This window comes from Pteropus medius, unplaced genomic scaffold (assembly GCF_902729225.1).
Source record: "Pteropus medius unplaced genomic scaffold, Ma_sr-lr_union100, whole genome shotgun sequence".
Classification (NCBI taxonomy): Eukaryota; Metazoa; Chordata; class Mammalia; order Chiroptera; family Pteropodidae; genus Pteropus; species Pteropus medius.
In genome coordinates this window covers 14,587,365-14,648,312 of record NW_024349804.1, presented here as the reverse complement: position 1 = coordinate 14,648,312, position 60,948 = coordinate 14,587,365, and the positions used below count along the sequence as shown (strand labels likewise).

Genomic DNA, 60,948 nt, shown 5'->3' with positions numbered 1-60,948 from the left:
GGCCTTCGGAAGCGTTCCCGGCCTGTGCCGGCCTCCCGCCTACCCCACTGGCTGGACACCGTGCCCGCACCCGCACCCGCGTCCTGGCCGCAGCTGGAGGTGAATACACTCGGACGCCAATGCCAGCTCTCGGCCCCAGGGTCTTCAGAGGGCGTCACCGCACGTAAAACACGTGCTTGCCGCCCCCAGTGGAATGTCTCCAATCGCTCCTTAGTGTCTAGTCTGGGACAGCCCCTGCCCTTCCTCCCTCTGCCGGTAGCTTTGAGGGGGACAGCCTGTCCTGTCCGGGGCAGGCCTGGTTTCCTGGACTCGTGGGTGGCTCCTGTGGGGCCATCACTCTCCTGCCCGGAGCTGGGGGGCAGTGCCTGAGCACAAGGCCAGAGGCCCTCATACCAGGCTTCCCACCTGCCGTACAGAATGGGTGGGGGCCAGCATTTCCGCAGCGGGACTGCCCTCCATAAAGAGCTTCACAGACGGACTGACTTCCTCCTGAGACAGGGCAGGCCCTGGCCCCTTCTTCACCTGTTTCCATAACATGAAACTGGTGTGACCTCCGTCCACGTGCCAGATAAGGCTTGTCTTCCTGAGCCTAACCCTGGGCCTGGTCTTTGTTTCCAGTCCATTCTCTTTGCTGTTCTGGTCCCTGCCTTGGCCAAGGGCATCCCTTCAGGCTGGTCTCGGCGAAGGGATGCAGGGGAGGGCGGTCCTGAGGCGCCCACATGGCCCAGGAAGCCTGGGCCAGTGCAGGGGTGAGGCCGCCTGGGATAGGCTGGACATACTGGGCTGGGGGTTTGTCCACTGAGGAGCCGGAAGGGGCTGGGAGGGTGAGGGAGACCACCCTGGCCCTGTTCTGCTGTGGGGAACCTCTGCTGGGTGGCCCTCCCTGCCAGGCCTTGGCTCTCCACCCAGGGAAGGTACTCTGCCAGCTCTGCCCGGGCGCTGTGTGGCAGGCTGAGGTGCAGTGGAGCCCGCCTCCTATGGGACTCCCTCAGGCAGTGGAGGCCAGCGCCTTTGGGCCCTCAGGGAGTTTCAGAACAGACTGTGCTCTCCTGTGTGACCCCTCGGCCGGAGCCCCAGCCTCGCCCGCCCAGGAAACTGGTGTTTCTCCCTGGCCTGAGGCACCCACTGAGGGTTGGGTGGGGGAAGCCTGGTCAGGCAATGGCCACCGCACCAACCTAGACAAATAAACCATCATACGGCGACAGGTCATCAAGATAGCGCTTTATTAACCCTTTTTCTCAGATTGAACTGGGAGTCCGGTCACGAGCACAGGGCTCAGTGTGGGTGCACAGTGTGATGGGGAGACAGGCAGGGGACACTAGCGCAGAAAGAGGGGATACCTGGAGGAGAGGAACCCGGAATCCGGCTCCTGGCAGCACGTGCAAAGCCGGGGCCCGCTCGCCAAGCCCTTCTGCTGCGAGCCGGTACCAGACCCAGGCCACACGGCTGTCACGAAGGCGGACATTCAGACAATCATGAAAGTTTCCACCTAAACTTCTGAACTGTGTCAGCTCAGAAATCTGACTTTGAGCTATTATGAGAACATTAATTTGTTATTTTAATAAAAACGTTATTTCTAAAAAAGATGCTTACACGTGTAAACCCAGGACGGAGTGGAGCCGGCCCCAGGACCCTTGGGGGACAGGTGGGGACGCAGCAAGGTCCAGGGGGTGCCACCCTGCCGGCTCCAGGGCCCCGCTGCGAGAACCACTGCCTGGAGAGCATTCTTCCAAAATTACAAAGTACCACTTGGTTTTACAAAGTCTGGATTTTTATACTCCCTCCAAAATGACTCCAGAAGCCACGTGCCCATTTCCTGAATCTCTAGAAAAGCAGGTGTTTGAGTGGAGGAACCACATGCTCAGAATTCACATTTCGTTTTCAAGCAGACAACACGCTCCTGACAGCACAGAACAGGTGGTCCAAATACAGCCGCCTCTTAAGCGCCTGGTCGCACAAGACTCACTTCTAGATCCACCACTTGTCACACCTGCACCTGCACCCTAGTTCCAGCTACAAGAAACAGAGTCCAGGACAGAAAAAACCAACACAAAAACGAAGCGGGGAAGCCTGCAGCAGGCATCGCCAGCCTCCCGAGCACTGAAGGCCGCCACCGGCAGCGCGCTCCCGTGTGCACGTGCGAAGCCCAGGGCGGGCGGGCTCCCCTCGAAGCTGCGGACAGCCTCAGAGGGCAGCAGTGCCGCTCTGCAGTGACAGCACATGGGCGGAAGCACAGGGTGCCCGGCAAAGGCAGCGCGAGGGTAAGGACGGGAGCCGGGCGCAGATGACCAGGCCCCAAAGTGCTGTTGACCAGAACGACGGCCACAGCTCGCGAGCACAGCAGCCAAGCTCGCAAGCAAGCAGGCTCCACCGCTGGAGCCGAGGCGGCTGCAGCGCGGGACACGGCCATGGCAGTGAGGCGCACCGAGCACCCTGCTCAGGCAGCTGACAGGGGCCGCTACAGCTGCTGCCACTGTGCAAAGGTTTAACCCGAGAACACAAAATTTCGTTCCTAGTTCATCAGGTGTCTTCTCCAGGGGCCGAGTACAGGGGTTCGGGTCACTCAGAAGTATCACTGCACGCTCCTTCCCCCAGCTAACCTGGCCACTCTGGTCCTGTCTTCCAATTCCTATGCTTGGATTGCCCTAAAAGAACGTTCTCGCCAGTAAGAAACAGCCTTCGAAGGGCGGGTCAGACAGAGCTGAGGCCACAGGATGCCCGACCCCACCCACCCCACGCAGCGCCACTCGACCTGAGCAGCCAGGTGTCAAGCGTGCAGGACACCTAGGCTGCACAGAGAGCTGAGGCCGCCCTGCCTCTGCACCCCAGGTGTGCCGTGCCGGCCTTGTGCTTCCGGTGCGGCCCGCTGCTGTGCTAGCCACGCCACAGAGTCACCTGCGAAAGCCTCCTGGGGCGCCACAGCACAGGACCAGGCGCAGCCACCACCTGCTCATTCTGAAAGCCGGGAAGGAGTCACAGCGACAAGCACGAGGGCCCCGGTGCCACAGAGCCATGTCGGGGGCATGATTGCCACGGGGCCAAGGAGATGCCAACTACCCAAACCAGGAAAAGTGCGAGAAGCCACAGGGCCGTGCGGGGCTCGCACAGGAAGGGAGCCGGCTCCGAGCGCCCCCGGCCCCTCCCCTGCCTCGCTCCGCAGCGGCGACCGCCCACTCGCGGGCAGACTGGCGGGGCGGGGGGCGCTCGGCTTGTTCACTGCTTGAAGGATGCAGCGAGAATCAGAGGTGAATCAAGAAAGCTGACACTCGCAGACAGAAGGTCGCACGAGACACCGACGTCGCCAGAGCGCTGTGCTCTTCCGGAGGCCACGGGTGGTCCACGGATGCTCTCCTGATGGTCACACGGGGCTCTGGACACGCAGCACCGGTCCTGCCGACCGCTCGGGGGCCGTGTCCGCACGCCAGCAGAGTCCTCTCCGGTGCTGCGGTGGGCGTGCTGGGGGTCCGCACGGCGGTCGGCTCCTCCCGGGAGACACCGCCAGGGCGCAGGCCCAAGCACACCGCTGAGCCAGGGGACCGGTGCAGGGCCGGGACCCCCGCCAGGCGGCACCGTGCCAACGGCGAGAACGCAGACAACACGGGAGGGGCCGGGGAGTCCAGACTGACTGAGTCTTCATGGAATGACGAAAATTGAAAATTACTTGATTATGGAAGTTTCTGATTTATTCCGGACAACGTATCAGGTCTGTCACTAAGGATCACCTCAAAGCAATTGCTCTGCGTGGCAGGGCGGCCGCTAGCCCTTGGCCTCGGCGGCCCCCTTCCCCGCCTTCTCCTTGGCCCTTTCCTTCTCCCCCACCTTCTCCTCCTTCTCCAGCGTGGCCACAATCTCCGCCATCTGGCTCGTGGAGATGTGAATGTCTTCTTTGTCCACGAGCTCGATCACCTACACACGGGAAGGGACAAGGGACTCAGGATGTGTCCTTGGCCACCAGCTGAGATGGCCCCTGGCACCTGCACAGTACACTGTCCACCAGGGAGGCCCCAGGGTCCTTCCCTGCCCTAGTCCGCAGAGCATCAGACCCTTACCCACCCCCAAGGGGCAAACAGGCTCCAAAGCCCAGGCCAGGTGACCAGCCACCAAGAGTCTAGTACTGAGTCGGAAAGTGGGCGACAGGGGTCGCATCCCTGCTGGGGCCGGGGGTCTGCCCAGGACAGAGGCCCCCGAGGAAGCTCCCTCCCCCATGGCTTCCCCGAGGCATGGACACCCAAGCTGCCCTCCACCGAGGAGGGCCCCTGGGAAGGGGCAGGTGACACAGGCCCGGCCCTCCCAAACTCTGCACTGGCAAGGCAATGGCACTCCTGCTGGGCGGATGGGGGGCTGTCAGGACGGCCTGCGGTCCACAGACCTCCTCGTGACTGCGGGCCCCCAGCCCAAGCCTCCTGGCACCAGAGTGTGCCACCCAGGTCACCTCTCAGGCCTCGGGTGTCATGCTTCCTCCCACAACGTGGCTCCGAGAACTGCCCAGCACACCTCTCCTGAGGGGTCTGCACATGCCAGCCACCTTGCCACCAGACCTGGCCAGCGCCCCATAAGAAGCCAGTAGATGTTAAGTGTCCAGCCATAAAAGAGGCGGCCTGCTCTCGAGAGTCTCACTATGCAGAGTGAAGGCTGAGACGCCCTGGGTGAGGCCCCACCAACCCTGAGCGGGCCCGTCGCCCACCTTGACGAGGCCATCGATGTTGACTTTGCCGTCCTTGTCCTCGTCCAGTGCTGAGACCAGGCTGATGAGCTTGCTTTCTGGAATGTGCTTTATTTGCTTCATGGCACTGATGAGCTCACTGACGCTGATGACGGTCTCCCTGGGGGGACAGCCTGCATGTGGCACAGCTGGCTCACACCAGCCTCCCGGGCTCCCCAGGTCAGGCCCCCCAGCCTCAAGCTCCCGTGCCCCTCCCCTTGGGCATACCCAGCCAGCTCAGACACAGAAAGGGGACACCACTTGGTCCGCAGTCTTGTGTGACAGTCCCCAGTCCACTCCACAGGTGGCAAGGACAGAGTGCCCTGGGGTCAGTGTGGGAGAGGCCAGCGCACTGTGCTGCCTTCTGACCAGGGAAGGTGGGCAGGTGAGCCCACACAGCGGGTCAGCCCAGGAGGGGGTGCTGACCTCATCTGAGAGTGAAGGGCCTGCAACCTGGGGATGGCAGAGCCTGGTCCCCGGGGCGCCCAGTGTCAGGGGTGACCGCCTGGCTGGTGGTTTCACCCCCTTGCAGCTGCCACCAGCCTCCCAGGCACCTGGGGTGTGCCAGTGCAGAGGTGGCCCTCATGCGAGAGCCACTACTGAGTGCCTGCTGTGTGTCGGGGTTCAGGGCGAGGGAGGAGGCAGGAGAGGGCCCGACAACGTGAGGAGAGCAGAGCCCAGGGTGGCTGAGGCTGCAGGGCGGGAGGTGTGGCAGGCAGAGGGGACACGGGCTTCCGGGGTTGGGGGGGCTGTGAGCCGATGTACATTCAGAAAGGGCCAGCCGGTCGGCGGCCTGGAGGAGTGGGCTGGAAAGGACACGGTGGGCGAGGGCGGACAATGGCTGCAGTATGTGCATTGGGTGCGTGGGGAGGGAGGTCCCAGGACGGTGACCACGCAGAAGCTGGGCGGTCAATGTGGCCGGGCTTCGGCCAGAACCGCTGGGCAGCGGGGAGGGGCAGCTGGCACCCAGACAGAGAGCTGGGCTGTCAGAGGTGCTGAGCCCCGCACTCACCCCTCGGGTGTGGCCTGGGTGGCGGGGCCCAGCTTGCCAGCCTGCTGGGCGGCCTCCAGCTGCGCGAGCAGGCCGTCCATCTGCCCGATCATCTGCTGCACCCGCCTGGTCAGCCTCTTGCTGGCTTTGGACTCCTCCACATCCATCTCCTTGCCCGACTTCGAAAGCTCCTTCTTAATCTCTTGCAAGTCCTAGTGAAATCGTTTGGTCGTAAGAAGCCCGGGCCGCCCGCCCGTAAAGTAAGTTAGTCCAGCCCAGCTCCAGCTGTCCCGAGGCACTAACAGCTGGCAGGCCCGCGGGAGGCGCGGCTGTCCTGGTCTCTAGCGCACAAATGTGTCTTAATTTGCAAATTCAAGCGTTTTGTAGCAAAGGAAATGGAATCTGTTTTGAATCTCAGCTTTCTTCATATCTGTTCAAAGACTAAATAAATGGACAAGAGAATCGGGGGGCGGTAGGCGTCTTCCTAAACTCTCGGCCGGTTTTGCCCCAGCCGCCTCCGCCGGGGAGCACCTAGGGGGCCGAGAAGGCCGATTTCCTGCAGGGCAAAGGGTCAGCAGAAGGAAAGTCAAAAACCGCAGGCTGTGTCGCCCACCTCGAAATGACTGAGCCTTTCCCAGGAAAGCTCTGAAAGCACAGTTCTTTTAACTCGGGTTAGGAAGTACGACAAACTGAAAAGACAAGTTTACCTAAAAAAAAAAAAAATCAACTACAAAAGAAAGAAGTCTCTTTTGAGGACTCGTGAATGAAAATAATATTTTACTTGTCAAACGACCAGATTCTTCATCTGATACCTTCACGTATTCAAAAAACTAAAAAAGATGGGTGCCTGTCATGTGCAGGGGTGAGTGGCCAGGTTCCAGGAGAAAGTGACCCACTGCAGTGGCTGCAGAGAGCGCACTGAATAAAACGAAGAGACCAGTTCTCGCCCAGACTCCCTCTGGCCAGCTGGTCAAACACCCGGCGGTGGCGTCACTGGACACCGCGGGGCGGGCCGAAGAGACCGGCCCACGCTGCAGCCCCCCGCGGCCCCCGGCCCGCACCTCGCTGTAGTCCTGCACGTCCTCCTTGAGCAGCTCCAGCTCCTCCTTCTCCTTCAGCAGGGACGACTTCTGCTCCTTCAGCTTCGAACAGGCGTCGCTGAGTATGTCGATTTCCTCCTTGGTTATCTCCTCCTCCTGGGAAGAACCGGAGGGCGGGGATGAAGGCGGCACCACGCGTGCCGTCTGGCCACAGGCCACGGCGGGGCCTCGGGCTGCGCGCGAGGCCAAGAGCACGGGCACAGGCAGGCTTTGCTCTTCCCCACACAGGGACCGCCGTGAACGTGCCACCCGACACGGGACACTACTGAGACCAGCACCAGCTGAGAGAAATCTCGGTCACCCCCGAGCTTCCCTGTGCCCCATGACCCTCCCTGCCGGCCGCCACCCCGGTCCCCCCCGCTGCTGGGAGTTTACATGCACCAGAGCAGACTGGTCAGGCCGCGGGAGCTCGTTTTGTCTGACGTCCCCCCGCCCGGCCCCTGTGCCCTGGTGTGTCCCAGACTGCCCTAAGTAGGCACACCAGACTTGCTCGTCCACGCCTTGGTTCTTCTGGGTCCTTTGAAGTCGCATATAAATTTCAGAATGACTTTGTGAATTTCAACAAAAGAGGCTGCTGCGGTCTTGATGGCTGGGAAGCCACAAAGCAGCTGGAGAGCACAAGCATCAGGAAGTGACCATGGCCACATGCAGACACCTCCCCTGCTCCTGGCTCCTGAAGTCACGCGGACGGTGTACGGGTCCTGCATATGTTTCCAACGTATCCCCGAGCAGCCCGCTGAGCGGACGCCGTCGTGACCCATTTCCAGAGCTCCCGGGGACCCACCACCGAGACACGCAGGGGTTCTCAGATGCTCGGGTCCCCAGCGAAAGCCAGCGCAGCCCCGCCTCCTCTGCCGTCCACCCGGTTCCACCGTGTCCTCATCTGACTGTCCTGGCAGAGCCACCATGAGGATGGGAGTGAGCACGGCCGTCGCACTGTCCGCTGTGCTGGTGACAGCGTTTCCGTCTGGCTGAGGGTGACCCCTCCCCCCGCTGCTGGGGACTCGGACGCGGGTGCCAGGACCTGACCGGTGCTCTCCCCACACCCCCCCGAGATGGTCACGCATGGCTTCCTCCTGGCTGGTGGGACGCTGGTCACAATGACCGATGTTCTCACTCCCTGGAAGAGCCCACGGAGTCACGACATGTCACCCTTTTCACAGAAGCCTGACTGCGTTTGACGTGCTACACGTCCGCTGAGGATTTTCACTCCTGTGCTCACGAAAGATGCGGGTCTGTTTCCTCATCTCCCTGGTTTTGGTGTCAAGTGACGCTCATCTCAGAACGAGTGGGATGGGTCCCTTCTTTCCACTTCCCGCCAGGACCGTGTGGCCCTGGGAGGGTGTCGCCCAGACATGGACGTCCCCGTAACTTCCCCGGGGCAGCTGCGCAAGCCTGGGGCTCCTGGGGGAAGGTTTTCAGCTACGAACTCAGTTTCCTTACAGGAAGTGAGCTACTCGGGTTCCTTTCCCCTGGACAGACGGCAACCCCAGTAAAGCACAGGCCTCTGGGGCCCCAAGGACAGGGCCCGTGTTCTTCCCGCTCCTTATGGTCTCTTTCCAGTGAACCCTAGGCCTTCACTTCAACTTTCCAAAGGTTTGTTCTTCTTGCTGACACATCTTTGGCAATCTTCAGGCCCTAAGTTGTCCTGTGAGTTCTCTACGTCCTTCCATGTTGAAGTTTTTAATCCACTGGAAATGGGATGCACCTGTCCGTGAAAGCCAGCCACCCAGCCCCTTATTGAGAGGCGCCCCCTTCTCCCAGAAGCCCCTCATGGGCCCGGCCAGTCTCCAGCTCTGCTCAGCTGTCCCCGCCCACACCACCTTGAAAACAGCCCTGACCCTTCCCAGGTCACCCTTTGGGTCCAGCTCTGCCAGGCTCCTGGAACCCCCTCTGCCAGGCCTCGACGCACCCGTCACACCCTGTGCTCGTTTCCATCTGTCCCCTGGGCCGAGTCTCAGGAGTGGCCCCAGTGTCCCCCATGGGCCTGAAGGCCATTACTGGAGAGAAGCAGAGGTCCACCAGGCTTGTCCCAGGCCGCACCAGTGGCCAAAAGCAGCCCACAAGGCTCTGGACGGCCCATCGCACCCACCGCCCCGCCCCCCTCAACTTGCTGCCTCAGCGGTCACACCGTGCCCGGTAAAAGCCCCCATTCCATTCCGGCACTATCGCTCCTCAGTCAGGGGAAGGGACCTGGCGGCCGGTGGCCTGGCTCTTCTGAGGGCTTCGCACTGTGGCTTTTCCTTCTGGCACCGCCCACGCCACCGCCACGGCCACAGCCACCGACCACCGACCACCTCACGCTGCCCAGCAGGGCTCACTCCGCAGGCTGCGTCCGCTGGCCTTCAGCGTACCCTCCACCGGACACACCGTGTCCACCCAGAGTCCTCGCCCTCGGCCGCATGGGTGGCCCCTCCGTGGCCTCACTCAGAATCCCGACATAGTAGCCACCCTGGCCTCTCTCCCGCTCCCACTGCTGAATGGACGCGGCCACGTGGCTGGTCAACATCTGCTCCCAGCAACGTGCCCCAGACGCTGCTCCACCCAGGGTGCCCCGTCCCAGGCCACGGGAAGACTCCCGACAGCAGCACCCCAGCATGGCAAGGCCACCCGGAGACGAGCACCTCCACGTCACAGGCTGTGGGTGCCTGACGTAGGCCGCCAGGGTGGGGGGCAGACGCGGACCTCCACAGAGGGAGCAGCCAGCTCCCCTCCCGCTACCCGCTCTGGCCAACGAGAGATGAGGTGCCCTGCCACGCGGACGTCATTTCATCCTGCAGACGTGCAAGCCCAGCTCCCCTGGGGCTCGCCAAGGACCTTGCAGTGGCTCCCCGTCCGCGAGCCGGACCCCGCGCCCTGCTGCTCGGCTCCCCTCTGGGGCGAGGGCAAGCGTCCGTTACCTTCACGCCCTCCAGGACTGGGGCAGTGTCCTTCAGGACCTCAGACGGCAGGACCACTTCGGGCGCTTCCGGCTGCAGCTCAGCCACCGGTCTTCCAGGGCCAGCTCTGGCCACCACTTCCGGCTGCACTTCCTTCTGAAACACAAGGCCGCTGCCGGCTCAGCACACTCACCGCACCACAGCCTTCCCGAGGCGTCCTGTCAGCACGGACGTGCCAACGGCCTGCGACGTGACCGCCGAGACTCGTAGACGCCCGCCATCGACCGGGCAGCAGTGACTGACGCGCGCCACAAGGCTTCACTGTCCGACTCTGAAAGCGTGTCCTGCACCTGCGCACCTGCACCCCGGCGTTTCCGGGCCGCCCGGGCCCCCGATCAGCAGTCGGGCTCACGCGTCCTCTCTAATCCTCTCCTGACAGCCGCACACAGCCGGCCGGTGAGTTGCAGCGGGAACATGTCATGGTCACGCGTGTCAGGAGCAGCAGTCCACCCACAGCCCGGGCCGGGGTCTCGGAAGGCCCCACTGCGCTGACCGGCACCCAGACCGAGGGAGAGCCAGCCAACTGATGGGTCCCTGGCACCCCTGGGCCTGCCTTCCCCTCCAAACACTGCTGTCCCCTGCGCCCGGCCATTCCAGAGCCCCAGGTACTGGCCGTGAGGCCGTTTCTCCAGACGGCGGAGCACGATGCCCTGCAGCCCGCCCCGGAGCCCCGCCGGCCACTCACCGCCGCCTCGGAGAGCCTCTGTAGCTCCTTCTCCCGGAGCTCCTGCTGGATGGCCGCCTCCTCCTGCAGCGTGGCCTCCAGCTTCGCCTTGTTGTCCACCTGCTCGCCCTCCACCTCGGCCACCTTCACCTGCGCTTCTTTTGCCTTCAGAGAGGGGACACCTGTGAGCAAGCCAAAGGCCCGTGCGCACACAGCCACCACCCAAGAGGCCCCACAGCTCCCTGCCCATCTCTGACTGCTGTCACCAGCCAGGCTTCAAAGGGGGCAGAGCACGTTGCTGGGAAACACCTGCAGGCACCCGAGGGTCACCTCCGCACGTGTCACAGGAGCCCCCATTGCTCAGAGACAGCACAGACGCATGCGAAGGGGAGGGGACAGTGGGTAGGCCCGGGATCCCACGGCCGAGTGGGTGGCTGTTGCCACGGCCCCTCCCCTTGGCAGCGAGGGCCCCTCACAGAGTGAGTCGCAGGAGGGGTCTCCCAGCAACTCACCACGATCTCTGGGAGAGTCTGCAAGGTGGACTTGAGCTGGTCGGCGGGCGACAGGGTGTCTGGGAGGTACATGGCCCGGGACAGGATGAGCAGTGACGTGGGGATCTCCTGGTGCAGGTGCAGCTCCAGCCACTGCGGAAGGGGAGTTCAGGACCCAGACTCACCTGCTGGCCTCAGCCCCTACACCTGCGACCAGCAACAGGGCCTCTGGCCCTGCAGCATTCCTCCCTGTCCTGGTCCGGCTGGGGGAGGGAAGGAGGGGGACAGGTGGCAACTGCTACAACAGGACTTGAGTAGATGAGTCCACTGCATCACAGGACATGTCCCCATCAAGCCCTAGGAAGCCATGTGACCGCTGCGTTTCACGACCCCACGCCTGAGCGCTGAGCGCGAGATGCCGAAGGGCTGTGAATCCTCCCGCCTGCACCGGGCTCCAGGGCGCGGGAGCCCGAGGACAGATGGCCAGACTCTGCTGGCAAAACTCCTCGCTCAGAAACGGTGCCAAACTCCGAGGATAGCATTTGTGAATTCAGTCCACGTGGAAGGCTTTACACACCTGCTCCGGGCCAGGCACCGTTTCAGGCTACTTTAGTGACAAAAGAGAACGTCCAAACTGCCAGCAGAGGCCCTGACAACATCTGGGCAAACACTGGGCACAGGGCAGGAGCTGAGACGAGAAGCAACTCTCAGAGCAGGAAGGAAACGCTGAGCAGAGGTGAGACGATCAGAGGGGACGCCGGGAGTGCCTGTGCCACACGCTCGCGTGCAGAGAGCCCCGGGCTGGGGGCCCACGCTCCACCTGAGCCCTCCAAGAAGGCAGGGCCGACACCAGGGTGGCCCGGCACTCGGGCAGGACCAGAGAGACACGCCACGTAGCAGGGCCTGATAGAGAACCACGTGGAGGCCGAGGGGCCACATGTGTCAGCGGGGAAGTGGCCTGACGCATCTCTGCCTCCACCAGGACACGCGGAGGCCCACGACAGGGATGCCAACAGCACCGGCGGCTAGAGGGGAACCGGCTGGTGCCCTGCAGGCTTTGTGCCTCCAACAGGAAAGCTGAGCCGCTGTGTGCTGCCTCCCCGAGGCCAGGCTCACACCGGGGCCAGCAGGGCTGGGGCACAGGACCTGAGTGTACAGTAGGCTCGGCCAGAGCTGGCCGGGATCCTCGTCACCCAGATGGCCCTGGCCTCAGGGAAAGAAGCTAACCTAGTCCTCGTCTGCCTACAACTGAAGAAGGGGCAGCTCGGACACTGACGTCGACCGTGAGCAGAGAGGAACGTCAGCAGTCCTCACAGGTGGCCAACGCAGGGGTTTGTGGGTGTCACAGGACCAGGCCCCAGCCAGATGGGAGGCGAAGGCCAAGGCAGTGCCTCACGAGGCCCGGTGGCTGCCCGCCAATCCCTGGGGCTTATTTATCTCCTTGTTTGTCACGCGAGCCCGTGCGGGTCTGGTGGAAGGGGAAGCCCCTGGACCACGCACCTGCTTCAGCTGGTCCCGCAGGCGGTCTTCTGTGACGCCCAGAGCCCGCATGCCTCGTGCCCGACACGCCGCCTGCAGCTCCTTGACATTGAGGCTGTCCACCCCTTCCTCAGCGATCAGCTGTAGGAGAAAGTCAACTCGTTACCGTCTCAAAAGGCCACTAGAGGTTCACGGTGCTTACCTTCGCACCCTTGGGAACAACGTGTCTAAGCACGGGCCACTTTCCTAATGTGCTCTGCCGAGTGACAGCACCACCACCAGCAAGGCCTCAGTTCCAGGATGCAGGGACAGGTCTGTCTGATGGGGGAAGGGGCCTGGGGAAGCACGTGTTGGCCAGGACCCACCGGAGAGTCCAAGAACCTGCCTGTCCCGGAGGTGGGGGAGGGGTCGGGGCACCTACGGGATCCGAGCACTCCGCCCTGCCCCACCGAGTACTCTTGGGGTTTGCGAGATGGGGGAGGGAGGGTGAGGGCAGGGGTGACCCTAGGCTCTGACATGTCTCCTGGCCTTAGCCAAAGTCTCCCCTGCCCGCCCACCCCAGCCTGGGGGAAAAGCGAACAGGAGCCCCAGAGACGGGGACACAGAGCACGGTGTCGAGGGGCCAGGAACGAGGGGGAGGACACAGAACAGCAGTGCTCCTTGTCTGCGCCAGGCGGTGTCCACGCCTCCCCACATCCGACACCTCGCTCGACCCATGTAATCCCAGCGGTCCTGTGAGGAAGACCGCTGCCCGTTTTCTTAAGCGTGTTACCTCCAAACGACTGTAGATGTGACGTGTGTAACTACAGAGTTCCCGGGTGTCTCCCAGGGGTAACATCTCACAAACCGTAACCAACACGCGACCCTGTGCTGGTCAGGCCGGAAACCTCTGCACCCCCACAGGACTTCACACTGCCCTTCTACGCACCCCCAACCTAGCACCCGCTGATCTGGTCTCGTTTCCATAACTGTCACTGAAGCGCAGGACACGAACACGATCGTACAGCACGTGACTTTTGGGATTCCATAAAGATCCGCACGGTCGTCGGGCCTGTCGATAAGCCATCCCTTCTGCGTGCCAAGTGGCCCTGCGTGGTATGCGTGCCCTGCTTCAACCGTTCGTCCACAGAAGGCCCCCTGGGCTGTTTCCAGTTTTAGATTCTCACGAAACAATCTGGTCCTCATCCCCCGTGGGTTAGGTGAACCCCGCTGGCGTCCGCTCTGGCACTTCTGGGGGGCCTTCTCCCGCGGCGCTTCTGGTGGCTGCTCAGGAAACTACACAGACACGTGTACCCTGTCCCAGAACGAGTGTCCTCACGGTTCCGGTCCCAGGGAACTGCAGAGACCTCAGCGCCCTCAACGTCCCCTGGTCAGCTCCATTCCGCGTCCCCGGAGAGCCAGGTGCCCCAGCGCCACTGCGGCTCCGGCAGGAGACCCGCACGGAGAAGGAAAGCCTGCTGGGTGCGCCCGCAGCTTCTGCGGCCGTGTCCTTCCCGCCTCGCGTTCCGAGTCTCTTTCTTCTCGAATTTCCTTTGCTTACAGGACCTTCTTCAGGTTCTTCTTCTAGGACAGGTCGCTGCTGACAAGGCTCTTACTGTTCTTTCACCTGAGGTCTGATTTGCTCCTCACTCCTGTGGGATATTTTTCCTGGACACAGGATTCTGAGTCGACAGGTTTTTTTTTAGCACATGAAAAACGTTCTGCTTCTTTCTGGCTTCTGTGGCTCCAGACGAGAAACTCACTGCCGTCCGTGTTGTCTTTCCTGCAGACGAGATGGCACTCTCTCTGCTTCCAAAGTTACTCTTGTCCTTAAGTGCTCGTTCCGTTGACTATGTGTCGTGGTGTGGGTTTCTTTGGGTTTTTCCTGTCTGAGGATCACTGTTTCTAAAATTTACAGATGTGTGCCGCTGCATTTGGGACATGTCTGGCCTGTTTCTTGGACCACTTTCCCAGCCCTGTCCTGTCTCTGCCCCTCCTGGAAGCCCCACGACACGCGCGTCAGCCCTGTGGCAGTCCCTGGTCCTCTCGCCACTTCCTCTCTGGGATCTGGACGGGCACGCGCGCCTGATCCCACTTCCTCTCTGGGATCTGGACGGGCACGTGCGCCTGATCCCACTTCCTCTCTGGGATCTGGACGGGTACGTGCGCCTGATCCCACTTCCTCTCTGGGATCTGGACGGGCACGTGCGCCTGTTCCACCTGCGCTCACTGCCCTGCCCTCTGCCCTGCCCGCTCGGCTGCGGAGCCCACCACGTGCCTCACTGTGGACCGCGCTCCCGTGCCTCTGTCCGTCGGGGTCTTCTCGGTCCCTTCTCCTGAGCTGAGGCCGCGCTCCCACGTGCCCCGGTCCCCACTGCTGCGCAAGCATTTCACGCGTCCCTTCGAGGTCGCGTCTGGCGTCTCTAACCTGTCCCCTCAGGGCTGGCACCCACTCACCACCTTTCATCAGCCGCTTTGGGACCCTTCTGGGTCTTGGCAGGGACCGATTTTCGACTGGAACCCAGACATTTTGATACTGTGTTCTGAAACTCAGCTCTTACCTGAGACGTCGACCGTCTTAGCTGGCGCCTGACCGTGGCGTGGCTCAAGGGGCAGTGTTCCAGCCGACTTCTGCAGACTGTGTAACTGACGATCTGGCTCTACCGAACGCAACTGACACCAAAGCTCTCCACGTCTCCCTGTGGCCCGGCTCTCGTGGGCACGTGACAGTCGTGCTTCGGATCTGCCAACCACAAGCCCTAACCCGTGTTCACTTCCTGCCCAGCCCAGAACATCGGCGGGCCACTCCCACCGCACTGGTAACGATGCCAAGTCCTGTCTCCCCTCCTCCCCCAGCTCCTGCGTCCTGGTCCGGACACACCAAGGTCTCGTGCAAGCCCGAGCGGGTGCTGTACCCGTCTGTGGGGACCTGCGGACAACAGGCTCCTGTCGCTTCTGAGTTCTTTGTGCCATCGGTCAAACCCATAACTGCACCCCGAGTACGTTCCAGGACCGGTGGGGTGCTGCCTTGTTCCTGTCAGGCACCCCGCTCAGCCTCAGAAGACCCCGGGGGGAGAGGTGCGTGTGTCCCCCCTGCTGGGAGGGGAGGGGTCTCTGGCTCCCACCAGGCCCCTGCTGACACCCCCAGAGCAGGCAGGGAGGATCCTGGGGCTGTCCGGTGGGGTGGAGGCCTCAGCTCCACTGTCGCATGTGAGGTGGGAGCCGGGGTTCCCCGTGACATCAGACTGGAGCGCAGTGGTACCGACTGGACTGTTCTGTCTCTCTAGGTGGCCCCTTCCTGTCCTTTGGCAGAGAGCAGGCTCTTGTAATGGTCAGCGTTTCTGGGTGGCCCGCTCCTTCAGCCTGAAGCTGGGCTCTGTGAGGCCAAGCCCCCACTGCGCTGCCCGGGGAGACCCGCGGCCTCCGCCCACCTCCGTCTCCTACACCGGATTCTACTCCACGTCCAGAGGACCAAGCGCCCGCTCCGCCTGCACGACTGCAGAGGCCTGGCAGCTATCCTGGTCATCAGGATCTGAGGTACTCTGCGGTGGAATGACTTGTCCAAGGTCACAGAGTAAGTGGTCAGGACTCAACCCCAGGCCATCTGCTCGCTAGCTGCCTCTCCTGAGGGGGGCAGCCACACCGGCTCTCCGCGCGAGGACGGCCCGCTCGGCCCCGCGCTCCAGCAGGCCAGAGTTCACGACACGCCTGAGACGGTTCCCTTCCGTCCTTACAAAGACCCAGCGATAACCTTATGCACAGCTGTGACAAGGGATCGTTTCCATCACGCCACCTTCCGCCGAGACAACTGGAGAAGCCAGGGACAAGAAAACGCAACACGCCCCAGGTGTGGAGGCTTCGAAAAGCAAAGACAACTAGGCGTGGGGGCGGCGAGCGTCTGTGGACCGGGACAGACTAGGCCGCCACGGAGGTGCGAGCTGTCCATGCCGAGCCACCGGGGGTCCCAGCGGCATTTGCCGACTCGTGGAGCAAGCTGAGCGCCCAGGCCAAAGGCCACTGCTAAGCGGGGAGACACGTCAGACGAGAACAGCCGGAGTCCAGGGGCTGCCGAGGCTGCAGCCCAGAGAGAAGGGGGGCAGGGGACAACCCTGTGTCAGGCCTCAAGACGACAGGGCAAGGTGAGGGGCGAGCCCAGGGCCTCCGGGGGCAGACGCCACCGGCTGCGCTGTGCCGGCGCCCCGCGGGGTGGGCAAACCGGAGCCGCAGGCCCAGCCCCAGTTTGGCGTAAGACCACAGGGGTCACGGCCTCTCCAAACAGAGCGGACTCGGGAGGCCCCCGGAAAACGTCACCGCCCAGAACCTCCAGCATTTTTTATAATGTCTGTGTTCAAAAAAGCTAAATACTACAAACAAAACCAAGAGAGAAAACAAGGACCCGCAGGTCACTGTTGCTGGACTGATCGGACGTGAGCCACGGTTAGCATGGTCAAGAAAGCAGAGAACAAGACGGCAGTTTTCCCTGGGAACCGAAATCTTGGGGGAAAAAAACCAACCAAAAAAACGGTTTCTAGGATGGAAGTGAAGGACTGAGCAGAGGGCTTTACGGCTATCAGACACAGAAGGGCCGCGGAAGCGGAGAGGCCCGGCGGACGCACAGGGCGCAGGCGGCAGGGCAGGGAGAACGCAGTGCGACGCGGAGGCACCAGCATCGGGAGCAGGGCGGCTGCAAACAGACACAGCTAGGCACGTTCTCGTCCTGAGTGGCTGGATCCCGAACCGAAGCAGACAGCTCCTGCCAGGGAGGGCGAGGCGGCGGCGGACACCTTTGAAGAACCACGGGCCGCCGGCTGACGGCCCTCAGGACAGCACCTGGAGGTCTAGGAAGGACTCCGGCCGGGAGCTCATGCCTGGCAGACACGCCGTGGGACCGGCAAGGAGGACGGACGCCCACGCGAGCGAGCGGAGGGAGGCCGTCCCGCCGGAGCGTCAAAGGGCAGGCGGTGTCCGGGTGGAAGTGGGCACGGGTGGGAAACACGTGGGGCACTGGGCCAAGTGTCTCCAGGACCGGTGCCGACGCGGGAGGCGGGGAAGGGCACTTCCTCCTCGGGGACGGCCCTCGAGACGGCCTGTGGCACCGCGAAAACAAGGAACAAGCGAAGGCGGCGCGTGGAGCAGAGTCCTGGGCTCATCCGAAAGGAGACAAGAGAGGAGCTAAGTGTCACATAAACAGCTGGGGCAGAGGGAAGCATGGGCTACATATAAAATGCCCTGATCAAAAGGCAGAAACGATCAGGCTGCATTCAAACAAACACAAACACAAACACCTCGTAGATAAAAGGGTTCGGGAAGCTTAAATGTAAAAAGTCGGAACGCCAGATGCTGCGGATTTTAAGGCAAGGAGAGCTATTAGAGAAGCAGGGGTGTCCCACGAATCCTCCCTGAGAAAGCACACTTGGGGTGCGCAGTGCAGCCGCCTGGCAGTGGGCAGCAAGTGGGCACACAGTGGTCAGCGAGCCCTGGGAGAGTCTGGTTGTGGGCCATGGCCTGCCCGATCTCCCGCCCCCTTGCCCGGAGCCCGGTTCTAGGTCATCATGCTAAGGAAGTCGGCCATCTGAGGCAGGCCCCATGCCACGGGGTGTGCCGCGGGGCTGGCTGGGGTGGCGGGCCGCTAAGCGATGGCTGACAAGCACGCGGTGTCTGTGACAGAGCGCACGGACGGCACGACCTCGGCACTGGGCCCAGCAGACATGCGTGTGCGTGCTGGACAGCCACGACCCGGGAGTGCCAGGCCCCCAGTGACCTGACCGCCTACCATGCAAGATGGCCCAGAGCCGCTGCCGGGAGGACACCCGCAGGGGGAGCCAGAGAGCAGAGCCGGGCTGCCCACCTTGTCGTCGGCCTTGATGGAGCGCAGCCGCATGGTGAGCTGGAAGCGCAGGAAGTTGTTGGTGCCGATGGACTGCAGCTCCAGCAGCCTGCACAGCGCCACCAGCTGCGGCCGCGTGAGGTTGTCCAGGGTCAGCTCGTCCTCAAACAACTTGGAAAAGCGCATGATCTCCTCGTTGCTGGGCCTCTCCCCCGTCTCTCGGATCTGCAGAAGCCACCCTAGGGTCACCGTCAGTGGGGCGTGTCCCCGGTACCCCACAGCCCCGAGCTGCTCGCCCCACGTGTGGAAACAGGACAGCTAGAAGTGCCCTGGACCCTGCATGCCTGACCCGAGCTGCCCTCTCAGGACTGCCCGCCGCGGGCTGCCCGCACGGGCCCACGCCTTTCCTGCCTTTCCTGCCTGATCTGCAGGGACAAGGCTGCCGACCACGAAGAGGCCACGGGCCTCGCACTGCTGGGCAGGGGGCCCTGCCACCCTCTCGCCACCTCAGGCATGGCTGTGGAGCAGCCTTCTGCCCCGTCCCCTCCTCCACTCGGCCCCCCAGCTTGTCACACCCACGGGGCCTCAGGTTCCTCATCTGCCAAACTCCCTCCTCCGGGGGCTACTGCGAGGTCGAGGCACAAGCAAGTAACTCTGACTGTCAGCAGGTTCGAGTTCTCGGGACAGAGGCCTGACCTCACCGAGCACGGGGAGCCTCTTGGGCAAGCCCACCCGGCACCAAGCACCCCATGCTAGGAGCGCCGCTCCTGCCCCACACAGTGGAGAGGGGCAGAATGCAGATGGGAGCCGGTCCCCAGATGAGGTGGGGTGGCCCGAGGCTCTAACCAGCACTCAGGACCAGTGGGCTGACGCCGCAAGGGTTCTGACAGGGCACCTTCTGGAAAAACACGGAGAAGTCCTTGGTGGCGCTCCCTTTGGCCGCCTTGTTTTTCAAGGCCATCTCCTCGATGGTGTCCTGAAGAAACTTGGCCAGCTCCAGCTTGACCCGCAGCTCCTTCTTCAGCCTCTCCTCCTGCCAGGGCAGAGAGAGGGCACTGCACTCCTCTGGAATGGAACCCCAGCTTCCACTCTTCGACCCAGTGCCCCCCAGAGACGCATCCCCCGCCTGGGGTGTGCCAGCACCCTCCCCTCTAGCTCCCGGTCCCCGACAGATTTGGGCTTCACAGCCGTGTGGTGTGGAGCCTGCCTCATCTCTGCGGGGGTGGAGCCAAAGTGGTGGACAACACACACATAGCCAGGCACGCGTGTCCCCAGAAGACCCCACTGACCAAAGTGGGCAGGGCGCCCAGCGCCGAGATGGTCCCACCCCAGGAATGGGTCACAACCTGAGTTTTGCAGAACTCTGGGCTCCCGAAGCCATAGCGTGAAACCCGTCTAAGGAGGAGTGGCCTGGCCCCAAGCTGGCTGGACTGAGACGCCCACTGCCGGCCCCTGACGCCCTAGTGTGCACTCCCAGCTGTGTTAGCCACAGAGACCACTGGGGCCAGGCTCTGCAGCAGCGCCCGCCCCGCCCCCATTACCTTGATGGACTGTGTCTCAAACGTGGATGGCAGCATGTTGGGGAAGAGCTTCACGACGACAGGAAGCAGGAACTCCATGAAGGGCACCACCACGAACACCAGGAAGGGGACCAGGCGGAAGAGGTCGGCACAGATCCGGAGAAACTGCGAAGAGGCATGTGGGTCAGAGGTTACGCGACAGCATCCCGTGGAGGCACCGGGCGCTGGGGGCTCCGAGCAGCCCACCAGACGACTCCCGAAGGCTGTTTCTTCGTCCAGCATCCAAACCACAGCCACGGCCTTCAGAGAAGCTGGGCAGGCACCAACACCGCGTGGACTGCACCCACCACCAGGGACAGCCCGCGACCCGCCCGCAGAGGCCCGGACCAGGTGCCCAGCCGGGGTCTTGCTCTGTGGAAATGGTGTGGAAACCTGCCCATGGGCTGGCACTAGCCGGACTTGAGTGACAGGCGGAGGACGGGTCATTGCTGGCAGTGGCGAGGGCCATCAGAGAAGGCTGTGGCCACACACCCCTGCCAAAGGTTCTGCGGGAACGAGTTAGCTGTGCACATCTCTGGTTTTCCCTGAGACGTTAGATTTAAGACTATGCTTCTTAAATCTGAGCCCAGCAGACATGCGTGCTGCATCAACACAAACTCCTGCTGATGCCATCAAAAGAACGGCATCCTGAGGTCATCACGATCCCGAGACCAGGGACCACTCGCGGTGGGTGCCCAGGCAGCGAGTCCTTGTCTTCGGTCATCGCTACCGAGTGCGTCGCCTCCACTGAGCCTGCGCACCCCGTGCCCTCATCTGCACGTGCGCTCTAACTCCTCAGCCATTTTTTGGAAAAGCGGTGTCATTCCTGGAAACGGCCTTGTTCCGGGCCTGGCGTCCCTCCCACTGGGGCTGGGCCATAGTTCCCTGTGGAGTGCCACTTCCGGAGTGATGGCCGCCCCTCCCCGGCGCAGGTGAGAACCCGCGGTCTGCGAGGACACTCGGACGCATGCGCACTGCCACCTCTCCGCCCCGACGCGCTCGCCACGGCTCTGATGCCCCCGCAACCGTGACTTCCCAGCCCATCCCTCCCACCCACCAACCTTGCTTCCCTGCACATTCGACCTCATAATTGATCATCAAAGTGGACTCGTGGAGTCCTGGTTCCCATTTGTTTACAGTTCATTCCTACTTTTATTTTTATGCTCAGATGGTTCCAGATTTGGCCGTGGAAAGGCCCTCCAAGCTGGTGCCTTCCTGACATTTCTCGTTTAAAAAATTTCAGCTGTTCTACTGAGGTTAATTTACATACCATAGCGTTCACCCATTTTAAGTGTGTAAGTCAACGTTTTTTGGTAAATTTACAGACTGTGAAACCATCACCAACATTCAGCTCGAGAACGCTTTCATCCCACCGCAGAGAACCCTTGTGTCCATGTGCGGCTGCCCTCCCTGCCACTCTGCGCCCCAGGCGAACAGTGACCCCATGTTCCTGTGAATTTCCCTAGCCTGGACATTTCCCACGCATGGAGCCATACAGCACGCTCCATCCAGGCTGGCTTATGCTGTTAGGTACATAACCGTTTTGTAATGTTGTGCCCTCTTGATGGCCTGACCCCTCTGTGACTATGAAATGACCTTCCTCACCCCTGGTAGTTTTCACTCTGAAATTCACTTTGACAATTAATGTGGCTACTGTGAGCAGCACTGGTCTTTTTCCTTCCTTTTAATGTACGTGTCTTTACGTTGTTTCTCAGAAAGCATAAGTTGGGTCTTGCTTTTTTTTAACCAAATCTGACAATCTCGACCATTTAAGTAATAAAAGAAGTAAAACCATATAATTATCTAAATAGATGCAGAAAACACATTTGACAAAATCCAAAATCATTCCTTATAAAAACTAATGAAATTTACAAGAGATATTAGAATTCAGTTTGCAAATAAGACCTATATGTAAAAATCAACTGTATTTCTATATACTAGCAATCAACAACTGGAAACTGAAATTTAAAAAGTTCCATGTACCTACAATAGGCAAAAGGTGGAAATGACTCAAACGTCCCCCGCAGGACGGATGGGTTACGGAAATGTGGCGCATGCGCACAGCGGAGCATGACTCAGCCTTCGCAGGGAGGGACTCCGCCACAGGCCACCACATGGGTGAGTCATGCCGAGTGGACAAACACTGTACGGTTCCACTATATGAGGACCCTAAGTGCCCAGATCAGAGGCAAAAAGGAGAATGGTGGTTATCGGGGGCTGCGGGGGTGGGGGGGAGTGGAGAGGTGTTTAATGGGGAGACTGTCAGCTAGGAAGATGGAAAGTCTTCAAGACGGATGGTGGGCATGGTTGCGCACGAATGGACTTCATGCCATGGAACTGTACACTTAAAAATGGCTCAAAGGGTAAAATTTAGCTGGTGTATTTTATCACCATAAAAACACTCCATTTACAATAACATCGAAATATACGAGACTACACAGTACTGCTGGGACGAAAGGCGCACGTCCCGTTTTAGCCCCACTGCCCCCCCAGAAGTGCCCCCATGATTTGTTTTCGAGCCTCTCCTCATTTTCTGGCTCAGGTTCACCTATATCACTGCTGTCCCGGGCCTGGACTGGGACATTTCCGAGAAGCCCTGGTTCCTCTTCATGGGAACAGCTAGAAGCCAAGGGCTGGGGGCCAGGTGTGCTCGCTGTTGCCCAGGTGTCACTGCTGCTAGGCCCGGTCATCAAACTGAAAGGCAGCAGAAGGTCTGACAGCACCGATTGGCTGCGGGCCAGTTAACAAAGCCAGAAACTAAGTCATAAAATACCAGATTCATTCATGAGGACGCGAAGAAACCGTGGGTAAATTTCCACAGTGTGCCTGGCACAGAAGCGGGGGGCGGGCAGTTTCATCATCCTGAGAGATCGGAGCGTGGAGAGAGCACCAACCGCGACGCTGCGGGGACCGCCCTGGAGGGCGGGGCTCGAGGAGGAGGGAGGGGCCAAGGCTGCAGGCGGAGGCAGAGCCCTGGGCTCCCACCAACCCCCGCGACGCCCCCTCCCACACCCCAGCGCTGCATCTTCTTTACAGCGATGCATCAGAGGCCGGCAGCACACTGTGCTTCTGCATCTGAAAGAAAACTCAGCTAACCCAGGCAGGAATGAAGGCTTATTACAGGACAGCCTCTCCCCGCACAGCCGTGTCGCATGCTTGTCGACACAGGTCAGACACACGCTGCGACCTCGCTTAGGCATCGCGGTGTGCTCCTGTCTGCTGCTGCCTTTGCCCTGTCACTTCACAGCATTTCCATGCAGAAGCCGGGTCTCCTATATCAGGGGTGAGCCTGCCGGGGCCAGAAATCCTCCCTCCACTGAATACTGCAGGTCCCCGGTTCCAGAATCAGGACACAAAACTACTTCCCAAATGCCTCTGGTTCCACAGCAACTTTCAGACATTTTTGTCATTATTGAGCATGATGAGCAAGCATTCAACAGTTACATGAACTTAAAGTCACATTTCAAATGTATCTTCCATGTAAGCGACACATATACATTTTACTAATATATTTTTAAATTTCTAATGTGGTTTTTCTTCGCCTTTGAAAATATCCTAATTTTAAGAATCACTTCTCTATAATTATCAGGACCACTAACATTCTGTTCAAATTCGAATTATCTATGAAGCCCTAAAGCAAGGAAAAAACAGCACAGCTCCCCAAACCCCCTCCTTGATGCTAACAGGGATCTGCCACAGCCAACCCCATGGCCACGCCGAGACCTCATCCTGGGACTTACTCATCTGCTCTGACTTTTTTTCTTAAAGGCTCATGTTGTCTTCAATGAAGTAGAAAAAAAAATGTAACTTTCACAGGAGAATGGGATGGGAAGGGGCTGGAGGGAATCTGGGTTATAAAGATTATCTTGTAACTAGGGAAACAACAATGTGTGTTGTAATCAATGCCCAACGAATGATTCGGAAATTCTAATCCAACTGTTCCTACTTCAAACCACCAACCTTTGCCCTGCTCAAACAGCATCCCTTGGAAAACTCCAGCCAGTTGAACAGAAACGACCCACATTCTCAGTGAAGCTCTTGAGAACCAGTGTAACCAGAAGCCAGTCACCCTTACCGGGATCAGCTAGCTCCAAGATGTGGTGACGTGCCCACTGTCTCACCGCCGTGGTCTACTTTGAGGGAAAGGACACTTCTGCGCCTTTCCTTGGGAGATCGCAGGGCACTGAGAGCCTGAGGCCTCCCCTTGTCCCCGGTACTCATTCAACAAGGGAGGGCAGAGGTAAAAGCTTCCTGCGTAACTGTCAGCTATTTCATGGACCGAGGAAGAGGAGGCCCAGAAGCCCGAGCACCTGGAAAACGGCAAGACTCTTTTTAGGAGCCGTCGGTGATGGAACGGGCTGCGCACCCAGCGCCTCACCAGAAGCTCCCGGGAGCCCAGCGCGGGCGACCGCACAGGTTCTGGAACCCGCGCCAGACCCGAAGCCTCGGGGCCCGGGGCACAGATCCCAAACAACACATAAAACGCACACACGGGCTAGAGCTGCGCAGCACTGACAAGGCGGGCACCTGCACGAGGCACGTCATCCAGCACGCGCGGACCTGTCAACAGTGAGAGGAGGGGGGAGGCCAGAGGGACAGCACGGAAGCGCCCAGAGAAAACGGGACGCGCGCACCGGAAACCTGTGGCAGCAGAGACACCGACGAGCCAGCACTGCTGCGTCTCAGCGCTCCTACGTGGGGGACGTTCGCTTTCTCAAAGGTTTTCTGATCTTTTTCTTTTACCAAAAGCAGAATAAAAGCCCTAGAAGGAGTGAAGCCGCCGAAAGGGGCGGAGCAGGAGTCGCGCGTGCGCACACGCATTACCTGCCTGCGCTCGCGGCGGGTCAGGCTGTGGCCGTTGAGGATGCGCCAGAGCATGCGCGCGGCGATCTTGGTGTCGATCCAGAGCAGGCGGAAGCCGTGGTAGTAGTGCTTCAGCTCGTCCAGGACCCTCTGCCCCAGGGACTTCTTCTCGGCCACCTCCGCAGGGGGGCTGTACACGGGGCCCCCCTCCTCCAGCTTCTTGTTCTTGTCCTTTAAGGACTTGAGCGACTTCTCCACCATGGAGTCGTCGCCCAGACGGGGCGACGAGTGCCAGCAGCGCGTGGGAAGGAACCGCGGCCCGGTGACGAGCAGACCCGCCAAGGCCGGGGCCCACGGTGCTAGGGCCACGGCGCACCTGCGCTCGGGCCTCGGAGTCCAGCCGCCCAGGGAGTCGCCTCGGAAAGAAAGGTACACGGGGTGGACGGGAGCGCAGCTGCCCAATGGAGCACGCCTGCAAAGGGAGAGAGTACAGTGAGGTCTCTGGCCGCTCACCGGATCTCGACCACACACCCAGTCCACTCAGCGAGCGCATAAGCGAACGCCCCACCGCTTCCGAGGCCTGGAGAACACAGCCGGGGAGCCCTTCCACTCCAGGGCTGGGGTGAAGGCGCTGCCCCACAGCAAGAGCGGCAAAGCCTGGGGGCTTCCGGCAGGAGGGCCGGACACAGACACAGCCATCAAGAGCCTGGCCCTGGGACAGGTCTCCAAGGTCCCCTCCCCACTCCCACCCCCCGCAACAGACTTGGGGGACTTGGGGGTGGGGTGTGGAGCAGGGCGCTTTCTACAGAAGACCTGCGTTCCCGAGCAACTCCTGAAAACCTGCAAGGGGGCTCGAATCTCTGGTGGCCTAGACCCGTGTACCAGCTGCCCAAAGGCGTTTGTGCAAATTGGCGAAAACCAAGCGATAAAGCCCACAGACCATTTCCTCACACATACCAGCAGGCCTCCGCTCCGGGGGACACCCTGAGGCACTGGCCCAGCATGACCCACAGAACTGAGCTCCTGGTGAGCCACCCTCGCAGGCTCACACTGGAGCAGGGGCTCTCTCAGGCCCAGCAGGCTGCCATCAGGGCCACATGAGAGCCCAGAGCCGCCCACGTCCACGCCTTGCAAGGCCTCCGGGGCTGCACATCTGCTCTTCGGGGCCCCCAGGCAGCTGCACTCCGTGTCTACCCACGAACGGGCCCTACGACCTGAGTGTCTGGAGCATGGACCGTGCCCCACCCCTGCAGCTTTGGGTGCCCAGCAGCCAGAGCCTGGCTTAGCCCAGGGTTCGTGCGCAATGAAGAGACCCTATTTGGACTGCCGCAGAGACAGACTGCCACCTACAGCCCAAGACTGGAACATGTGGCCCACACAAGTCTGTTTCACAGTCTTCCATTCACCTCACCTGTCACTAGATGCCTCTCCCGCTCATGCCCAAACTTACCTCTAGGCAGCCCCAGGCTCCAGCTCACTTGGAAGGCGCACGCCTGCTTCCTCCCGCCTGTCCCTGGGAGCCATCTCTCTGCACCTGGCTTGATGCCAGCTGTGAGGACCTGAGCTCTGGGGCAGGCTGTCCCAGTTCAAATCCCGGCTCTACTACTGTTGGTGTGTGACCCCGGGCAAGTAACTTAATCTCGCTGTGCCTCTGGGGTGTCCCCTGTGAACGTGCATGCTGACATGTCCGAAGCACCCAGGACAGCGTCTGGTGCACGGCAACACCCACCACAGAAGCGGCAGCTACTGCGACTGTCCGTCAGAGCGGTCAGGCCACCAATCCAGGCCCAAAGAGAGCCGGGAAATGCCCAGTTCTGCTGCTCCTTGCACGGGTGGGGTCACTGAGGGACAAGCGCACAGACCGTAGTGGGCAGGTGCAGCTGACTCAGGGCGCCACTGGCCCCCGCCGGCTCTCTGTCCTGAGCCTCTGCCCCTGCTTTAAAGGGCAGGGATGATCCTGTCCCGTAGAGGGTCCCTCAAACCCTCCCTGTCCTGACAGTCACAGCCACCTGTGGATAAGCTGCGAACAGCAGAGCCGCTTGAGCCTTGGTCAGCTGTGACTGGCCACAGCCTGTGCCTCATTGCAGCAAGGACAGCACAGGCACAGAGATCAAGCTCACCCCTAGATCCACTGAGCTTAGGTGCCCAGTTTCAACCCACTATTAGCAAGGGTGAGTAGCTTCCGCAAGAAGGCGTGACGTCAGCAGTCTCAAGGGGCAACCAACAGGCACAGAGACACGTGGAGACAGAGTGAGCGCAGGAGCACACGGTGCGCCCGCCGGGGGCCCTCAACGCCCCTGGTGTGCTGCCGTCAAGCACAGGAGACAGTATCATCACTGACACCCCAGTAAGAAAGGGTTATCTCTTTCAGAGGCATAAAACCGTGTAATCTAGTATTTAAGAATTTCTGTCAAAACAAAACCCATGTAGGCACTGCACCTTTGTGGGGCAGCTGGGACAGAGCATCACTGAGAAGGCCGACCCTGCTGTGCCCCGACCTGCCGGAGCCCCCGGCATCCCGAGAAACACTGAGCCCTCACCTGAGCAGGGCCCGCGGGCCCAGCCTCCCACCTGTCACCATGCCTGCCTCTCCTCTTCCTTTTTAGATAAAACCACCTTCAAAATGGGGGGGGACTTCTGGGCAAAAGCAACCTCTCAACAAGAAACGCTCAGTCACCAGAGGAAGGCCCTGTTCAGTGGCATTTAAAAGCCTGGGGACTTCCATTAGTCACTTGTTTTACTTTAGGATGCTGAGTCCTGTGTCCATCTCAACCCAGAAGCCTTGCCATCCCAAGAAAAGAAGCACTAAGCAGGGCCTGGCAAAGGAGCAGCGTTCATGGCATCAGCTGCACAAACACTGGACGGCAGGCTCAGGGGTGAGGGCCGAGACCCGACCCCCCCAGCGACTCCAACTCCTGTAAACAGCTGTGAAACACGTCCCCTTTAAGGGGACAGCTCGTCAAGAAATGGGCCGAGGCCAGACCGGAGAGGATGCCAACTCTCAATGTGTCACCCTCAGTTATTCAGGGACACACCACCAGCAGGGGCAATGTGACGCCAGCAGCATCACAACCAAGAGGGATGATTCCAGAGGTGCAGACACCTCTGCCCAGAGACACCAGGTAAAACCACGCTTGCCGGCAGGACAAGGTTCCCTCAGCTGGAGAACTGGAGCCCACGGCACCTAACAGCTACCGGAGGCCACAAGGCCATGAGCTGTCCAGCACAACATATGCAGGGAGCAGGTGTCACCAACACGTCAGTATTTCCATGGCCAATCTTCCGAGCAGTCACAGCTTAAGAATACAAACAGCCTCATGTCAGCTCAGGTTTTCCTGCTGAACGAGGTTTCGGAGCTGCTGCATACAGTCTGATTGCTCACTCCAAGTTCTGGTTCCTCTTCCCTGTCTTTCTCTCTGATGAAGGAGGTCCGGAGCAGCTAGATAACATTCATGATGATGTTTTAGACCAGAAACCCTCCACCTGCTCACCCTTCAGGAGTCTGGACCATCTCAACTGAAGACTGAGATTGCAAAACAACTCACTGGTAGTTAAAACTACTAAGACACTTAGTTACCACTTGCAATTACTTATCTGTGTGACTCAAGATTCTTTATATTGTGTGATCAAAATGAAAAGTAACAGTTTTTGGATGCTCAGACTGACATAATATTTGACTCTCATTTGTAATTCCAAAGTTGAACTGTTTGAGTTTAGCAAAACAGCTTTCTAGTTCTCATCGTTCAACTTTCTAAAGGGTTTAACTTTCTAAAAATTGTGAGCTTATAGCACAGCTTTCATGTTTTAATATGAACTTTAAATGCAGGTGCATTTGAATCTTAAAAAGGTACTCGAAACATTTAACATCCATTCCTCATAAAAACACTTTAACATAAGAAAAATCAGACATGGCAAAGAGTACCCAAGACAGAAGCTAACGAAATGACACCGTAAAGAAACAGCAGACGGTCCGTATCTTGCCGCTGAGAGATGCAGGGAAGCCGACAGCCGTTCCGACAGCTGTTCCGACAGCTGTTCCGACAGCAGATCTGACTGCAGAACTGATCAAGAACCAAAGCCACAACGGTGATGAGACGAAACATCTGTCCTGGGCGAATCCCCACCACTAGCTGAAAAGGTGTGAGGACAGGAGCAGAAAATAACAGCTGTGTGCAGTGGCCACACACAGGAAAAGACACAAATTAGTAACTTACATGCCAGCAACACTCACAAAAACTGAGGGAAAGCAGGCCCGTTACCACTAGCACAGAGAACGCATCTGAGAGTTGTCTTAGAGGCCAAACGCGTGGCCTCTGTATAGAAAATGACGTCCCTTTTCCTGAAAGAGGAAAGATCTTAATAAACAACTTACACGGGGGAGCGCTACACCCGAGTTTAAAAGTTCATATTCCCACATGATTTTATGGGTTTAATGATGTTCCCGTTACAATTCCAAGAAGACCATTTAGACCCCAAATGATTCACAAGTTCTACCTGGACAGTCCAGAAGGAAGAAAGCAAGCGTGCAAGGCTTGGTCCCCCCAGAAGGCGAAAGCTGGCTGGAGAAGTCACTCAGGTAAATGACAGGAGCAGACCGCCCAAGAACAGACGCCCCACGCAGGGGGACAGGCATGGCCGGCCCCGCCAGCGGCTGGGGTCCCTGATGCCAGGCGCTGTCCCCCGCCACACCTGGGGCTGTCCCCCGCAGGCACACCCGCTCCACACGGCAGCCCTCTAACCAGCCTCAGCCATCAAGACCTCAGAAGCAGAGACTCCACACCAAACCCCAGACTTCCAGCTTGTCTCGAAAAGCCCTGAAAGCCGGCCCTGTGGGGCCACACCCTTCATGGCAACCATGACTGTACCTGCTGGTCACCGGGCCACCCTGTTTCCAGCCACCCGCTGGGCCCCAGGCCTCTGAAATGCCACCTGCAAGAGTGAAGACGTCCTATGCTCGTACATCAACGGTCCCGCATCAGAAACAGAAGATGATGACGACAGTCCTGTGGCCGCAGAGGAGAACCCCGCAGACATCAAAGCCCAGCGCTGGGCAGGCGGGCCCGGAGGCTGCCGCTGGCAGGGCTTTCAAACAGGCTTTGTCGTGTCCCCGCCAGACACTGCCCTCACACCACTCACCCAAACAGAGACACTGACATGAGCACTTTAAAAATACCTCAAAACAGGAAATGTGCTTGAGCACAATTTTGCTCTAATAGCCAAGTTCCCACGTGTGACTTGTGTAGCTTTTATTTTAGGGAATTAAATCTGTCCTAGGAGTATCCTCCAGAAGTTTTATAGCCAAGATGAGGTGACAAATTAACAATCTCAAAGGAGTAAGAAAACCCAAAAGATCCCGCAGCTCTATGCAGGGGGGTGCTGGGGGCCAGCTGGACCACACGCAGCAGGAGGTCCCGCCCCTCAAACAGGAAGAACAAGAGATGCTGGAAGGGACAAGCTCCACTGTCTCCAGTGACCAGGCAGTGACAAGGACCTGGTGCCAGGACAGAGGTCTGGGCATCCCGGCACACGGGTGAGGAGATCAGGAGTCTAAACCCAGGGAGGCCAAGCAGAGGGGACGGTGGGCAGGAGAGCACAGCAGCCTGAAGGGACATCCAAGTCCGCACGCAACGGCAGACAAGGTGGGTGACACACCCTCCAGGAAGCCCTCCAGCCTCACAGGAGGACGCAGACCTCCCAGCAAAGGGAAGGGCTAAGTCCATCATGCACCAGATGTGTCCCTAGAACTGGACAAGGCGAGCCCTGTGGCCAGACGTGGTCAACGTGACGCTCCATGAAGGACCGTGTGAACGAGGCGTGGTCTGTCTGTGTTCGCCGAGAGCCCAAACCGACAGCGCTACCTGGCAAATCTGCCGTTGTTTTCCACAAATAGATAAAAGGCCACTACGAATGGCTGTGAGTGTGGAAAAGATGTGCCCCGTTAAGCACACGAGCCTCTACGCAGACTGTAGTCACCGCTGAATGTCTTAAAAACAGGTACGTAAGAAAAAAGAGCAAAATGAAACACACCAAAATGCTGATAATATTTGTAACAGGCAATGGGATCTTGAGTATTCATTTATTTTCCAAATATTCACCAATGGATCCAGTTATCTATTTCGAAGTGAAAAAACAAGTTAAAAGAAAGAAGACAAAGAATAGGAAAGTAGGGTATACTGGGAGTTACCAATCACTGAAATATTTTTAAGGCCCCACTTCCAAACAAGCAGAAAGTGACGTTCATTTACTTACACGCGGCTTATCAACCCCATGGCACTGGCGCAACTGAGACAGGCGTGATTCCCCAGACCGCCTATGACAAAACAAAGGGAAAACAAGAAAGTCAGTCTCCAACCAGGCGCTGTGCGCCGACACGTCTGAGTCTGGAAGCGCGCCACCCTCTTCTGTAGGGAAAGCTTCTGGAAGCCTGTTTTGCACGTGGGAAGGGCGCAGAGTGTGGCCAAGTGAAGGGCTGCCCCAGTTAGGGACACAGTGTCTCTGGGTAAGGAGGGGTGCCTGGGTCAGCTCTGGCTCCTAGAGTCCCAAGTGGGGGCACCAGGGTCTGCCGGGCAAGGGCCCACGGAGTCCGGGCCTTGACGTCTCCCCAGGTGACCGCTCCCCATTCGCTCCAGCGTGGCTCTGGTGATAGAGGCCATGACCCCTAACGCACAGACAGACCCACAGGGCAAGCAAGGGAGGAGTCCAAATGACCCAGCGTGAGGGGGCGAGAATTACAAAAAAAACAAATGCCAAGAGTAAGCATTTGGACAAACGATACTGATGAGCATATAGCCAATTTGGGGATTCTGATGTATTTTTTATGCTTTCTCTAACTCACTCTAGTTCCCATAAGCATAAGTTCAGGGTTCATTCACATGACCAACATTCAGGCCTACCTGTGGTCACACCCTGTGCTGGGAAAACAGCCTGTGGAGAGACACGTCTGACACTGGGGGAGGCAGAAACTGACGGGGTGCCAGGCAGTGAGCCTGGAACAGTGGGCTGGCACCCTAAGGCCCTCCGGGCGGCAGGAGGGCCCAGAGCGGCTCTGGGTGCCAACCAGCAATCTGAGAGCAGAAGGGAGCATGAAAGATGGGCAGAGGAGGGGACAGCACCAGCCCTGGCCGCCCTCGGAGCAGGGCACTGCTCCCAGTGGACCCTCTGGGGACACGGGCTTCCAGCTGTCACTCATGTAATTCAACCGGACGCCAGCGTCCGCAGGGCAACTCTCTCTTCCACAGAAGGCTATTCCCGTGGATCGTTACATGCAGAACCTCAAGCTGTAGGTTGGCAGCTGGGCTCGTGAGCTCACTCACCATTATTCGCAAGGTAACCTTTTGTTTCAAACATTACATTTTCAGTCAAAATAAAAAAGCAGATGGGGAAGAACACACCACTCCAGTTGTGAACCTGCCTTGTCTCCCAAACAGAAGCCCCCCAACACCTGTGCCTGTCCCCTCCCCCCACTGAGCCAGCCCCCGCCTCAAGAACTTGGTTTGGAAAGGGCTCCCGCCCTGCATATGCCCCCTGCAAGCAAGCGGTCACAGCTGCCAGAGCCCCTCGCCCTGCGTGGTCACACAGCTTTTCCTACCTGCTCCCTTCCCATGCTCGCCCTGCTCTGAAAGCTTCCATCCTAGGCCTGGAAGGACACCCCACAGCGGGCTCCGGGGATCCGGCCACCCACCCCGCTCGCCGGGGTTGTGATCCACTGGCCAGTCGCTCCTAGAAACACTGTTTTATGTCTTTTCCAACTGCCACTTCTGCAACTGGCCCACACAAGCTGGTGTCCCACGATTCAATCCTGACTCCCGGAGTTAGTGCAGACCCACACATGAGGGCTCAGTCCCCACAAGACTGCCCTCGCTTCACATGTCATGTGCGAGCAGGGTCCCCAGGCTGCTCACACTTCTGCCAACTACAAATTCAGGGGTCTCCACGAGCCTGTCAGTTTCAATAATTTGCTGGATGACACAGAACGTGGGAAAGTGCTCGGCTTGCTAGTGCCGTTTTATTATAAAGGGCGGACGTGAACATCCGGATGGCAAGGTCCACAGGGCGAGGCCTAGAGGAGTCTTGAGTGCAGGAGCCTCTGCCCCATCGGGTCGTCAAGTGCCACCAGCCCAGAGGCTCCCCAGCCTCCCTGTTCAGGAGTTCACCTTCGTCACCTAGGAGTGACTGATGACATCCTTGGCCACTAGCCACTGAGCTTGGCCCCAGGCCCCCCGGGGGTGGGTGGGAAGGCCCAAGTCTCTAACCACGGGCACCCCCCAGTGTAACCCTGGGGAGAGGGAAGGGGCTCGTTATGAGCAACGCCTGATCACTCGGGGGTTCCAAGGGCTTTGGGAGCTCTGGCGAGAACCGGGACGGGGACAGAGACCAAGTGTATCTCCTCCCAACTCACAGCTTTCTCCATCTGGCCGCCAGACCGTGCTCGACCCTCCAGACCCCCACCCTCAGCTCTCCCGGACACCATGGGCACACCCGACCCAGAGGTCCCTGCCCACCTCGTACTCCACAGCTCCTAGGCCTCCAGGCTGCCCCAGCCAGTTCCCCCGCCCTCGCCCACTTTGACAAGAGCCGGAAGCGGGGAGTGTCCCTTGACAGGCTGCTGCTCTCACACCCAGTCCTTGGTGAATGGGGTCAGTCCACCTCTGGGCAACCCCGGCCCACTCCCAAATATGTGCTGTGCACAACCTCCTCCCAAAGAGTGTGGGGTGGAAGGGGAGAAAGTGACTGTAGGGTGGAGGACCCAATGATCAAGGTCATATCCACTGCCATAAATCACATTGCTAGTAGGCACCCTTAACAGGATGTGATGAGGACACCTGACCCCTGTGGTCTCTTCCCCTAAACCCAGGACCCCAGTCTAACCATGTGAAAACATTGGCTGAATCCCCACAGAGGGCACCCTACTCTACAATCTAGCTGACCAGTCCTCCTAACTGCGGAAGGAAGTCTCAGAAACAAGACAAAAAAGCACCTTACAACAAAGTGCGTGCAGAATAAAACAGAAGTCAGTAACAACAGAAAGGTACGTGCAGAATAAGAAAGTATATAACAAGAAAAAGATATCGGAAAAAAAGTATGGAACAAGATAAAGCAAATTTAAATACACTGTGGACCTCGGTTAACCATAACGTATCAAAGCTAGTTTACTAACTGTGACAAAGAACCGTAATGATTGATGTAAGATGCTCATAGGGGAAATGGGGTAACGGCTGCAGCACCCAGCTGGAAAGTGTCATTTCCAGGAGTTCAGGGCCCCTGCTCCCCACTGTCCAGCACTCGGTCCCCTGGGCTCTGGAGTCCCTGTTGCTCCCACAGCAGACCTGCTGTCTGACCCCTCTCAGCCTCTCGTGTCTGTGTTAACGGAGAACGCAGCCACAGGAAACATTTGTGTTCCCAAAATGATACAACCACAAAACAAATTCATATCACTTTTAAACCTTAAACGTGCTATGGGAACGTGAAGTGGCCAAGGATTTTTCTCACCATCCTTAATAGGCAAGAGACAGAGTGCTGACAGCAGAAACATCTAACGGGGGTACTGGAGCCCCGGGCCGGGCCGTCAGTGTCCTTGCTGCTCAGTGCCCCGCCCACCGCCGCTCAAAGGTCTGAGCGGCCAACCAGCCGTAACCGCTGAAAGCCTCGAGTAACATTTCTTCTTGCGGTACCACTATAAACTGTAAAGCCCCTTGAAATACATCATTTCACCCGAGTCTCTCAATTTTATAGGGCAAATTTACCTTTACTCCAATCTTAGCCATAAGGAACTCGGATACATTAACGTAAAAAGAGAGGCACAGAGGGGTGTGAGTGCGGGCGCCCTACTCGTGGACCGGAGCCCTGCATTAGGTGTGACCTCCATGCCACAGCTACAGTCACTGCGGCTCCTGCTACAAATGGGCCTGCCCGAGGCCTGCACAGCAAGGCCTGGGGACCCTCTACAGACGCCCAGTAACACCATGATGTCGGTCCCACGGACGTCCTGGAAGCCCGCTGGCTCCGCTCGCCCACGCCTGCCAGCCCCCGACCACCTCATCTCAGGGGCCCTGACGGCGGCCCGGGGAAACGACTGTCCTCGTGAGTGGGCGCCCCGTCCCATCGAGCGTAACCACGAGTGGGGCAGAGGCCGCACCAGGGCCAGCTGTCAGCGCGCTCTCTCCGAAACTTTCCTATCCCCGCTCTGGACGCAGCGGCCAGCGGCAGGGCGACTAAGGTCACAGCGCGAGTGAGTCACGGGCCGCCGCCCGGGCCCGGCCGCCCGGCGCGCACCCCCCCCGGCAAACGGGTTGGCCCTCGCGGGGCGGAGGGGCAGGGCCGCCCCAGGCCCCGGCCCGGCGTGACCCCGGCCCGGCGTGACCCCGGCCCGGCGTGACCCCGGCCCCGGGCCGCGCCCCAGCTCCCCGACCCACGCGCCTGGCGGCCGCCCCGCCCGTCTCGGGCCCGGCCCTGGCCCCCGGCTCTCGTCCGCCCCGGGCCTCCGCGCCCCCGGCCCCAGCGCCCGCCCGAGCCGTCGGCCGAGCGCCGGCCGCTTACCCCTCCGGGCGGCGGCGCGGGGCGGCGGGAGGCGGGCGGGCCCCCGGCCGCAGCAGCTCCTCAGTAAGATGGACGCCATGTGCCCGGCCGCGGCGGCCGCTCCGTCTCCTGCGGCTGCGTCCTCCTCCGCGGCGGCCGCGGCTCCTGGCCGGCCCGGCGGCGCCTCGGCCCGCCCGCACGGACGGTTGAGAGCGGCAGTTGGCTCCCGGCGGCAGGCGCTCAGCTCAAGGACCCGGCACCGGCGGCTGCCATGTCCCGGCACAGACGTCCGGCGGCGCGGGGCGGGGCGGCTGGGCGCCGCTCCCATTGGGCCCCTGGGCGCCCGCCGCCGGCCAGGTGAGGGCGGTCCCGGCGTGCCCCGCGGCCGACTACCGGTCCCGGCGTGCCCCGCGGCCGACTACCGGTCCCGGCGTGCCCCGCGGCCCGCCTCTGCGGCGCGCTGCATTCTGGTCCTGGCCGCGCCGCGTGCCGGCCGCCCACGCCGAGGGAGCCGGCGGCGCATGCGTGGAGGGCCCTGTCGCGTCCCGGCGGCGAGCCGGGCTGTAGTGGGGCTCGCGCCGCTCGATCGCGCGGCACGCGACCCCACCCCGGGCGCGAGGGGAGCGCCGGTGGCCGGCCGCGTCCCAGGTCCTCGGGTCCAGCGCGGCGCGCCGAGGGCCGGCCCCGCAGGCCCGTCCGCCGCCCCGGGTTCTGCCCTGGCCGCTGTAGGAAAATGCCCTAAGTGACTCGTTTCCAAGAACGGTCGCTTAACTAGCTTGCAGGTGTGGCGGCCCCAGAAAGTGCACGGTCGCGGACGGCCCCTGAACGAACTAAACCTAGGGACATGCCACCCCGGAGGGATAAAATGTCTCCGTGAGCCCCGGCTTCCCGATATGGTGGCTGGTCACCAGCCCTTTGTCCGCTTCCCTTCCTGCTCCTCCCGCCTCAGGATGCTTGGCGGGCTGCTTCACGGGCTGATCCTGAGCCCGCGGGGCCATCGAAACCTGTTGGCCAACGAAGAGAGGGGCGGGGACAGTGGGTGCCTCGGCAGGGAAGGACGGAACGCGGGGCCCCGTACACCCCACCGTGCTCGGCGGCTGAGGAGCCGGCGCGGGGCTTGCGCACGGGGGGCGCGTCGCTCGCTGTGCGCGCTCTGGGGGTGCCTGCCGGGCCTGCGCGACAGCCCATAGAGCCTCGCTTCGCCGTACCTCGTGTCCTCGTGTCCCCGTGTCCATTCTTTGGCATTAGAATGCATGGCTCTCAAATTGGGGGCTCCTCCGGGATCCCTGCGACTGCGGGAACGAACCCCGATCGAGGGGGAGACGCGACCCACCCGATGGCGGGTGGCCTGCCCTGTCTGGGTGCCCCGGCCCCTTGCAGGGCCGCAGATTTGCCCGCGACGGTTATTCTGAGGACGGCGGGAGCGACGCTGGCGAAGGAGGAGCCGGCAGCGCGGCCCCCGGCAGCCCCGCGCGCAGCCACGGTAGGAAGAGGACAGCCTGGGCGGTCGGGCATCTCCCGAGGTCGAGTGCGTGTGACAGACGCATCCAGATACGAGGCGAGTGCGGTGTCCACCGCGGCCCCGTTCTCCCGCGAGGACGAGGCGGGTCCCGACGTGTGCGGGAAACCTCCAGGACAGGGTGGAGTACAGAGGGGAGACTCGGACGCTGGGACCCCTCACCTAAAGCGAAAATGGGATGGGGAACCGAAGAAGGGAGGAAATAAAGAAGGTCCTCGAACATTCCCTCAGATTGTTCATCAGGAGGAATGTTAAGTACAGGGAAAGAATTCCCGAACAAAGAGCAAGGAGAAATCAAACGATTAAGTACTGTCATTTTATTTGGACTAAGGAACCGATTTGTAAACCTTTAGACGTTGGCCTCAATTTGGCCCAGATAGGGACTGGGTCTGTCGGGGCCCCGACCTCTATGTTAATGATAAATCTTCATCGCCAAGGAGAGAAAAGATTATGCCCTTTGTTGGTTACCAGGAACAACTCCCATGTTCCCTCTTAAAACCCAGGGCGAAAACCCCAACCAAGAATCTGGGGTCCCCCTGTCCTGCCTTCCTCCTCCTCATACCTCACAGATTGGGAGACCGGAGGGCCCTAGGCAGGCTGAATGCTCAGGTCGCACAGCCGTCCGCCCCGGTGAATCCATACCCTCACCTAAGGGAGGAATTAGAACAGTGCAAGAAAGACCTGGAAAGTCTTCCCTCAGGAGCTCCTGCAGAAACCTCCAAAATGTTGCTCCTTAGGGAATCCCCGTGGGGCAAGGAGAGATCGGATTTGTGACTGTCCCCCTCACGAGTACTGAAGTTAGAAATTTTAAGAGAAATGAAATTATTAGAAGACCCCCTCAGTCTGGCAGACCAACTCGACCAATTCTTAGAGCCCAGCTAGGAATGACACTTAGGTCGAGGTGATGTGTATAAGAAACACCCTCCTTACAGGGTTGAGGAAATGAAAATGAGGACAGCTACGTCCCTCTGGGAGGGACGACACCCTCCCGGACAGGTGGTCCTACCCACAGAACAAACGTTCCCAAATTTGGACCCCAAATGGGACAATAATGATCCCAGAGATAAGGCCCAAATGCAAGACCTCAGAGAGTTAATAATTAAAGGAATTAAGAAATCCACCCGAGGTCCCAGAACGTTTCCACGGCCTTTGAGATTCCTTAAGAAAAAGGAAACTCCCTCTGCCTTTCCGCAGAGGCCCAGAGACCAGATGAGGAAGCACTCCGCGTTAGACCCGGAAGACCCTACAGGACACGGTCTCTTCGAAGTTAATTTTGTAACTAAAAGCTGGCCTGATATTACTAAGTTACAGAAATTACGCGGTTGGAGTGAAAAACCAATTGAGGAACTTCTCAGGCCCAAAAGGTGTTTGTGAAGGAGGAAGAGAAGCAAAAATCATAGTATCCGCAGGAAAAAGAGTAGTCAGGAAGAACCTGGATTCAAACCCCCCTCATCGGGGACAAAAGAACCCTGGATTCCAGTCGAGGGACCAAAGGGGTCCCCACAGAGAAAAGTCCCAAGCTAACAACGGGGCCTATAAACTTGGGAAGGCTGGCCATTTTTAAAGAGATTGCCCTGGATGGAAGAAGGAAGAAAAAAGGACCCCCCTCATGACTTTTGACGAGGATTGGGGGGTTCTGGGGTTCCCTTTGACAAGGTCCCACCAGGAACCCTTGATAAACTTAGGGTGAAACCTAAGGAAGAAGGGAGAACATTTCTAATTGACAGAGAAGCAGTTCGTTCCTCCCTCATTTTCCAGCCTCGGCACAGAATTACTCAAAGAAAAATTGTTAGTGCCAGGGGTTAAAGGGGAGGGATTCCCAAGTTCCTGTTTTTAACACTATGAAGATTAAATCTGAATCAGAAACCGTGGAGAGGTTATTTTTATACGGACCTGAGGCAGGAATTAATCTCCTAGGATGAGACTTAACCATAAAACCTGGCCTAGGACTGAGGATCAAGGAGGGACAAATTAGAGTGGTAATGGCCTTCCTAACAGGAAGAAGAGAGAACAACTGACCCTCTGGTATGAGCCAAAGAAGGTAATAGAGGGACCGAAAGTAACTCATAGATCAAAGTTAGTTAGCCAGGTGAGATAATCTGTAGAAGACGGTATCCCATTCCCATCGAAGGCAAAAAGGGCCTCCAGCCTGTAAACGAGGACCTCACTAGGGACAGCTTGCTGGAAACTTGTCTGTCACCACACCCAGTCAGGAAGTCGGATGGGTCCTACAGGGTAGTGCAAGACGTGCAGGCTATTGACCAAGTTCTAGCCCAGTATCCTGTGGCCCCTAATCCTTACACCCTTCTCAGTAAGATTCCTCCTGAGCATAGCTGGGTTAGTGTGGCGGACTTAAAGGATGCATTCTGGGCACGCGCCCTAGATCCTGACTGTTGAGACCTCTCTGCCTTCGAATGAGAAAATCCCACAAATGGGAGGAAGCGACGGCACCGCTGGACGGTGCGGCCACAGCATTCATCGAAGCCCCAGACTTATTCGGTCAGATCTTAGAGACAATCCTGGAAGAATTTCAACCCATAGTGGGCACTCAGTTTTTACAATATGTAGATGATTTGCTAATTTCTGGGGAAGGAAAAAATGAGGTCTCAGATGCCACAATTAGTTTATTTAACTTTCTGGGACAAAAGGGCTTACAGGTCTCCCACAATAAACTCCAGTTTGTAGAAAAAAGAGGTTAAATCTTTAGGATACTTGATTAGTGAAGGCAGAGAATAAACCCAGAGAGAATAACTGGCATAATAAATTTAATCCTGCCAAAAAGTGAAAAGGAACTCAGAAAGTTTTCAGGACCCAGGGGCTATGGCCGGGTGTGGATTGAATCCCATGCCCAGAAAGCAGAAGGCCTACACTGAAAGCTGTTAGACGGAGCGCCTGCCCCCTGCAGTGGTCTCCCGAGGAGGAACAAACTCTGGAAGGCCTCGAGCAGGCCCTGTTCCAGCTCCGGTCCTGGCCCTTCCGTCCCCAGAGAAGCTGTTCTGTTTGTAACAGCAGAGCAAGAAGTAGCCCCGCTGTTACTAAAAGCCCCAACTCAAACTTAGAGGAGCAGAAAAGCAACCTGTTGCTTTTATCTCCAAGCTCCTCGACCCTGTCTCCCGGGAATAGCCGGAGAGTGTCCAAGCCGTAGCGGCCACAGCTCCATTGGTAGAAGAGGCAGAAAACTAACCTTTGGAGGAGCCCTGATAGGTAGTACTCCCTGCCAGGTTAGGGCCATACTCGGAAGGCGGGACGATGGCTCACTGACTCCCAGATTCTGAAATATGGGGCTAGCCTACGAGAGAAGGATGGCCGGGTCCTGACGACAGGTGCTTGCTTGCACCCAGCCAGGTTTCCGTGGAAAGGTGAGAGGCGTCAGATAACTGCCTGTACGACACGGATTAGCAAACTGAGGTCAGGCCAGACCTTGCGGAAGTCCCATTACGGAATGCATGTGGACTGTTTGTTGATGGGTCGTCCCGGGTGATAGAAGGGAAAAGACACATAGCTTTACGGTCGTTCATGGTGACCAAAGATCCGTATCTAAACAGGACAGGTGGCCCAACGATTGGGCTGCAGAAACTCGTGAATACTTGCCCTCGCCCAGGCTCCAAAACTCCCTGCAGACCAAGAGGGCGCCATCTGCGCTGACTCTAAACACATTTGGGAAAATCTGCTGAGATAGCCGTAGTACATGTGAGCGGCCATCAAAAAGGGAGCACCTCAGAAGCTACAAGAAATAATATGGCAGATGAAGGGCCGCTTTAGAAAAAGACGTCAAGCTCTTAAGTCTTACCCCTGACATCCCTGAGGCAGTACCAAGGCCTTGATTTACAAAGGAAGGAAGGGAAGAGTTGAACAAACGGGGGGCCGTCCAAAACGAGAATGGACGATGGTTCCTTCCGTACAGGAAAGGAATTGCCAGCAGACCTACGATGAGAGAATTAATGACTGCATGACTCGGGAAGCCATGGGGGTCACAGGCTATGCGTGATACCCCACTGAAAACCCATAGGTGCAGAGGTATCTGCACCGTCGCTAAGCAAATGTGTAGAAGCCATGTGACTTGCCGAAGGATGAATAAAAAGGTGATTTAAAAATCAAAACCAGGAGGGAGAGCCCCGGGGTTAAGATCATTCCAGAGCGTCTAGGCAGATGTCACTCACAGAAATGCTAAAACGGAGAGACGGAACTACCCGCTAGTAACAGCAGACCACCTGGCTGGGCGGGTCTTCCCGCTCACGGCGCCGATGGCGGGCTCCGTTATCGAGGCAGTTCTAGAACAAATTGAACCTAGATTTGGTTTAGTGGAAAATGTAGACTCAGGGGTAATGGGAGTCCTTTTACCTCTAAGGTGTCACAGGGACTAACGAGAAGCTTACAGATTCGATGGGATTTTCATACTCCCTGGCAGCCTCCTTCCTCTAGGAAAGTAGAGAGAATGAGTAGGACACTTAAAAACATCCCACCTAACTGGTGTCAGAAGCCAAGTCACCCTGCACAGGGTGTCTCAGGAGTAGGACAGCCCCTCGGAAACGTGGGCCTGCCTCCTTACGGGTTACCCCGCGTCTCCCGTACTCAGGTAGGACCGCTGACCTCCCCGCCATAGAAACTAAAGACCAGTCTCTCAGGAACTGTACACGGGCCATGGCCTCCACTGTCTGCCCTCAGGCTCAGAGGACTCCTCGCTCAGCTCCCGCCTCTTGAATTCGCCGTCCATCTCTTCTGTCCTGGTGACCTGGTGCTAAGCAAGTCCTGGGAAGGAGACAAACTTCGGCCAAACTGGGAAGGTCCACACCAAGTGCGCCTTGCCACCGACACTGCCGTCCGAACTGCAGAGAACGGGCGGGCTCACGACACCCAGGTCGAGCGGCCAGGACGGGAGGACGATGAAGATCGATGGAAAGCGTGCAGGTCCCCGTGAGGATCTTTACGGGAACTTTAAGGAAAGTCTCGTAGGAAATGAGGGCTGGATTTGAATTTAGGTGCTAGCATGGATGATTATAAACGGGGCGAAAGGTAGCCGAGGACCTTACCGAGGGATGCTCGGATACCCTGTCCAATTAATGATGAATGTAACAAAGACCTCAACACCCCAAGCCATCCAGTTCGATGCATGTCAGGTCCTCTCCTGTGGTAATTTAGAGAATCAGAGGCAACTGTCACAGGTGGATAAATACTTCTGTCCAGAACCGGACAATAGCTACCATGAGACCAGTCCCTGCCCCAGCTGGGGTGATGTATGGCGGACCCGTGGAAGGGATGGACAGTAAACATGGGATGGGTCACCCCAAGATGGAGGCCTTTATAAGATAAAATACATTTATCTAAGGGCATCCCACCAAACACCTGCCAGAACCCAAAGTGTAACCCCGTACTTCTATTAATGACCCAACCACGCTAGGTCAGGAACCTAGGGTGGCATCCCGAGTTTCCGGGCTGGGAGCGGATATTACAGGACGAGGTCCCGTGGGGCGATTTGCTCTCAGCCTATTTGAAAACGACACCGTAAGTACTCCCGTGCCAACCTCAGATTCCAAAGAACAACACAGTCTTCCCAGTAATGACCCCAAAAGGGTGACAACATCGAAGTAAAAGATTTGAGGCAGACTCTGGAGATTGAGACCGGAAATGGGTAGAAGGGGTTAAATTCTCTGTGCAGGCACTGAATAAAAGTGATTGCTGTGCACGTGCTGCCGGAGGCCACAGGCACAGGTGGTCCCGTTCCCTCGCGGCTGGGATACAGAGCCAACAGCAATGACCCGTGTGCTGGCTCTGCACCAAGACGGGGATGGGTGGGGCAATGGGACGCGGGAGCCTGTCACTGATCGTGCCCGCACTGCAAAGGTCGGATCCAAGAGCGACCCCTTCTCCGCGGGGACCACGAATCACTCCTCTTGCCTCTCCAGGCAGGGGGAAGAATTCAGTAAGCCTGTAGGAGACCTGTCCGCTTGTGCCCACATCCTAAATGTCTCCGGTAAGCCAAGTCACAGTTCTTCCAACCTACGCCTCCTCCGAGCAGACGTTAAGTGACACCGTGGAAAGAGGAACCTGCGTAATCTGGTGCCGTCTGACTGGACTGGAACTCGAGCTTCGGGCCAGGCAGCAATTCCATTCTCCTTGGCATCCCATCACTCAGCTAAGAATAACAGCGCCCGCCGAAAGCGAAGGGCCCTAGAAGGGTCGTTTGACTCTACGTATAGACTCGATAGGAGGCCGAAGGGGAGTCCTGGTGAGTTCGAGGCTACGAAGCCAACAGCCCCAGGATTTGGATCGGCACTCTCCTGGCGGTCTGCCATTACCAGGAATGTGGACTGGGTCACTGATATTTACGATAATCAACAAAGGTTCATTAATTATACCAGGGATGCCCTCCAAGGTAGCTAGCCAATTAGATGCTACTAGGCGCATGGCTTGGGAAAAACGAATCGCATTAGATACAATTCTGGAAGAAAAAGGGGGAGTTTATGTCATGCTAGGCAGGATATGTTGTACCTTTATTTCCAACAACACTGAGATGAGACCCTTGCTAAGGCATTACAGGGGCTTACGACATTGGCAAGCAAACTGGCAGGTATACAGTCGCCGATTGGTTAGAGGGATAGTTTGGAAAATGGAAAGGGATGATGACGTCAGTCCTCACCTCCCTTATAACTGTAGCTGGAATTTTAACAGCAGTAGGGTGCTGCATTATTCCTTGTGTCAGAGGCCCGAGGCAGAGGCTCATAGAAGCCACAATTAATAAATGAATGCCCATGACGTACACCCCAAATAACCTCAGACTATGATGAAGAAAGCCAACAAATACTACGACAATTTGAAAAGAACCAAAAATACCAGAACAATGAAAATGGAATCAGGAACTCAAAAAATCGAGGAGGGAATTTGTAAGAAAATGACCTAAGTGATTCTTTTCCAAGAATAGTCACTTAACTAGCTTACAGGTGTGGCGGCCTCAGAAAGTGCATGGTCCCCAACGGGTCCTGAACAAACTAAACCTAGAAACATGTCACCCTTGAATAAAATTTCTACATGAGCCTTGACTTCTCAAGATGAGGGCTGGTCACCAGCCCTTTGTCCTCTACTTCCTGGTTCTCCCTCCTCAGGACGTTTGGCGGGCCTTGTTCACAGGCTTATCCTCAGCCTGACCTATCAAAACCTAAGTCAGTCAATAAAGAGAGGGGCGGGGACAATGGATGCTTCATTAGGGAATAACGCAACTTGGGAAGATGTACACCCCATAGTGCTCAGCCAGTGAGGAACCGGGGGAGGGGCTTGAGCACCAGGGAATAAATTGCCGTAAGCGCTCTGGGGGTGCCTGTCCATCAGACGCCGTGTCGCGCAAGACTGTTGTTAAAGCCTCGCTTGGCCGAACCTCGTGTCCCCGTGTCCCCATGTCCATTCTTTGGCACTGGACGGGTGAATGCATGTCTCACATCTGCCCCCCACCACCCTGCACCAGTCCCGCGCTGGGGCCTCCAGCATTCCCGCCAGTGCCAGCGGAGCCCGCGGATCCGGCCGGTTGAGCTAAGCGCCTGCTTCTGGCCTGGGAGCGCGAGACCCGCGGCGTGACCTTTGAGCCCCACCGTCCCTTTCCCTAATCTGAGGTCCCGTTCGCACAGGTCGCGGGCGGATTGACGAGGTCACGCAGGGAGAGCAGGCTGGGGGTAATGTGGGGACCCGAGGCGCCTGGGGCCAGCGGAACCCGTTCTTCCCCCGCAAGTCATCCCCTCCAGCCTGCACCCCCCAGCCCTTTGGCTCCTTCCCCGGGACTCGCCGCGCTGCTTCCCACCCCCACCCCCCAGCCTCTGCTTCTCTCGCGCCCTCTGCCTGGAAGCGGGTTCCGTGCTCGCCCATCCGCCGGTCCGCCTTGTTCACTGATGTAATCCCAGGGTACCACATGGCGAGGGGCCCGCGGTGCACACTCAGCGCACATCTGTTCTCAGAGGTGCACGAGTGTGGCACTCTGATCCCAGCAGGCTCCCCGGGGTTCCCAGGCTGGTTGAATGGCACGTCTCCCCCAGGAGGCGTCCCCAGCACTCAGCCTTCACCTTCTGGAAGAAGTAGCCTGCCTGCGGAGGTTTTCCTGAACCAAAACTGCCAGGCGCGGGCCGGAGGTGGGCCTGGCGTCCCCATCCCACGTGTGAGGAGGTGGCGCCGGTTAGTGCAGAGCATGCTGGAAATGCCATGAAGTGCCTGTGTGGGCCCTGGACGCTGATGCAGTCAATCTCAGCCCGCAGAAACCGGAAACGCGCCTCTGCGGCCGCAAACCGTGAAGCCGCGCCCTCCCTGGCCACGCCCCTCCCCCCAAGGTCAGGCCTGAGCCAGGTGGACGGACGGGCACTCAGGGCCAGTCAAGACTGGCATCTTAACACCCAGAGTGTAGGAGTATGCGCGTCCTAGTGCTAGGAGCTGACGTTGGTCCGGAGCTCCCGAGGGCGCTGTCCGAAAGCCATGGAGGGCAGGGAGGGAGGCCCCGCAGAGCCGGCACGCGAGAACCGAGCTGGTTCCTGACGGTGCTGCAGGGTCCCAGCTGGCCCGAGACAGGGCCAAACAGGAGGCAGTGACCGATGGATGGACGCGAGTGCCTGTCTGAAGGACTTCGAAGGACATGGGCTGGGCGGGGGGAGGGAAGCCGCCTCCCCTCTCTGTGTTGCGGGAGACCCCAGGGGTGAAGAAAGGTAGATACTGCTCACCTGCCCTTGGGATGACTCACCCCTGACCCAGCCCGGAGAAGCGAAAACCACGGTCTCCACAGAGGGACAGGGGCTTCTGAGTACCATCTGTGACGCTCTCTGCAGCCCAGACTGGGTGGAGTTTTAGAGAAATTCATTTTTCAACACTCTATACCCTTCTTGGGTTTTCCGGTTATCTAAAGAACATGTGCTGGTAGTAGCCATTTCAAGTTTATAAAAATAAATGTAAACAAACAAGTAGAAAAAAGGCATCCCACCAGCTTTCCACCATACCCTAACGCCAAAGGAGTGGCCATCTTCCCGCCCTGCATCTCCGGGCGGCAGCCCCATGCGCAGACTCACGACACAGCCTGTTTGTTTCAATATCATGGACTCTTTGTCTTTTTCTTTCTCTGTTTTTTTTTTGGGGGGGGTCCTGTTTTCCTCTTTTCCGTGCTCCACAAATCGTGCGTAATCTTCCGTAACCTCTCCGCATTTACACGAGCCACAATACTAGATGCAGGGCGGGATGTCCCAGCAGCAGGAGCGCCTCAGGGAGGGAGAGAATTGGGTTAGAGGTGAGGTTAAGGGAAGTTAGGAAATCCAGTTAGAGGGTCGGGTTAGAGACGGGCTTAGAGAATCGGAATTGGCTTAGGGATTGGGTTAGGAGCCAGGTTGGGGGGCCGGGTACCAAAGGAAGACTTGGCAGGGCTCTGAGCTGTACTTCGGCCGCGCTCGGGTGCACGGTGGGTGGAGTCGGATTTGATAAGGTTGGTTTCTGCCCGAAAGAATGGCGAAAGGAGGGAGGGACAGTGCCGGAAAGCTGGTGCAGGACGGCGACTGTAGGACCTGACTAGGAAGTGTAAACCGGAAAGAGAGGAAGGGAGGAGGGTGCAGAGGCAGCTCAGGACAGTGGAAGGTGGCGGGACCCCTGGCCTAGGGGACTGCTGGACCCGAATGGGCTTTGGAGTCGGGTACCAGAGCAGGCAAGCTGGTAAGAGGGGGATGCTCGTGAGGGGGCGGGGGCTGGCTGGTACTTATTGGCCTCGGTAAGGGCTAAGGCGTGAGCCCAGAAGAAGAGCTTGAGGTGAAGCCAGAAGGCAAAGTCCTCAGGAGAGAGGGGCCAGGATGCCTTTGAACCATGTGGGTAGATGTGCCTTCCTGCAGCGGGAAGCAGCCTTAACCAGGCACACGCAGGAGGAGGATCAGGTGCAGCCTGCAGCCTCCGGTCGCCCCATTGGAACAATCGAGGTAGTGGCCTGGGCTGGGATATGGGAGGGACGTGCATTTGGGCCCTGGGAACCCAAGAATGGTGTCTTCGGAAATGAGGTTGAGCTTACTGGATCCCTACAGCAACGCCTAGTCTCGCCTTCATAACAGAACCCTGGGGTTACTGGAAAATGCAGTTTGCCAGCCTCCCTTGAAGCCAGAATTTGGGACTTCAGGGAAAAGGTTTTTAAATTAAAGGTGGCCTCTTGACCCTTTGGCTTCCTTCTGTCCACCAAGCACTGTGGACAATGGAATAGAAGGAAGCAGGCCTGGACGGCCACACTCGGGCTTGTTTGAGTGACTGAGAAAACCCTTCTCAGTCACTCAAACAGCCATTGCTGTTTGAATAAATTTCTGCATATGAAGCTGAACTTGAGCACAGTAGATTCAAGGTCACGTCCCAAGAGGCTGGATTGCTTGGTCAAATGTATATTTTTGTAAACCTTTATAATGAAAAGTTTTTCCTTCACTGTATTAAAGGTCCAAGTCCTCCGCGTTTCGTCGAAGTATTTTTCCATTATGCACACGCCCAGGCAGTCCCACGCCAACCACAGCAGAAGGCTGCCAGCTCTGTGAAGCTTCCTCCTGGCCCTTCCGACATCACTCCTTCTCAGAGATCGTCTCTGCTCTGGCTTCTATGGCCAAAAATCGCATTTGCCTCGTTTTCCACTATATAAATGGAATCGAATAGTGTACACTTTTTTTAAAAAATGTGGCTACTGTATCCTAACATTACGCCTGTCAAACTCATCAATGTTGGTCATTGCTGTGCAACATCCCACTATGTGTTTGTCAGTGCTCTGGTCGGTTGAACTTCCGGCGATTGCTGTTAACATTCCTGCACGTGGCTTTTGTTGCCTTTGTAGGAGGAGAATTGCCCATCAGTGGTCACGTTCAATGCCAGCGGATACTGACAAATGCTTTTCCAGAGTGTTTCTACCAGCCTGCCCCACCAGCAGCAGAGCAGCGGGATGCAGGGCCCCCAGCTCCCCATCAATCTTTGGTTTTGTGGTCGATGTGATTGTGATCATTCTGGAAGGTGTGGGGCGTGTCGTGGTTCATTTGGCATCCCTTTCCTGACTAAGAATTTCGAGGCGCTTTTTCATATGCTCTTGACCATTTGTTTGGATCTCCTCTTTTGTGAAGTGTCCATTTCTCCATCGGGCCATGTGCCTTTTTCTTTGTATATTCTAGATATGGGTCTTTAGATATATGTATTGCAAGCATTTTCTCCCATTCGGTGGATTGCCTTTTCAACTCTTCATGGTGTCTTCCGGTGAATTTTCTTGATTTTAATGATTTAATCTCTATTATGATGAGTGCTTTTTATGACTGAAGAAATCTTTGCTACCCAAGGTCATGAAGACATTCTCTTAGGTTTTATTCTGTAAACGTAACTGTTCTTTCACGTTTAGGCTTATGATCGTCTGGAACTAGAGTTCATTTTGTATATTGTGTCAAGGGTGACTTTTCCCCTATGAGTACAAAATAGATCCAGCATCATTTATTGAAAAGAACATCTTTCTCCTGCTTTAGCAGGCAGAATAATAGCCCTCAAAGATGTCCCATGTCCCATCCTAATTCAGAAACTTATGAATATGTTACTTCACATGGAAAAAGGTGTTTTGCTTCTGCAACACATTCTCACAAACGTAGTGGCTTAAAACAACTCAAACTTATCATTGGATCACAGTGGCACTTTTGTGTTAAATCAGGTGGCCATGTACGTGTGGAACTCTGGTCTGCTGCTCCGTCTTTCTCTTTAGACTTGAGCTGATAGCAAGCGGTTCTGATTGTTGTAGCTGTATAACCTGTCTCGATGTAGGGTGCTGCCAAACACTGACTGCTTTTTCCTCTGGCCACGTTTTCTCTTTTCTTTGTGTGCCCAGTGGCTTTTTATTACATGTTGGTTATGTCGCAGACGACAGGCTCTGGGGTCCCTGCATTCTGTTCTCCTCTGGAAATGACAGTGTGCCCTCTCCAAGGTCACCTTGCTGAAGACCGTGTGGTCCTGCCTTCCTCCCCTTTGAACCGAGCTTTGAGGGGAGCCAGCCTCCACGTTAAGAGGAAACCCGAGCAGCCTCTGGAGGGGCCCTCGCGGGGAAGAACTGAAGCTCCTGCCAGCGACCAGCACCACAGGCGCAGACAAGCCGTTGGCCCACCGCAGGCCCTGCCAAGCCTTCAGGTGATGGCAGCCTCCTGTCTGCCACTCCGCAGGATGCCTCGAGCCAGGTTGTCCGGTTCAGCCATTCTTGAATTCTTGACCAACGAGACTGCATGTGATCATGTTTACTGTTGGTTTGAACCACAAAATTCTGGGGTAACATGATATGCAGCAACAGATAACGGAAACTGGATGTGTCTAGAGAATGTTTTTTGCTCTAGGATGGGGCTGCAGTTCCCAGGGGATGGATCCCGCATCTCAGCTGTGTGCCTAGGATGTTCAGGGGGCCAGAGCTGCCATGGCAGGTGTCCTTTGGCAAATCTGGGTGTCTCACCCTAAGCATGTGTAGCCCACTCCTTGGCCAGGGACAGTGGGGCAATCTTAGACTCCCTTCTACACACTTTCCCAGTGCCCTCCCCACAGATGCCAGCCGAGTCCCTGTACCCTAGGCTCACTGGCACAGCATACCGTGGTTGGACTGCATCTCCCTGTGCCATGGTAGGACACTGCCCGCACATAGAGACGAGGTGGTCAAGGCAGACCTCGTAAACGACCCCTCACTGGGGATCACAGTCCTGCACCTCTTGTTTCCTGCCACCTGAAGACAGCTGCCTCGTCAGTTTCATCTGTAACCAGTTTCGTCTGAAACCAGTTTAGTCTGTAAGGGCTGCTTCCAGCCGAAGGGGGGGCCTGCTCCAGGCTTGTTACAGCTCACAGCAAAAGCCTGGGCTTTGCTTTTTAAGAGACCCTTCTACACCTGTGGGAAAACTGGTGCGCTCTGATCAAGTCTGAAATTTCATTAAGGGTAATGGGCGCAATGGCAGTACCTCAGTTTGACAAAGCTGCCATGGAAACGTAACGTGTTGACTCTAGGGGAAACAGGTGTGTGGGGGACTCCATACTGGCATTGCATCTTTTCTGTATATGTAAAATTATTGCAATAAAAATAATGAAATGGATCCTTCTGGCTGGGAGCGAGGAGGAGAAGGAAGGAGAGGGCAGGTTCCGTGTCCCGAGTGGCTGCCTGTTGGGCTGGCTCTGAGTGGCCGCTCCTGCTGTCTGTGATCAGTCCCTAACTCAGATGGCCAAGCCGTCCAAAGCGCTCCCCAAGCTGTTACCAGTGCTTACATCACGGGCTCAGGAGAGAATTTTATTTTCTCCTTTCTGCTGTTCTGGGTTTTAATTTCCTGCAATTTTCATAATTAGAAAAAGAAGTGTTACTTTAGTATAAAATAATGTTTCTTTAGCTAAAGCCTGAGCGCGTGGCTGCGGGCCCTCCCTGGGTGGCCGTCCACCTGGGGCAGTCGCTGCGGAGGATGGAGATGCAGGGACCGCAGGAGGTGTGGGAGCGACATGACGGAGGTCGCCCGTCTTCTCGCCATTGCCCTCCATTCTCGGGCATCGCTTCCTTCCCTTAGAGGGACCCAGGAATTCCCCAACCCGAAGAGCCAGGCCGCGCCCTCCCCACCCCGGGTGTGGAGTCAGGAGGCAGGAAGGTGAACCGCGGGAGCCGGCAGCCGGGCGAGGCCGCTGGGCGGGGCTTTGAGGCGCGTGGCCAATGCGATGGGTGGGACTGTGTAGGGCGGGGCTCGGGGGCGGGGCCAGGAAGGCGGGAGGCCTGCGGCGGGCTGGCGGCGCAGGTCTCTAACCCCGCGGCTCCGGCGGCCAGGCGGGGCCTGCACATCCTCCCCTAGAACGTGCGAGCTTGGCTGCAGCAGCCGCGCTGGCCCCGTTCGGCTCCCAACGCCCCCGGGCGTCCTCTGCGCGTTCTGGAGCGAGCGCAGCCCGGCAGGTGCGAGCACCAGCCCCGGGGAGGCGGGCTCTGACCTGACGCAGCCATGCCTTCCCTGCAGCCGCTCCCGGAAGGGTACTGCGTTATCATTGACACATTTTACTCACAGAGGCCTCACACCTGCCCAAGGTCGTACAACTAGTGAGAGAGGCGTGGGTTGAATTGTATCCCCCAAGAGATATGCTCAAGTCCTAACTCCCTGCTTGTGAATGCGACCTCATTTGGAAACGGGGGCTCTGCAGACACCCCGGTTAAGAGAGGTCATCGGGTGGGCCCCGCTCCGATGACTGGTGTCATTAGAGAAAACAGAGGCAGACGGGCACACAGGGAGACGGCCACGCGAAGACAGAGCCTGGGACTGCAGTGATGCCGACACAAGCCACAGAACACCAGGGACTGCCGGCCACCACCAGAAGCCAGGAAGACGCAAGGAAATAATCCCCCGGGGGGCCTTCGGAGGCAGCATGGCCCTACATACAGCTTGCTTGCAGTTCTGGAGCATGGCCTCCAGAAGCGTCAGAGAATAGCTGTGTTGTTCTGCAGTACTTTAACCAGCGGTACTTTAACCAGCGGCTCTAAGGAACCAGCAGTCCGGCTCCAGGCAGCATTGCCACCTGGAGATGAACACGGGCTGTGAGTACCCTTCAGGGGACTCAGCCACCCTGGGAGGAGGTCAAGGAAGGCTTCTGGAGAAAACAGTATCACAGCTAAGACCTGGCATGGGGAAGGGGAGGGGTCAGGGAGAAATTCAGTTCAGTACCTGCCTAGGGAGTGTGTGTGGCTGTCACAAGGTGACATGTGGGAGGAGTCAGCTTCACAGACCCAGAGCTCTGGGGCGAGGCTGGGCTGGAGAGGCAGAGCTGATGTTCTCCCTATTCCTGAAAGTCCAACACGAGTTTGGCTGAGGGGTGGGACTTGTGTGAGGGGCAGTAGGGACACAGAGCAGGATTTTAAGTACGTGGGTAACATGGTCAGTTATGTAGCTTAAAAAAAAAAATTCCCCTGGCCAGGTGCCGAGAGTGGACTGGAAGGGGAGAAAGTGGGGCGGGGAACCCACTGGTGAGGATAAAGCTGCCCCTAATTCAGGGCAGGAAGCTGAGTACGCCCCTGGCAGTGGTGGGGGCAGAGCAGCGGGAGGGGAGGGACTGGGAGAGACGAGGGTTTGGGAAGTGGAATCCGGGATGGGGGAGGGGAGTCCTAGGGCTCTCCAGGAAGCAGCCTTTGAGGAGGGGAAGATGAGCCTGCTGTTGCCCCCAGGACTGGACCTGGTTCGGGGCTGTGGTTTGCTCCTGGATTTTCTGAGTGACCACTGAGACTCTGATGACAGGCACCTCAGGCCTCTTGGGGGCTCCCATAGGTCAGCCCAAGGCAGACAGAGAGAGGGGTGGGCAGGGAGAGGCCCCCTGCTCAGACCCCAGCCAACCCTGGGCGGGGCGGGCTTCGCAGGGTCTCAGCCTGCATGTCCATCTCCCTTTCTGGCGGGGACCCCTACTCAACAGAGGGTTGGCCCATGCGGCCCAAGGGGCCTTGCAGTACTGTCTGATAGCTCTTAGGGGCTGTCCCAGTGGACCGAAGTGGTCCTTGAACTGGGCAGGAGCGGAGGCAGAGACCCGCCTTGGGAAAAGCAAGCTTCCAGCCTGGAGCGCAGAATGGTCATGGCTGGGAAGGGGCTGCGAGAAGGTCTGGGGATGGGAGGCCCCCGCCTTGCTCGACCTGGGCTGAGGGGAGCGGGCCTGCCTTCCCTCCCTTCCTTGGAGGCGGGGGCCACCTGGGGCACAGGAGGAGGGGCGGTTTGAGACCACTGGTTTCCACTTGGAAGCCCTCTTTATTTGGCCGGGAATGGAGAAAGGCTGGGGTCAGAGTGCACGCATCCCCATGGAAACAGCAATGAGCCTGGCCCCTGGGGGACCATGGCCCTGGTGGGGGATGGGGAGGCCAAGCTGGGGCTCAGGGGCTCCTCCGGCCAAGGGGCCTGGGCCTTGCCTTTGGCAGCAGCTTTCACAGGGAGGCCCAGCTCAATGAGCAGCAGGACCTGTGGCAGTGAGGAGCAGGGAGGCGGAGCCCCTTCAGCGCCGTCCACAGAGAGAAGTCGAGGGCAGAATGGATGGTGCCTCCTAGAGCTGAATGCCTGAGTGGGCAGCTAATAGTGGGCAGCGAGAGGTAAGGAGGCTGCAGGCCTTGCAGCCAGTGGACTCCCAGTTCTGCTTGACTGTCTGAGAGGCTTCGGGGGCAGCAGGTGGGAACTGAGATGGAAGGCAGCTGAACCCCAATGGGCTAGAGCAGGGCAGCCCTTGCCCTCTAAAAGGCCTCTTGCTACTTTATGTCAAGACTGGATTCTTAGTCCCTCTATTGACTGCAATCGCCCCCGCCTGAGTATGGAGTTTTCATTCAGAGAAGTGACAAGTCTCAAAGAGACCCAGCTGCTGCCTCCTTGAGTGCCCTGCATCCCCGGGGCTCAAGACTTCCTCTCCTGGCCCTCACCCCTTCCCCCCCACCCCCCACCTGAGGCCTGCTACCCAAGAACAGATGTTCTCTCAGCCTACAGTGTGTGTGTGGAGGGGGGGCTAACCAGGCTGTATCCACCAAAATAGATGCCCCAGGAAAAAGTGCCTACCTGTGGGAGCCTCCAGGAGCACCTGTGAAGGGCAAGCACCTGCAAGGGGCATGCACCTGCAGATAGGGCCTCCTTGCCCAGAAACCTGCTGGTCAGCGCCCTGTAGTCCATGGGGCAGGGCCCTGCTACTGATAGGGCTGGGGGGCTGTCCAGCCGGCTAGACTCGCTGAAAAGGCCTCAGGACCTCCACGAGACAGCTGGGCTGGGTCCAGGGAGGCCTGTGCTGGGCGGGGAAAGACCAGCCAGCTTCGAATAACTTTAAGAAGATCCAAATACACACTCATATGTTTTGAATAAATTTACATGATTGCACTATTCTAAATGCAGATTTCCCCCCGCCCCCGCCCCCGGGGAAGAGGAGCCTTTTATTTCCAATCTGTGAAGTCAGATGAGACACGTGGTGATTTGTCTTGTACTGCAGGGACTTAAAAGGGAGGCTAGAAGTTTGCAGGCTTGTGCTCCAGAGGGTTCCAGGGCCTGGAGAGGGCACCTGTTCTCCTTTCCACAGCCAGAAAGATATGGCAAAGTGCAAATGTGAAAGGGCTACCGCCCAGCTAGACCCCTTCCAAGGGCTGCCCATGGTCGCTCAGCATCCCCAGCACCGCAGGACCTCACCACTTAGTCTTTGGACAGAAGGGCGAACAAGCCCATAACCCCCATCAGCTGGGACACTGGGCGGGGTGGGGGTGGGGTGTCCTCTTTGCCCCGCCTGCCCCAGGGCAGTTCCTGCTCTGGTGGCAAGCAGCTGCAATTTCTAGCTGGCCGAAGAGCAGACTCATAGTGCCAACTTCTCTGAAGGAAGTGTTGTCTACTAGAGTCGTGCACTGGCAGGACTGACCGGGCCATTGTACCCCAACCCCTGGGTGTGTGGTTCTTCAGGGAAGCGAGATTGGCGGTGAGGTGGCTCTCTGCGGAGACCCTGTAGAAGCTGGCAGCTGGAGGCTGCGCAGGAAGACTCTCCTTGAAGGGAAACCCGTGACGCATCTCCGTGTCCACTACACCAGCCCAGTGTCCTCACCGCAGGCAATGATCTCCCTAAAGCTGGACTCTGAGCAGAGGCTGGCACCCCTGGGCCTCTGCCTCACTAGAATGGCACGTCCCCCAGCAGCTGCAGAGACTGAGTTCTAACTCTGACCGTGGATGCCCCATGGAAGGCAGCTCCGGGTCTGTCACCGTCGGTGGCAAGTCTGTGCTGAAGGATTCAGGAGCGCAGGCATGGGGCGGCTCTGCGCCCTTCTCTGCAGCCCCGGGAGGCCTCTCCACGCCGCGCCGCGCCCTCCGCCAGGCCCCGCTGGGTCTCCGCGTGCAGGGGCGGCTGGAACCCGACGCCAGCGCTCGCCGGGGCGGCGGCGGGGCCAGGTCGGCGCCTTCATCCCGCCGCCGCCGCCGCAGGGCCGCGGCCGAGCCCCCGGGCGCCTCCCGCGCGCGGCGCGTGCGAGCGAAGGGCGCGCGGCGTGGCGGGGCGCGAGCGGCGCCGCGGCCGACGTCCCGGGCGGGGCCGGTGGCGCGGGGCGGGCCCGCGCGCGGCGATTGGGCGCGCGGCCGTGACGTCAGCACGCGCCCTCGCGCGCCGGCCGCTGCCTCCCGCTCCGAGCTTTCGGGTCCGCTGCCGCCTGGCGCGCGCCCGGCCGAGCAGCGGGAGCGGGGCGCACGTCAGCGCCGGTGTGAGGCGGCTCGCGGGGTCCCGCGGTCCCGGCCCGCGCCCCCCGCCCCCGAGGCCCCCCGGCCCCGCCGCGCCCGCCCCGCCCGGCCGCCCGGCGCCGATTTGAAAAGCCCGGCCGCGGCCCGCGAGCGCGGCAGCCAATCAGCGGCGCGCACTTTCCCGCGGCTTCTGCGGCGGCGGCGGCCCGGCGGCGGCGGCGGCGGCGGCGGGCGGCCGCGGGGCGGGGTCGGCGCCGCGCGCGGAGAGCTTCGGCCTGGCCTGGCCGCGCCGCGCCCGCCGCCGCCGCCCCCTCGCCTCCCGCCGGCGCCGGAGCGGGAGCGGGAGCCGGAGCCGGAGCCGGATCGCCGCGCCCGAGGATGCGACGCACAACAGGTCACTGAGGCGCCGCCGGCCGCCGGGGGCTGAGGGCCGGGGCCGGGAGCGCCGGGGCCGGGAGCGCGGGCGGGCGCGGCCATGTTGGGCCCTCCGCCGGCGGCTGCACCTGTGCCGGCCTGCGGGCCGGGCGGCCTTTGTTCGCCGCCGCGCCGAGCGGGCCGGGCCGGCTTTGTGAGGCGCGGCCGGCGCCGGGCGGTGGGAGGGGCGCGCCGGGGCGGCGCGGAGGCGCTTTTTGTCTGCAGCGGCCGCCCGGGCCACACTGGCGGGCGCCGGCCGTTGGTCAGCGCGGGCGCCCGGGAGCCGGGCCGGGCCCTGGCAGGTGGCGGCGCGGGGCCACCTCAGGAGGCCCTGAGGCCTCCGGACACGCAGGAAGGAGCTCGTTCTGCGTGTGCGCGGCGGGCTCGGGCCGCCCCGCAGAAAGGGCGGTTTAAAATCTCGGCGTTTAAAAAACGCTGATCTTGACTTTCGGTAACGAGAACACGGACCCATTGCGGCGTTAGTCTTTTCTCCCCGGGAGCCCGGGACCTGAATAGTCACAGGCTGGACATTCAAGTTGAAACTTAGTATCGCAACGACGGAATCCCCTTTAGGCAGAGAATGGGGGGGCTCTGGGGCGCGTGTGTGACGGAACCCGGCCGTGGGCGAGCGGTTCGGCCCGGCGTGGATTCGGAGCGAGCACAGGGAAGTTCTTGGCAGTGACAGCCCCGCGCTCCGACTTCCAAGGCCTTGACTTTTAAATGAGTTAAACACCAAGAGGTGCGCCCCTTAATTACTAAGCAGCTAAATGCCTCAGGGCAGAGCCACACATCGATTTTGGTCGAGTCTGTTTTACATACTTTTAAATAAGGTTATCAAGATGGGAAGTAAGCCGTCCCGTAGATGCAGATGGGACTTTAACGCTTTTATTTGCGGAAATGGTTTAAGTGCCCTGGTTACACATTTAAAGTGTGAGGAGAGCAAGTATATTCGAAAAGCGGACCGCGAACAGCAACACGAGGGAAACCAGCCCTGCGAGACAGCCCCTTCCTGGTGCGCTTGGCTGTGCCCCTCTGCCCGCCGCGGCTCAAATCCAAACTGCTGCCGAAACGGGGAGGACTCATGCCTTAAGCACGACTACTTTGAGTCATTTCCTTTTCTTCCATTTTCTCAGACGCCCAGCAGCCCGCAGTTTTAGGCCAGTGGTTGCTAAAGCGAGGGCTTATGCCTGGTGGTGAGTTCGTGTGAGCTTTTGTGAAGAACCGATGTGTTCAGTACAAAAACCCTCCCCTCCTGGCTGCCTTGCTGCCCACGAGGCCGGCCTCCGATACCAGCCGTCAACATCCCAATGTAAGCGTATCAGATAAGCAACTTGATGAGTTTCAAAGAATGAAGGCAATTTATTCTCCTCTGTGCACATGTATGACATATTCATATTGTAACTTGTAAACACAACTCGAAGTTTGTGGAGATGCAGAGAAAAGGTAAACGGCCCCCCCAGGGTGGCCACCGGCCTTCTGGGGTTCATGCAGGCCGTTTACACAGGGCTGTTGAAACAGTATCTGCTTCAACGTGAATGCAGAGGGAGTCAGTGCGTGGGTTAGAGGCCCTGTGGAGGGGTAGGGGAGAGGGGTCGGGCCCTCCACCCACTCTGTGTCCTCTCCTCCTGCAAGTAGTCCACCTTTAAAAGGTTTACTGCTATGGCAGATTGTAAACTAATTAGTGACTTCCTTTTTTCTGGTTTGCTGCTTTGGCGTAAGACTTATAAAAGTGGGTGGAATTAGACTTACTGAGAAGTGCTGGTGACAGGATGGGAAACACTTGTGAAGTGTGTGCTGTGTGAGCTGCAGCGTTCCTGCCACTGAGAGCGTACACAAGGATGTGCTAAAATGATGCCGAAGTTCATAATCCCGATTTCTTTTGCCCTGCCCCGTTAGGGTGGACAGGTAATCTTTCTGAGAGAATGCTTTGATGAGCAGGAACTGGAGATCCACAGCTTTATACGCACAGGTTCTGGCGTGCGGGTTGCCGGGCGTTTTTGTGGACTGCTCGGCTGTAGAAGGTGTACAGTTTGGGATCGGCATCTGCCTTCTGAGCCTCACTGTTTCCTTCTGCCGGACTGCAGTAAATATCCTTGTTCTCCAAATATTTGGTGCCCTGTCCCAACTCCGGGCCTTTGCCTGGACTGATGCTGGGTGTGGACAGCTGCTTGTCCGCCCTTTTTGGGTCCAGGGTACCCGCCTTTTAATGGCCACACGTGACCTTTCCCCCCTGTCGGTCGAGCTGTAGGAGGACCTATAGCCTTGGGCAGCCCAGCCTCTGCTGGTGCCCCTCATGGCAGGCTCTGGTAAATGCTGAATAAATGGACATATGACTTAGGATAAACAAACAGCCCATTTAATGCCAGAGCCTGGCCTCTCTTTTTTGTAAGTCAGCGTTGGAACAGAAAGGGAAGAAGCTGAGTAGGAAAGTAAGGGCCTGGCCTGAGGTCGCCCTGCTCGACTCCAGGAGCCAAGGTGTGTTTGCCAGGCAGGCCTGTTTTCTTCTCCTCATCATAGCTAACACAAATGTTAAATAAAAATTAATTACGAAACATCGCAAAGATACGAGTGCAACAGTAGAACAGACCTGTACCCACCACTGAGGTGAAGCAAGCAGCGATGTTTCTACCGTACCTCTTGGTATCAGGGAGCAAGGGGAAAGGGATATAAAGCACGCACAATGAAAGCAGCAGCTGACGGGCTCCTAGAGGGTTGGGCTCGGACTTTGCAAACTGCCTCAGTGTGATTTGTTAATGTCTCCAGGAATGATTACTTTTAGTAAGCACTTTGGGGAGAAAAAGACTTCACTTGCTTCCCCCAGGGACTTGCCAGCATTTTACATTTGTTTGTTGGTTGCAATGTAGCTTTTGAGGGAGCTGATCGATTCGATGAAATATGGTTTGCCGGTGAAAAAAATCAAGATAGACCTCAAATTAGTTTTTTTTCTTGAGTCTGCCTTCCAAAAAGCCAATGGCCAATGGCAAGTTTTCAAAGTGTCTTCATTTCTGTGATACTTAGTGGTTCCCACAGAACATGCAAGGATAGAGGCTGCGCGGCGTGGGTTGGGCTGAGTGCTGGCCTTCCCTAGCCAGCCTGTGGGGAGACGAGGCTTCATTCCCGGAAGAAGTTGGGAACCTCAGTTTTTACGGCGAGTGAGTTGTCATCGAAAGTTGATGGACGGTGATGTGAATTCAGTGTGTTAGGCCGTGACAGAGAGTATTTCTGTCAGCAGTGTTTTCGCGTTTCCGTGCATTTCTTGGCATGTTCTATCTAGCCCCTGTCGTGGAGGCCGACAGGTCAGAGAGGTTTCTGACCCCGGTCGGCTCTGCGCCGTGCCCGGTCTTTCTGAAATCACATGCGATCACGTGAGGCCTGCTCTTCAAGGGCCTCCGTTGCCCTTTGGGGTTCAAGACCAGTCTCCCTGGGCTTTGTGCCTCTCGCTGTGTTCTTGCTTCGGCCGCTCGCCCCAGCCCAGTGTGTGCACAGGCGGCTCTTCTCAGTTCCTGCTCTGTCTCTCAGCTTGGAGCACCCCCAGAAGGCCGCCCTGATGCCCGCCAGCCTGGGAGGCGCTGTGTGTCTCGGCAGCCTCCACCCCGGCCGGCCGCAAGTCCCACAGCCACACGTGGCCTCCGGCCGTTGCTCTTCTGTCCCGTCTGCGTGGGGCGCTCCTCCCTGACACCCACACGGCTTGTCCCTTGCCCGCCTCTCGTCTTTGCCTCAGCTTCCCCTCGCTGGGCACCTTCCCTGCCCGCCCTGCTGCCCTCGGGCCCTCGCCGCCTGCCCAGCTTTCTCCGCAGCACCTTCCTCTGGCGTCCCAGTGTGTGACGTTTGTCCGGCTTCCTGCCTGCATTGAACTGTCTCCTTTTGGCTTTGATTACTGTCATACCGCCATGCCTAGAAGGGCACCTGGATGACTGTCAGCCATTCAGTGACTGAACAACCGCACCCTCAGCCTCTGTATAATGTCCAGTGTGTAGCATGTCCCAGAAGTGGTGTGGGTGACGGAGAGTGGCGTGAGCATGCTTGTCCTGTTGTGAGGTTGGAAAGGTGTTGCCTCACCATGGACTGGTGACACAGGACAGAAAAGAGGCTCACAGACAGCACTGGAGGATGGTGGCCTTCCCAAGGCACAGGAAGTGGGGGAAGAAGGGTGGACAGATGCAAGAGGGGGCCATAGCGGCATGGGTGGGGTGCAGCCCAGGGCTCCGAACGAGGGGAGAGTTGGCCCCGTGATCCTGGGGTTCACGGTTTGAAGGCCTGGTGGGTGGGGCCCCGTTTTCGTCCCCATGAGCCAGCAGAAAGGGAAGGTGGCCGAGTCGCTCATCTACCTCTGCTGCTCCCTAAAACGAGATCTGATCGACCCAGCAGCTGAACGTGGCCCGGTGCTTTACTGTTCACCCAGAAGAGGGCGCCCTCCATCGGGCGGGGCGTGTGGTCCCTGCCCGTTTTTCTAGAATCTTCCCTGGCCAATCCTTCGCGCTGTTCTGAGATTTCGTTGTTGTCTGGGGAAGCTCTGTGCTGGGCCAGCTCTGTCCCACCGGTCCAGTCCGTGTGTATCCGGGGCTGCTTCCCAGACTGTCCCGCCAGACGCGACTGTCTCCTCGTGGTCCAGACTCGTGTCTTTGCGAGTGCAGGATCCCGATGGCTGCACTTCGTGCCCTCTCGCCCCACTCTCCGGTGTGAGTTTTCAGGGAGAAGACCCTCTGCCACATCTTCTGGGCTCTGGGCAGTGCCCAGGGGCACCCCGTTAAAACGGGAGAGAGCTTTGGAGTCTTCTGTTTTCCTGAAGATTTTTATTTCATTGGTAAGCAAATTCCTAGATTTTTAAAATTAAAATATATGTTAGAAGTGAGAGGCTTCTGTGTTGCTTCCCCCAAAAGATGCGAAGTTGAGGTCCTCCCTGTGGCTTTGAGCTGCAAACCCTCTTCACCTCATCTCACTGAATCCTCCTAGCAGGAAACCGAGTTCCAGAGATGTTAAGTGATGTCCCAGAGTCACCAAGCTGTAAGTGATTAGAACGCCTGCAGGGCCTGCCCTCTGTACTCTGGGGACCTAACTGTCCTGTCTCTCAGAGGACGTTTTAATATAAGGCCGTCTGTTCTGGAAGAGGAGGGTGGACCATTGTATTTCTATTAGAATGGGCTTCTGTCTAACGCTCCTTTCTTAACTGACTGCCACCTGCGTGCCAGTGATGAGCCAAAACCCACGTCTTTGGTCCCGTGGAGTTTACTTACCTGTGAGGGGGATGTAATGGGGAGAGCTAGTGGACAAAAGGTCACATCTTTGGAAAACCTGTGAAATAGTCTTGCTAAATAATTGAACCTGAATCTGATCAAGCATTTATTGCCAGTATCCAGTTTATAGGAACTACGGGGAGAAAGGAACACGTGAAACCCCACTGCAGTCCGCACGGGAGAAAGGAGCGTTAGACAGAAGCCCATTCTAATAGAAATACAATGGTCCACCCTCCTCTTCCAGAACAGACGGCCTTATATTAAAACGTCCTCTGAGAGGCAGGACAGTTAGGTCCCTAGTCTGCCACAAGGAGAAAAGGCGAGGAAGGGGCTGTGGGGGGTCGGAGACGGGAGGCCCAGGCCAAGCACCGCTGATGATACTCGAGATGTTTGAAATCGGGACACTAACTAGGTTGTTATTAAGGACTTCTGACTTTCTAGCTGCCATAGTGGTTTCATTGTGTTTAAGAAAAGGATTTGCAGCTCTTAGAGACACATACGTATATTGTGTTTAAGAAAAGGATTTGCAGCTCTTAGAGACACATACGTAGATGAAGCGACGCACCTCCGGGGTTTGCTTCGT

At 58.3% G+C, this 60,948-nt stretch overlaps 2 protein-coding genes across 6 annotated transcripts in view; one reads left to right on the top strand and one right to left on the bottom strand.

Moving 5' to 3' along the window:
* Positions 1-1,204: 1,204 nt before the first annotated feature.
* On the bottom strand, positions 1,205-35,392 carry LETM1 (leucine zipper and EF-hand containing transmembrane protein 1). 3 transcript variants are annotated; one of them, XM_039838319.1, is made up of 14 exons: positions 35,071-35,392; positions 30,784-30,844; positions 24,556-25,006; positions 19,714-19,857; positions 19,068-19,205; positions 18,194-18,397; positions 12,388-12,507; positions 10,909-11,040; positions 10,418-10,561; positions 9,694-9,828; positions 6,755-6,889; positions 5,715-5,905; positions 4,685-4,823; positions 1,205-3,906 (listed from the first exon to the last, which is right to left on the bottom strand). In XM_039838319.1, exons 1-14 carry the CDS (start codon positions 35,375-35,377, stop codon positions 3,757-3,759), a joined length of 2,451 nt encoding a protein of 816 aa, XP_039694253.1. In that variant the 5' UTR covers positions 35,378-35,392; the 3' UTR covers positions 1,205-3,756. The 3 variants fall into 3 exon arrangements, with proteins under 3 accessions (XP_039694253.1, XP_039694254.1, XP_039694255.1); XM_039838320.1 differs by having other exon boundaries at positions 9,694-9,825; XM_039838321.1 differs by lacking the exon at positions 9,694-9,828.
* A 19,580-nt stretch (positions 35,393-54,972) lies between these two features.
* The window catches only part of NSD2 (nuclear receptor binding SET domain protein 2), a 64,578-nt gene continuing 58,602 nt past the window's right edge, over positions 54,973-60,948 (top strand). For all 3 annotated transcript variants that reach the window (XR_005647681.1, XM_039838297.1, XM_039838296.1), the window contains exon 1: positions 54,973-55,111. The gene's annotated coding sequence lies outside the window, so the exon portion shown is untranslated. The remainder of the gene's footprint in view (positions 55,112-60,948) is intronic.

Excerpts from the sequence above, each read along its gene's own strand:
- LETM1 (XM_039838319.1), bottom strand. The coding sequence starts at position 35,377 with ATGGGAGCGGCGCCCAGCCGCCCCGCCCCGCGCCGCCGGACGTCTGTG. Across the intron at positions 5,906-6,754 it reads ACGTGCAGGACTACAGCGAG|GACTTGCAAGAGATTAAGAA; the intron begins GTGCGGGCCGGG and ends CGATTTCACTAG. Across the intron at positions 4,824-5,714 it reads ACCCAGGCCACACCCGAGGG|GGAGACCGTCATCAGCGTCA; the intron begins GTGAGTGCGGGG and ends CTGTCCCCCCAG.